The sequence below is a fragment of the Nelumbo nucifera genome, chromosome 3, assembly GCF_055504915.1.
Source record: "Nelumbo nucifera cultivar China Antique chromosome 3, China Antique-T2T, whole genome shotgun sequence".
Lineage (NCBI taxonomy): Eukaryota > Viridiplantae > Streptophyta > Magnoliopsida > Proteales > Nelumbonaceae > Nelumbo > Nelumbo nucifera.
Window position 1 is genome coordinate 51,190,482 of NC_142651.1, and position 70,636 is coordinate 51,261,117.

The 70,636-nt window shown below is 43.4% G+C and overlaps 4 protein-coding genes across 13 annotated transcripts in view; 3 read left to right on the forward strand and 1 right to left on the reverse strand.

Annotated features, from left to right (window-relative positions):
• Positions 1–12,843: 12,843 nt before the first annotated feature.
• On the forward strand, positions 12,844–15,911 carry LOC104600845 (1-aminocyclopropane-1-carboxylate oxidase homolog 1-like). Of its 4 annotated transcripts, none has more exons than XM_088901164.1 (4): positions 12,844–13,546; positions 13,653–14,232; positions 14,852–15,173; positions 15,283–15,911. In XM_088901164.1, exons 2-4 carry the CDS (start codon positions 13,685–13,687, stop codon positions 15,535–15,537), a joined length of 1,125 nt encoding a protein of 374 aa, XP_088757290.1. In that variant the 5' UTR covers positions 12,844–13,546; positions 13,653–13,684; the 3' UTR covers positions 15,538–15,911. The 4 variants fall into 4 exon arrangements, with proteins under 4 accessions (XP_088757290.1, XP_010262285.1, XP_088757291.1 ...); XM_010263983.3 differs by having other exon boundaries at positions 12,848–13,537; XM_088901165.1 differs by having other exon boundaries at positions 12,848–14,267; positions 15,010–15,173.
• Positions 15,912–44,488: 28,577 nt separating this feature from the next.
• LOC104600846 (1-aminocyclopropane-1-carboxylate oxidase homolog) lies at positions 44,489–47,216 on the forward strand. Its single transcript, XM_010263985.3, has 3 exons — positions 44,489–45,201; positions 46,117–46,438; positions 46,598–47,216. The coding sequence occupies exons 1-3, from the start codon at positions 44,657–44,659 to the stop codon at positions 46,847–46,849; spliced, it is 1,119 nt and encodes a 372-aa protein (XP_010262287.1). The 5' UTR covers positions 44,489–44,656; the 3' UTR covers positions 46,850–47,216.
• Positions 47,217–56,366: 9,150 nt separating this feature from the next.
• Positions 56,367–59,272, forward strand: LOC104600848 (1-aminocyclopropane-1-carboxylate oxidase homolog). 2 transcript variants are annotated; one of them, XM_088901573.1, is made up of 3 exons: positions 56,367–57,102; positions 58,012–58,333; positions 58,906–59,272. In XM_088901573.1, the coding sequence occupies exons 1-3, from the start codon at positions 56,378–56,380 to the stop codon at positions 59,164–59,166; spliced, it is 1,308 nt and encodes a 435-aa protein (XP_088757699.1). In that variant the 5' UTR covers positions 56,367–56,377; the 3' UTR covers positions 59,167–59,272. The 2 variants fall into 2 exon arrangements, with proteins under 2 accessions (XP_088757699.1, XP_010262288.2); XM_010263986.2 differs by having other exon boundaries at positions 56,370–57,102; positions 58,909–59,272.
• Positions 59,273–64,712: 5,440 nt separating this feature from the next.
• The window catches only part of LOC104600849 (transcription factor EMB1444-like), a 9,910-nt gene continuing 3,986 nt past the window's right edge, over positions 64,713–70,636 (reverse strand). Inside the window, exons 5-11 of one of the 6 annotated variants that reach the window (XM_019198345.2) lie at positions 70,253–70,312; positions 69,728–69,847; positions 68,446–69,654; positions 68,243–68,344; positions 67,453–67,593; positions 67,243–67,368; positions 64,713–65,320 (exon numbers count right to left, since the gene is read on the reverse strand). In XM_019198345.2, coding sequence (XP_019053890.1) covers positions 65,315–65,320; positions 67,243–67,368; positions 67,453–67,593; positions 68,243–68,344; positions 68,446–69,654; positions 69,728–69,847; positions 70,253–70,312 — 1,764 coding nt within the window. In that variant the 3' untranslated portion in view covers positions 64,713–65,314. Of the gene's footprint in view, positions 65,435–67,242; positions 67,369–67,452; positions 67,594–68,242; positions 68,345–68,445; positions 69,655–69,727; positions 69,848–70,252; positions 70,313–70,636 lie in introns of those variants that run through there. The other 5 variants (XM_019198343.2, XM_019198344.2, XM_010263987.2 and 2 more) reach the window with 5 other exon arrangements.

The following is a 70,636-nucleotide window of genomic DNA, read 5'->3' on the forward strand; positions in this document are numbered from 1 at the left end:
TGGATTTTTTGGAGTAGGATTGTATTTTGTATTATGTTGGCACTGCTTAGTTTGTAAACATACACCCCCTAATTAGAAAATGATCATTTTTATGGAATTAAGTAGAGAACAAGTTTCTATTCTGTTTAAACAGGGAAATGGTATAGTGTGTAGTTTCTGTAATAATGAAGTAACTGATGTAGGGTGATTTGGCCCGACCTTGTAGCATGGGGACACATGGATATGACCTGGCATAAGTGACATTTCAGCGTGACAGCCTGACCACTACTCGGCGCAGTGAGCTTGCCGAGGCCCGGCCAAACGACTTGGCGGGTGTGACAGCTCGTCGAGAAGCAAGGCCCAACTCGCCCCGAACCTGAGGGTGTAGCACCTCGAGCTCTCACATGCAAAGGGTCCCGAGCTCCTCTTGAGACCTGAACTCCTCCTGAGGGACTCCGAGCTCTCCCTTCCTAAGAAGGAAGCACCCCAACTTTTGGCTAAGTGTCTCGAGGGAGAAACACCTCAGGACAACACCATCGAGACTCCTGTTCGTACTTGCTTAAGGCTCGCCTCCAGTGCGGGCACCTCGGTGTACCTCGGCACCGCGGGGCAAGGCAAACTTGTCCCAGGTGGTTTGGTGCACAGTAGCTCGGTAGATTATAGGGAGATCTGCCTGACATCCGTGCCTACCTGACATCCATACTTGCCGGATCCAGTGGTAGTGCTCGGATCCCTTGCTAGGCGGCGTTCTGCCTGTTGTCTCTGAAAGGCATGGCACGCTTGACGAATCCGTACCCTGCAGTAGCAGCCTGTAGCAGCAGCCTGCACCAGCCACCCCTGCCCTGGCAGTAATGGCCAGGGCAGTGGCGGTTACACCTGATGTGACCGAGCTCCAGTATAAAAGGACCTCGACCCTCACAAAGCAAAGGTATTGAAGCTAGCACTTTCAACATTCTTAATTCTCTACGTCTTCTTTGAGTTTTCCTCAGAGTCCAAACTTAGCCATAGGAGTGTTCCTTCTGGGAGAGCTCCCTGGGAACCCTTCACCTTCCTCTTCCTCTTCCTCTCAGGTGCCGTCCGTCACAGCTAGGAGCCAACTCTCAGCCAGCTCAGAGTGCCCAGATTGTGCTACATCATTTGGCGCCGTCTGTGGGAACGCTTCAAAAGGCCTTCCTCTAACTTCTGTGAAACCTTCTCCCAAGAACTCATCAGCAACACCTATGGCTTCCTCCAGCAATGCCGGACGCCGGAACACCCCTGAGGAACAACCCCAGTTACCCACCGTCTGCATCGGATAGTTCACCGTCCCCCTCTCTATGGATGGGGTTCCAAGTCTGAACGTGCCTCAGATGGTAGCACCCGTGACTGTTCCACTGCCTTCTGCAGTCGGAACAACCTTCGCTAAACCCACCATCCTCCCTCCAGTGGCTAGCCAAGTTCAGCTTGAGGATCTGATGCAGTGCATCCGAGCCATGCAGGCTCAGATGCAACAGTTTCAGCAACTCCAGTTCTACTAGCAGCAAGTGTTGCACCAAGTTTCTCAACATCAGTATCAGCAACAGTTTCCTTCACTCCCTCCTCGGCATCCAGCTGTGCAGCCAACCAAGCCACACCGCCGGAGTGATCTTCTTTCCCATCGAGGAGAGACCTCGGTATCATCCCATGGAAGGAAGGAAAGACCCCTACCCCCGCCTCGCGGCCTGTAGTTAGGTTGGGGGCCTCCCAGCCGGTTAGGCCGGTGTCACCTCAACGCTCGCATTTTGAACCTCCGCTTGCCGTAAACCAGTTCGAGTGCTGGCCGACGACCTGGAACAAGGTCCCTCTATTCGCAGCTACCGACAGCCGTCCGAGCTTTTCCCCGGACCCATCGAGCTCAGCAATACCGAGGCCAGCAGCACCAAGGTAGAGGTAAGTTCGGGCGAGGAAAAAGCTACACCACTTCTTTCAGTTCCCTCCCCCTTGTCGCCAGAGCTCCTTGTTGTCCCTATGCCAAGGGACTTCAAGCTCCCCCCGCTGGACAAGTACGATGGGTCCTTCAAGCCCAACGACAACGTGGACGCCATTCAGTCCCAGATGCATCTTGCCAGAGTGAGCGAGTCTTGCATGTGCGTGGCCTTCTCCACTACTTTCAAAGGAGTAGACCACACTTGGTACCGAAACCTCGCGCCAGATTCAATAGGGAGCTGGGCGCAGTTCGTGCAAGTCTTCACCTCCCACTTCGTCACCAGTAAAAGGTGTCCGAGGACCCAAGAAAGCCTCCTCAGCATAGTCCAGAGGGAAGGAAAGTCCATCCGGAACTACATCAAGCGGTTTAATGACGCTTGCCTGCAGATACCCGACCTAGACCCTACAGTTTGGCTCACTACGGCCAAGCGGGGCATTACCCACAAGGAGTTCAGATGGCACGTGGGAGTCAACCAACCCAAGACCGTGATCGAGTTTCTCGAACTGGCAGATCGGTTCATAGGGACAGAGGATGAGATCAACCAGAAGGGCGAGCATGCCCTTGAAAAAAGAAAAAGGGAACCAGAGCTCCCAACTCCAAGTGACAGCAAGAAGAAGAAGGACCAAGCTCGGGGGGCAAAGCCAATTTGGCCTTTTCGAGCTCCGAAAACAGAAAGGGATTATACGCCCCTCAACACAAAGTGGTCTGAGATCCTCATGGCGATCAAGGACGCCCCATATGTGAAGTGGCCACCTCGGCTTAAGGTCGATCCCAATGTTAGGAATAAAAACTTGTATTGTAGTTTCCATAGAGATCACGGTCATAGTACCGAAAACTGTAAGAACCTCCGCGACGAGATAGAAGAACTTATCCGTCGTGAATATCTGATAAACTTTGTACAACATAATAATAATAATAAAGCAGGTTGGCACGGGGAGCAGAATAAAGAAGTTCCCGAATCCAGCAAACAAGCAGAACAGCCACAGAGGCAGCCTTCCGACGAGAGACCAGTTCGGGGGACCATCCATGTGATTGTCGGGGGATCAATTGTCGCGGGCTGCACTTCGGCAGCAGCTCGGTCATCAGCCCGCGAGGTCGCCAGGGAAGAGCTTAACCCCCCAAAGCGGCCAAGGATGGAGGAACCGATCTTCTTCACTGAAGAAGATGCGCGAGGGGTCCATTACCCCCATGATGACACACTCGTCATAAAGATTAAGATCAACGACTTCGAGGTCAAGCGCGTCCTAGTCGACTCGGGCAGCTCGACAGATATTCTCTTCAAGGTAGCCTTCGATCAGCTATAGCTCCAAGAAAGCGACCTGAAGCCCGCAAACACTCCACTCGTGGGAGTCAGCGGTGAGGAGGCCAGGTCTTTAGGGAGAGTCACTGTACCTGTGGAGGTCGGCACCTGGCCTAGTGTGGTAAGGCTCAGCCACGAGTTCTTGGTGGTCGCGACCCCCTCCCCGTACAACACAATAGTAGGTCAGCCCATCACTCACGCCTTACGAGCAGTAGTCTCCACCTACCATCTGGCGATGAAGTTCCCTATAGACTTCGGAGTTGGAGTGACGTGAGGTGATCAGCTCGAGTCCCACAAGTGCTACATAGCCGCCCTCAAAGGAAAGGCCAAGGTAGCCAACGACCTCGAGCTAGAATGACCTGCGGAGTAGTTTGCGGAGCGAGTCGTGCCTACCGAAGAGACCATCCCCATCCTGGCTTTGGCAGAGGACCCAGCTCGGGTACTTCAGATCGGTGCTTTTGTTGAAGAACCCCTGCGATCTCAACTGTTAAGTTTCTTACTCAAAAATTTAGATGTTTTTGCTTGGTCAACGACAGAAATGCTCGGCATAGACCCCATCATTATAACTCATAGGCTCAACACTGATCCTGTAGTTAGGCCCGTTAGACAAAAGAAACGCAACCTAGCCCCAGAGCGATGGAGGGCCGTCGACGAGGAGGTCGGGAAGCTCCTTGCAGCCGATTTTATCAGGGGAGTTCATTACCCGAGCTGGGTGGCCAACCCCGTTCTGGTGAAAAAGGCCAATGGTAAATGGCGCATGTGCGCCGACTACACCGACCTGAACCGAGCTTGCCCAAAGGACTGCTTCCCACTTCCTAGGATTGACCGTCTAGTGGACGTGACCTCGGGGCACGATTTGTTGAGCTTCCTGGATGCCTATTCGGGCTACAATCAGATCAGGATGGACCCAACTGATGAAGAGAAAACTACCTTCATAACCGAGTTCGGCCTGTACTGTTACAAGGTCATGCCCTTCGGGTTGAAAAACGTTGGGGCCACTTTTCAAAGACTTGTAAACAAACTGTTTGAGCCATTAATTGGTAAAAAAGTAGAGTGTTAATATTAATTTTGCATAAATTTAATATTAAACTAAATCTAAACAAGTGTGTCTTCGGTGTCACCTCGGATAAATTCCTAGGGTACATCGTTAACCGGCGATGCATTGAGGCCAACTCGGACAAAATCAAAGCCATCCTAGAAATGAGACCACCCCAGAAATTAAAGGAGGTTCAGAAGCTGAATGGCTGGTTAGCCGCCCTGAGTCGTTTTCTGTCCAAGTCAGCAGATCGCTGGCTGCCTTTCTTCAAGGCCATAAAAAGCAAATGCTTTGAATGGACTGAAGAGTGCCAACTCGCGTTCGGCGAGCTCAAAGGCACCTCGCCAGCATCCCATTCTTAACCCGACCTGAGGTGGGTGATATTTTAGAACTATACCTCTCGGCAAGTGATGAGGTGGTCAGCTCGGTACTAATAAGAGAAGTAGATCGGGTCCAGCGACCCGTCTATTATGTTAGTAAAGTGTTGCATGGAGCAGAAACAAGGTACCCAGAGATAGAAAAGTTAGCCTATGCCCTGGTCATAACAGCCCGAAAGCTCCGCCCGTACTTCCAAGTTCACACTATCGTTGTCCTTACCAACAAACCTCTGAGGTAAGTATTGCTCAAGCCCGAGGTCTCGGGTAGGCTGACAAAGTGGGCCATCGAGCTCAGCGAATACGAACTCCAGTATAAGTCGCGAATTGCTAACAAGGCCCAAGCCTTAGTAGATTTCGTCACAGAATGCACCTTTAGCTCCGAAGTCCCCAGGCTGGTAGAACACGAGGCTCCCTGTGCGGGTGAGCCCGGGGTCCTCGGGCTGGTTGAGCTTGAGCACCGTGAAGTAGCAACCAACACGACCTCTCTCCTATTTAGGCCAAGTGCAAACTGGGACGAGGAACCCTAGATCCTTCACGTAGATGGCTCGTCGAACCGGCAAGGCAATGGAGCTAGGATCGTTCTGTACGGGACAAGTGGTGTGAAACTGGAGTACGCACTACACTTTGAATTCGCGACATCCAACAATGAAGCAGAGTATGAGGCGCTACTAGCCGGGCTGGATCTGGAAAAAGAAGTGAAAGCCAAACACATTGTCGTCTGCATCGATTCCTAGCTCGTGGTCAATCAGGTTATGGGTGTGTACGAAGCTCGCGAGCCACCCATGGTAGCATACTTAGCCAAAGTGAGAGGAGCTCTGCTCAACTTTCGGTCACACTTCATCCAGCAAATCCCGAGGTCAAAGAACGCTGAGGCCGATGCCCTATCCCGGTTAGCTAGCATTGGTGATAACGCCATGAGGGTTGTGTATATAGAAAACTTGCCTCAGCCTAGCATTCTCAGGGGGGTAGAGGAGGTCGCTCCCGTTGTTCAAGCAGAGCCGAGCTGGATTGATCCGCTCATGAGATTCCTGCTACACGGGATCCTCCTTGAAGATCGTAATGCCGCCAGGAGGGTAGAGCGTTAGGCAGCCAAACACGTCATGATAGACGGACGGTTGTACCGAAGATCCTACACGCTCCCCTACTTGCGCTGCCTGCGACCCTCTGAAGCCGAGCTCGTCCTCTGCGATACTCATGAGGGCCTGTGCGGTGGACACTTTGGGGGTAGAACCGTCGCTCAGAAAGCACTTCAACAGGGGTATTACTGGCCAACGATGAAGGCAGATGCGACCGAGCTCGTCAAAAAATGTGACAAGTGTCAGAAGCACGCCAACATCCACCAACGACCTGTTGTCGACCTAAAGTACCTCACTAGCCCGTGGCAATTCGCACAATGGGGGATTGACTTACTCGGGTCATTCCCACCAGCTACAGGACAAATGAGGTTCTTGGTGGTTGCAGTCGACTATTTTACGAAGTGGGTCGAACCTGAACCTCTTGTAAAAATCATAGCCCAAAATGTGCAGAACTTCTTTTGGAAGAACATAGTGTGTCGTTCCGGATTACCTCGGGTACTGATCTCCGACAATGGTAAGCAGTTCAAAGACATCAAATTCCAAAACTGGTGCCGAGACATGGGAATTCAATAGAACTTCACCTCGGTGGCACACCCTCAGGCAAATAGTCAAACGGAAGTCACAAATATAGCTATTCTCCGCGGACTAAAGGCGGGACTAGACCGAGCTAAGGGACTATGGGAAGATGAGCTGCCCAGCGTATTGTGGGCCTATCGCACCATAGAAAAGACAGCCATAAGAGAAACCCCTTTTAACCTCACCTATGACACCAAAGCAGTCATTCCAACCGAGATCGAAGTCCCCTTGCTAAGGGTAGAAGCGCATGATGACAGGGCGAATGAAGACGAGCTACGCACTAATCTCGACTTGCTTGAAGAAGTGTAGGACCTTGCATACATCAGGACCGCGGCCTACCAGCAAATGGTAGCTCGGTACTATAACACCAGGGTAAAAAATTGGACTCTCCGCATTAGCGACCTGGTTCTCCGTAAAGTTATGGTGCCTGAGCCCGGTGTTGGCAAGCTCAGTTCAAACTAGGAAGGACCCTACCGAGTAAAGCGAGAACTCGGGGAAGGAACGTATGAGCTCGAAACCCTGGAAGGGGAACAGGTACCTCGGGCATGGAATATTGTCAACCTAAGGCAGTATTACCTTTAAATAACTGAGTGAACCACGAGTCACTCTCAGGGCTTAAGGGCCAAAACGTTGAGCTGACAGAGACCTCGACGCAATAAAACCCAATCGCTCCTATGCCATGGGCGAACACCGGGATCAGGCCATGGGCCTCTCAGGTCTCAAGGGCCAAAATGCCGAACTAACAGACTCCGGCATAATAACCTAGCCACCCCTATGATGCAAACAAATTCTAAGGAACTAAGACACCGAGCTGACCAAGGAGCTCGGCACCATAGTACATGATGCATCTAGGGCGTAAACAGACCAGCAGATTCTGTGACGCTTAGCTCACCTCGGCATACGACCAGAGGACAGTTCGGGCACATGCCTTACTATGCTTTATTGTTAGTCACTTCGGTGTACGCCAGAGGACAGTTCGGGCACATGCCTTACTATGCTTTACTGTCAGTCACTTCGGTGTATGCCAGAGAACAGTTCAGGCACATGCCTTACTAAGTCTCACTGTCAATCACCTCAGTGCACGTCACAAGACAGTTCGGGCATGTGCCTTACTATGCCCTACTATGTCAATCACCTCGCATACTCAACCATGATAGCTTGGATAAAACAACACTTGGGAAAGAAAGATCAATTTCATTAACAAGTAAAGTTTTGTACAATGAGCTTGCCAAAAAAAAAAGAACTTCTACAAAGACTGAGCTTGCAGGCTCGGAATACAAGGACAATCACTTTGGGAGCTCTTCGTCTCCGCGTGAGACCTCCTCAGGAGCTTCGGGCTGGTCAGGGGTGTCCGCTTCTTCATCACCATCCTCCTCCTCTGAATTCGGATCTTCTGTAGCTTGACGAGCTATTTCATCCGTGATTCGCGAGGTGGTGATGGCAATTGTGTCATGCTCGGGGTATGTGTGCCTTATGAACCACCTACTGAGCTTGAACCCCTTGCGGTTAGCCTCCCCCAGAACGACATCAAACTTATCAGACTAGATGTACTCCGTGACAGCCTTGACCTTCGTCTCCTCTATCGCTTGAGTGAAGATCTCGGTCCTCTTCAAGGTCCGCCTTGAGGAACTCCACCTCGTGCAGGAGGGCCTTCTTATTCTCCTTAAGGCCTTCCGCCTCTACCCTGAGGGCATCCAGCTCGCCCCTCAGCACACCCTTCTCGTGTGCCAGCTCTGCTTTGAGGGCCTCCACCTCGCCCCTCAGCATGTCCTTCTTGCGTGCTAGCTTATCTCTCTCTACCGTTAGCGTCATAATAATATCCCTCTGGCCCCTGGCGCCGCTCTCCAACCGATGGATTTGCTCGCGAGCTGCCCGCAGATCGGTATGGGCAGCGCGGGAAGACTCATCGGCGGTTAGAGCCCACTTCAGGTTCCTCTCGGACTGAAGAGAAAGGGCGTGCACGACGGAGTTCGCCTGACAAAGGAAGTTAGTTGGTACCGAAGAAAAAAACATATATAAAAGAAAAGGAAAGGAAAAGAAGAGAACTTACCACCATAGTGTGGGTGGTAGCCCGGGCCCCGAGCTGAGAAGGGTTAAGCATATTAGCCCAGACCGAGATTTCCTCGTTGTAAACGGCCCCTTTTCTTTTTCGAAGGCCACACTGGGGGACCAAGATACTTCGGCCCCCATCCGGGCTCCCCGAGCTGGAGACCGCCGTCTCGGCTATACGAATGGGCTCGGCGGAGACTTCGGCTGCTACGTCAGCAGCCCCAGTGGCGACCTCTAGCTCAGCTGCCGCCCTCATAGCGAGCTCGGCCGAAGTCTCAGGCTCCCTAGGTGGTATTTCCTCCTCCAAGTCAATAATCGGAGGAGCCCCAGGGAGCTCGGGCTCGGAGGTTGGAGCCGGCAGAAGCTTGGGCTCAGGAGTGGGGGCTAGAGGTGACTCGATACGGGCTCTCTTAGCAGCCTGCTTCTTCCTTCCCTTCATGTGCTTGAAGAGCCAATCTCCCTTAAGTTTGTCTGCCTCCATGGGACCTGCAACAGAGCTCGACATTAGTACTCGAGTAAAAGAAAGGAGCAGGCCAGACAACTAAGGTACTAACTACCTACCCAGACTCAAGCCGGCCTGGAAGCATACTCTCGGTGATGAAGTCCTTGAAACTACAACCGACCTCAGCCCACGATTGGAATGTCTCCTAGGTCTTTGTGTCGAGGATGATGCCGGGGTCTTGGATAGCCGCCCTCCAGTGAGTAGGGAAGGGCCACCCCGTAGGGTTCTAGACTACAAAGTAGTCCTGCTTACAGGTCGGGATCTTGCTAGGAAGCTTATGCATCAACTTGAACCCCGGGCGAGGGGACAAATAGTAAGCCCTCCTATGCTCGGGGAGAACGCATGAAGCACTCTTCTTGATGGTGAGGATAGAACAGAATATGTCCAAGTTAAGGAGGAGGACATACTCGTAGCAGAGGGAGATGGTCCCGACCACGTTACGGACCGAGTTCGGGTGAAGTTGGTCTATCGTAACATTGAAGTGGTTCAAGACCTCCACTATGAGTAGATGGAAGGGAAGGCGCAGCCCGACTATGAGCTGCTCCTGGAAGATTACGACCTCGTCAGGGCCGTGCTCCCATGGGAAGTTACCTACAGGAATACTGTAGGTGTACTCCCTGGGCAAGTTGTACTGTTTAATGAGTTCACGGAGCCTCTCCAGGGTCATAGTGGAAGGCCCGAACCTGTTCGACATTCGACCTCGGTGAGAGGTGAACGCCAAGTTACCCGAGGCCACCCGCACCTCGGGGGACTAGACTCTGGTAGGGTTACCCTGAGCCGAGGTACCCACCTCGGGCTCATCTAACTGGCTATCTAAGGAAGACATAACAAAACCGAAGAAGAGCTAGGGTAACTCACCGAAAAGAGATGGACCGGACTGTGAAGAACTAACCCGAGCTGGAGGCTTTGGACGCGAGCTCAAAACTACAACTGAAGATTTGTGGTGAAGGAAAAAGGCGAGGACCCCCGCTATTTATAGCCACTATAAGTGAGCATCAACGGTTGAGATCGAAACGATCTGACGGTCCTCATGAAAATCGACTGTGCGACCTTCGAGGCGAAATTGGTTTAGCGCGATTTTTGATGTCCGCTGGGTTTATAACTTGGATGTGTCCATGCGTAGACCGTACGCGACCCGAGCTGCACCTAGCAGAACTGAGCAGAAAATTGGTCCAACCTATGAGCCGGCAGACAAGAAAGTTTGGACTCCGAGCCAAATCCACCCGGCAGACTACGGACTCCCTGCGCTAGGTCAACACCCCTAGCACGAGGAGTGGGGGGCAATAGATGCAGGGTGATTTGGCCCGACCTTGTAGCACGGGACACGTGGACTTGACCTGGCATAAGTGGCAATTCAACGTGACAGCCTGGCCACTACTCAGCGCAGCGAGCTCGCCGAGGCCCGGCCAAACGACTCGACGAGTGTGACAGCTCGTCCAGATGCAAGGCCTAGCTCGCCCCGAACCTGAGGGTGGAGCACCCCGAGCTCCCCCATACAAAGGGACCCGAGCTCTCCCTTCCTAAGAAGGAAGCACCCCAACTTTTGGCTAAGTGTCCCGAGGGAGAAACACCTCGGTACAACACCTCCAGTGCGGGCACCTCGGTGTACCTCGGCACCTCGGTGTACCTCGGCACCTCGGTGTACCTCGGCACCTCGGCACCTTGGGGCAAGGCAAACCTGCCCCAGGTGGTTCGGTGCACAGTAGCTTGGCAGATTGCAGGGAGATCTTCCTGACATCTGTGCCTGCCTGACAACCGTATTTGTCGGATCTGGTGGCAGTGCTCGAATCCCTTGTCAGGCGGCGTTCTGCCTGCCGTCTCTGAAAGGCATGGCACGCCTGACGAGTCCGTACCCTGCAGTAGTAGCCTGTAGCAGCAACCTGCACCTGCCACCCTTGCCCTGGCAGTAACGGCTAGGGTAGTGGTGGTTATGCCTGATGTGACCGAGCTCCGGTATAAAAGGACCCCGACCCTCATGAAGCAAAGGTATTGAAGCTATCACTTTCAGCATTCTTAACTCTCTGCGTCTTCTTTGAGTTTTCCTCGGAGTCCAAACTTAGCCATCGGAGTGTTCCCTCCGGGAGAGCTCCCCGAGAACCCTTCACCTTCCTCTTCCTCTTAGGTGCCGTCCATCACAGCTAGGAGCCAACTCTCAGCCAATTAGGAGTGCCATAACCATCAATTGGAATGAATAAAGCCAATCTGACATCTCCTTTTCTCAATTGAAGCATGATGGATTATAAGAACATTATTCCAGAAAAAATAAATGGCAAAACCTTTTGAAATTTATTTCAGTACCCAAAATGGCTGAGCAGATAAATAAAAGGTAGAACCATCAGCCGAAAAAAAAAAGGTAGAAGCTGACCCAAAACTTGGGGTGTTTTTCCACTGTGTATACTCATACAACATTTCTCATGATACTTGATAAAAGGGTAACTCTTATTGATGATATAATAGGGATTAAGAAGATGATAGAGAACCTACACTGTTTCAGTAGCTGGTCAAATTTTCTTTCTTTCAAAAATTCTTCATTTTTCAACTTATGATCAAATCTCATAAGTGCAGCACCAAAATTTTCATGTATATGTTCTCCTGAACAATGAAGTCCATCTTCTTGACATATCTGCCTCAACCCTATACCATAAAACATTTGTCTTTTTTGACATTGTTGAACAAGAAACTTCAGCTTTTTCTTTCAAATTTCTTCTTTGAATAGATTTGTTTATGGAGTAGTCTATTAACTTTATGACTTTTGTTCTACTTTCAACTTTAGAGATCAACAAATTGTTTAGAACCAGCCAAGGTAATGTCATTTGCTATTTTAGTCATCACTTTTTTCTTTTTCTTTTTTTTTTTGAAAGGTACATGAATTATTAGAATAATTCTTGGGTTTTTTGTTTTGATATTTCATCAAGGAACTTCATCTTTTCTTTATCAAAGTTGTTTTCTTTTTCTTATGGAACACTCTTTTAGTTTTATAACTTTTGTTCTATTCCCAGGTTCATAAATCAACAAAGTGTCTAGAAGTAGTTAAGTTAAGAGGTGAATAAGTCATTTTATATTTCTGTCCTCAGTTTGTTTTTGTTGTTATTTTGGAATAGCATGAAGTATTGTAAGAATTCCTGGGTTTTTGATTTGATATCTGAAACAAGACTTATTAATGTATACTTTTCCTTTGTTGAATTTTACTTAAGTAACCATAGATCAAAGTTTTCTAGGTTGTTCTAATACTAATAGGAGGGAATAGTAAGAGGAAAAGTGGAGATGAGGTTTTTGTTTGGTTAGTCTTCTTCCAAATAGTCCAAACAACTGAATTCGAATACTAAATTCATGGCCCAAGAAGCTTCCACATCACCCACCCAAAAGATCCATGTGTTTCTCACTCGCATGAAACCTAACTAATTCAATAGGGCCCATCATTATGTTGATCATTAGATTGGTGTTAGGTGGGATTTTTGTTGATATGAGGGGGTTGTTTGCCCCCTCTATTGGGTGTTAAGTAGATTCCATAATGAAGGTGGAAAAGTGCTCTCTCCTCATCAACATCATCACCTGTTGGTCTTGGAAGGTTTGACCCAAATACAAGCCTTTTTCATAAGGGAATCTCTAAAAGTGCTCTCTCCTCATCAAGCTGATTTCTTAGAAAAAATGTTTAATCAATAAGATGGCTATTTAAATCATTCTTTATGGGCTAAAATGTTAGTAGTCAAGAAATTACAAAGCAAGTTTTCTAGGCTCACTAATGCATGAAAATATCTAGTGTTACAGTGGGAAATATGAGGTTATCATGAATACCGGTTAAGTTCTATCTCACTAGAGCTGGGGGGATCTGTAAAATGAACCAAAGTAGGGTGGATCTATAAAACGAATTAGAGCAGGGTGGACTTATAAAACGAAGCAGTGCAGGGGTGCATCCGAACCAAAGTAGGGGCATATTTGTAAAATGGACCACCATATTGCAATCAATAATAAAAAGAAAAGGAAAAGGAGGAGGAGGAGGAGGAGGAGGAGGAGGAGGAGCAAAAAGAGGGGTGGTTGATTTGGAAGAAGAAGAAGAAGAAGAAGAAGAAGAGGAGGAGGAGGAGGAGGGGGAGCTTGACCAAATCCCATGGTTTCTTTGTCTTGCTTAGTCGATGGATGTATGTTATTTTGGGTTCAGACATCTTTACTTTTTCTTGATTTTCGGATAGGAATAGCAATGTGTTTTATGGTGGACGATGGAGACTGAACAGGGGATGGGGGAAATTGAACAGGGGATCACGGTTGTCGTCGCCGAGGAGCTTCAGTATTGGCTCACGGTGGACGATGGAGTCTGAATGGAGAACTTCAACAGTTGCTCACGGTTGACGGTGGACACTGAAAGGAGATCTTCAACAGTGGCATGTTGACGGCGAGTTTGAACCTGGGAGATCGTTGATGGTGAGCTTGAACTTGGGAGATCGTTGACGGCGAGCTTACTGTGAGATCACTGACGGTGAACTTCGGTGTTCTTGTTTTCCTTTCCTTCTTCCCTTCGATTGTTTGAACACTCAAACGCAAAGGGTGAAATGGTCAATAAGTATAAAAAGGGTAATTTTGCCATTTTGAAAAAAACACACTCAGAGACATTTGAAAGTCAGGAAATGATAAGTGATAGGAATTTTTCCTATACAAAAAGACTACTTAGCAATACTGGCCTGAGATTGTCCGTCAATGCTGTGAGTTTGGTAGAACTTCCATGCCTGTCTGTTTCATCTTTTTAGCAACTTTCTTTTGATCTCTAGGCTCTGTTTCTTTCTAAGGGCGATTGACTTCCTCCATCTCCTCGTCCAGATCTTCTAAACCCAAAAAAGAAATTGAAGAGGATGGTGGTCTCTGGCGATGGCGGAGATTCATCTGGAGTACTGATAAAATCGGATTATGATCGGATGAAAGAATTAATGGAATTCGATGACTCTAAAGCTGGCGTAAAAGGACTAGTAGACTCTGGCCTGGTGAAGGTTCCTCGTATATTCATCCACCCACCTGAAGAGTATGATGGTAGGTCAGTTTCCAATCAGACCCACTTCACAATTCCGGTCATAGACCTAGATGGCATCGGCGAAGATGCTATTCGACGCAGGGAGATTGTCGAGGAAGTTCGGAATGCATCAGAGATGTGGGGCTTCTTTCAGGTGGTGAATCATGGGATCCCTGTAAATGTTTTGGATGAGATGCTTCAAGGGGTGCGTGGATTCTACGAACAGGATATTGAAGTGAAGAAAAAGTTCTATACACGTGATTTGAGGCGCAGACTGGTGTATAATAGCAATAATCAATTGTATCAATCACCAGCAGCTAATTGGAGGGACAGTTTCTATTGCTTCATGGCTCCGGAGCCTCCTCAGCCAGAAGATTTGCCTGCTGTGTGTAGGTATGTCATGAACAAAGAAATTAATAGACGACCTGGTACGTATCAAGCAATGATAAATGAACCTTCATATATAATTGATACAGCCAAGGATGAAATTCTTGTTTTTTTTTTTCCTGATTATATCAACTGAAACGGAAGGACTCTAGAGCAATCACAATCTCCCAAACTTCCCACGAGAGGCCACAACCAGAACAAATAGATCCAAGACTAAGCCTTCCAGGAATCTAACAACTCTTATCCTCTGATCATCTTGCCTCGGAGATAAACAAACATCTGATTCCGAAAAGTAAGCTACTCTCGTTCGAATAGCGCTGGGCTAAAACCGTGGAATCAGGCTCTCCTGACACCCACCTCACTTCAGATGGGGTGGCTAACAGGGTCGGCCTAGCCCATTTTAGCATCTTCACTTCAGATGATATCTGAATGAACCTTCATATATAGAAAAGAAAGTTTATCATGATTTTCATTTCTCTATGTTCTTGGTTCTATTTGCTTCCCCTTTTTTTTGGATCATCTTGTGATAATTATAAGGTGGCCTAGATGGCAATTAATTATAATAACATCGTTGATCTTTCAGAACTAATTTTGGTATACTTTTATGTATGTTCTTGAATTGTAGAGATATAATGATGGAATACTCCAAACAAGTGAAAAAATTAGGGATTTTCTTGTTTGAATTACTGTCTGAGGCTTTGACACTTAAGTCAGAACACCTGGTAGACATTGGGTGTGCCGAGGGGCATGCGTTGCTGACCCACTACTATCCATCATGCCCAGAGCCGGAATTGACGATGGGTACCAGTAAGCATGCAGACAATGATTTCCTTACTGTGCTTCTACAAGACAACATCGGTGGCCTCCAAGTCCTTCGTGAAAAGCAGTGGGTCGATGTTCTACCGATGCCTGGAGCTTTGATTGTCAATGTTGGAGATCTTCTACAGGTAAGCCTTTTTCTTTTCTTCTAATAAATTACCCAAATTAGAATGGGTGTGATGCTTTTGCTGGTTCAGAGTTTCAGATTGACAATTTGTTTTGGGTTTCTACCTGCAGCTTATCTCAAATGATAGATTTAAAAGCGTAGAACACAGAGTACTCGCAAACCGCATCGGCCCCAGAGTATCGGTGGCGTGCTTTTTCACCACACCTGTAAATCAGGCATCAGGGAAGTTGTATGGGCCGATCAAGGAGCTGTTGTCAGAAGAAAATCCACCCATCTACAGGGAAACCACGGTCCAAGAGTATACTAAACACTTCGTTGCAAAAGGACTTGATGGGAACTCTGCATTGACGCGTTTCAAGTTGTGAGTTCGGCAGTCATGTAAATATGCTCCTTTTATCTTTATGGTTGGACGTTGGCCTAGTATTTGCTCAATTCACGGTCAGACCTAAAGCTGCAAACTTTCGGTGAAAATGTTATATTCATGTGCAAATGCATCAGTTGCGAGTCTTCGGTTTACAGGAAGATGTTAGACTTCATGGGGGAATTTAAAACAAAAGCTAGATGATGCCAATATTGCCCATTTAGGAGGGCTAAAGCGCAGAAGGTTCTTGCTTTCGAGACGGGCTTCACATGGACCGCTATAGTTGGTGAAAAATCTAGAGAGCCCAGATTTGCTGTTGGTAAGGGCTGTCTGCTTTACAGTTTATTTGAATAGCTTATCTAGAGCACTTCAAAGCAACTGAACGAGCTTATGTCTTAAACTCTTAATCTTTAACTTAGTGCCCATTTGGGAGGGCTGAAGCACAGTGGCTTTTGTCTTTCCGAGGTGCTATGCACATGGGCAGCCTAAAAGCTATGTTTGATGAAAATCCAGAGAACCTAAATTGATTGAACCAGCTTAACTAAATCTTCAATTCAATCCTCCCAAACGGGCCCTTAGTCAGATGGTTGATTGGCTATTGACACTTCACGTCCACTCCCATGCAATAGGTGTTGGGTTTGGAACAAGGTAATTATTTTATTAGTGAAGCTGTGGCCGGCCTAGGATCTGATTGGTAGAACTAATTGATTAACCTGATTCATTTGGTCTGATTCAGAGTTAGTCTAAAAACCAAAAAGCTAGGTGAGCTCATAATATTTGGTTCATGGTGGGTCTGGTCTGTGATTTTAGATTAATTCAGAACAATGTTTTAAATCAAGAAGGGTTTATCAGCAAATCATGAAGTTGGTTAAATTTTCAACCAGATTGAAGTTGAACTTTGCAGTTTGGTGTCAAACATATGCCCTACAGCCTTACAATTTTAGTGCGTTAGATTAGAAAAAAAATGAAATAGATTAAGGAACGTGAAATTACCCCATATTAATTGCACCAAATGTATATAAAAATTTAACAAAAGGTTGTAAATTGGGTGCTGAACAGCTTCTTTTTGTAAATTGGGAGTTGGACAAAAGGTTCGAAACTACTTTGACTGATTGGGGAGTTGGACAGCTTCTCAAAAGACTTCGTTTGGGCCTGGGCCTAAATCTCTCCAAGATGAGATTATGATGGTCTAGCGCTGATCTTGGCTCAATCCAAGTTATGGTGACGTTACCTTTTTCTATTTGTTATATGTGGGGAAATTGAATGGCTTCTATAGACATTAAGGCAACCTGTTAGTGGTTGGCACACCATCTAACACTTGACAAAGTTTATTTTTGCATGGTTTTAACTTTTACTGGAGAGGAATTACTGTGGTTCCTACCAATAAAGTTAATTTTGGGAGTGCTTAAAAATAAGTGGTTATTTGAATAAACACTTATTTTGAGCCATAATCACACCAATAAACACTTATTTGCATTTATGAAATAAGCCTAGAATAAGTGCTTATTTCCTTTCTAGCCTATCTTGGCCCTTCATGTCATTTTAAAAATACTTTCCCTATTTAAAAGAAGTGCTTTTTTCACTAAACACTCATAAGTGCTTATTAGAATAAGTACTTATTTAGTACTTATTTTTCAAATAAGCACTTCCAAACTTGGCCTAATAGGAAGAATTGGTATAGATAATTGAAAATATGGCATGTTGGGTCTAACTTCTCCTTAAGGTTTCGTTTGGTTCGTGGATAAGACTAGAATTGGAATCGGAATCATCTATTCTTGGCGCTTGTTTGATTCAATCAGGAATCAAAATCATAACTCATCGTATATCCACTTGTACCTTTCTAATTCAAGTCCAATAAAAAAACAAAAACATAAAAACATAAAATCATGTCCAAGTCCATATGGCAAAATAAAACCAAGTCCACCATATATCCATGTAATAAAAAAGTCTATAGTACTTCAGATAACCTAGTGGCAAAATATAACAAAATCCACCATATAATCCATCTATTAAAAAATATCGCAATATATCAAAATGTAATGATAATATGCATAGCATATCGCTTAGTGGTTATAGGTAGATACACCAAACTAGGATAGAAAAGCTCTAACATATATTGTCTCCTTATTACTTTTGAAAGTTATAAAAACACATTAAGCTTTGCTGCATCGGTAAACAAACTATTAATCGCTCTAAATACATCACTACTAGTTAATCCCTCAATCTTCTAAAATTCATCCACAATGTTATTTATCAACAATTTGTTTTTCACGTGCATCCTTATAAGCCATTGCAGAAGCTATAGTCTTAGAATGGATACCAATATCCTCTATTAGTGACCAAAATATATTTACAATAGATGGAATTGTACCTCCAAATTAATCTATATTTGCACTACAACTTCTTTGTCTCCTTAACTACTTGTGCTTGTAGAAGTTGAAATGTTAGGTTGAGGAATTGATTGACCCTCATCACCTAAATCATCATCATTGTTGTTAATATGTGTTTTATCATTTTTTGTCTCATCTACTTCTATATAGTGTACAACTTCCTTAAAAGTTTCAACTGATTGGCCAATTGCCTTACTTTTGCCATAAATCTCTCCAAGTTTTCAAAACCATTTGAGATTAACATTATGAATAATAGAAGCTATATCAAAAGATAAATAAATAAAGGAACAAACGTGGGGTGTTCCCACTTGTTTTAAAGAAAGTTACAAGGGGCATTCCCCCTTACAACCTCCTACCCTCTATAGCTTTCTTATAATGTATGTGAAGAAACGGATTAAAGAAGCAAACGTGGGGTATTCTCCTTTACATTATAAGATGTTCTCTGGTTGTGGTTTTTCTCTGTTTATAGTTTTTCGAGTTCTAAAAGTTCCTTGTTGTTCATAACAAATACATGCGAAAGGCAAATATAGATTGAGAAATGTAGCTTGTGGGAAGAGGAAGATTTCAATGAAAACACATTTTTTAATGGAGAAGACAAGGATTTTAATGGAAATGGTCTCATTTTGTTTTTTTTTTTCTTTATTTGTCATCATCGGGAAGTTGCTGAAGTTGAAAGTTGGAAGAAAAAAGTTAATAAATTTTTTTATCGTTTAAAAAAAAAAAATAGAGAGTAATAGAGGTTATCTAATCTTTTTCGCATTTTCCATAAAATTAGACGTGTTAGAACATGATTGGAAGTGTAGCCTGCATTGTAACAATGAATGTGTAACCCATCTGAACCCCTATATGTCATATACTATCTGGTTGTGCATAAAATCCCATTTAAAAACTCTAGGGTCAATAGGTACCAAAAGGATCCTCTCGGAACAAATTGATGTTTATACTTTGTACTTTCTCTTCTTTGAATGGCCAGGGTTTATAAATATATGACACATTTGTACAGATAGAAGATAATTATCTTCCACACAAACTTGTTTGTCTTTCTTATAGTGGAACCAAGGAATTTTAATAGCATCTAATCCATATTCCATGGTATATTCTTGTTTTGTTGAATGGAATGCTACAATTTTACTTCTGAATTGCAACAAAAATATTCTAGAATTATTTTACAAGTATGTCTTTTTAGAAGCAAAAGAGACTGATGGTTTGAGAATCTTGAGTTTCGATTTGAAATTCTTATTTTTAAATAGGCCTAAATTTTCATGCCATTGCAATCTAATGAAGAAATGTTTTTTAGTGAAATGTTTAATCAATGGCTATTTAAATCATTCTTTATGGGCTAGAATGCTAGTAGTTAAGAAATTACAGAGCAAGTTTTCTAAGCTCACTAATGCATGGAAATTGATGATGCACAATCCGGCCGATCTTAGCTGTCAACGATCTTGCCTCTGAACTGAGTGGCAGGGACCTGAAATGGAAGGAGAAGAGAAGCTCCGGGGAGAACCCGGCGTAAGGGCTCCGAAGCTCAAGTTAGAGTCTTTCAAAGGCAAGATAGACCAGATAGCGCAAAAGTTAGCATACCTCGTTCCTGGGGGGTAGGAGCCTTTTATAACCACCTCGCGCACTCACTTCCAAGCTTCCGTCAGATCGGGCATGATTACTTCTGAACTCCTGCCAGTTCGGATGTCATTTCCTCTGGTCGGACAGAACCGCCACTGCTCCTTTTGTCGGAGCCGTCTCTGCGGCTAGTGACGACGGTTGCAGGTGGCGGTAGCAGGAAGCCGTTTGAAATGTAGCTGTCAGGCGTCAGATCTCAAATCAGTCAGGTGCATCGCCCTTGGATACGGACGTCCTTGGTGTCGGGTACGTTTGGTCAGCCTGGTGTTTCGGAAGCGAAGTGTTGGAGTGGCGAGCGAGGTGTCTTGAGTTCGGTTTGGAGTGTTCCGAGCTACTATGGGCCAGCTCGGGTCAGCTTTGTGAGGCTTGGGGCCCAGTATAGTTCGTGCTCCTTGCAGGGAGCTCGGGTTCTCAGTAGGGAGCTCGCTCTTAATAGGGAGCTCGGACTCCCAGTAGGGAGCTTCCTCTTAATAGGGAGCTCGGACTGTTTGGGAGCTCGGGTTCTTATTTAGGGAGCTCGGACCCTTAACAGGGAGCTCGGACTCAGTAGAGCGGTTTGGAGTTCGAGCTCGGTAGTGAGCTTGGACTTGCTTCCGATGTTCGCTTCGGGCGCTCTACTGTCCCGAGTTGCTTGCCTTTGCCACGTGTTGGGCGATTGCGAAGTCGGGCCAAATTTCCCTTCATCAGAAATGTTCAGTGTTACAATGGGAAATATGAGGTTATCATGAATACCAGTGAAGTTCTATCTCACTAGAGTAAAGCGATCTGTAGAATGAACCAAAGTAGGGTGGATCTATAAAATGAATTAGAGCAGAGTGGACCTATAAAACGAATCAGAGTAGGGGTTCATTCGAACCAGAGTACCATATTGCAATCAATAATAAAAAGGAGTAGTAGTGAGAAGAGGGGCATTTGATTTGAAAGAAGAAGAGGAGGAGGAGGAGGAGGAGGAGGGGGGGTCGGGAAGAAGGATAGTTGGTGGCGGTCTTACCTCGTTGGAGATGGGGTTGGTGGTGGCAGTGGCTAGTATGGAGGCTGAATATAATTGCTCATACAACAGCTTTGGTCGATTAGGGGATAGGAATTGCATTCTCTAGGGGGATCGGGAATGGCCATTCTCCCATACGGGAGAATCTCACTCCACCTATAATGGAAATGGGATTTCCATTCCGATCAACCAAACACTATGAATTGGAATGACCCATTGTTTTGATGGATAAGTGGAAGATGTATTTTATTGGTTTTTGGCTTTTGCATTTTGTGTTTAAAGTGGGGACCACATGTTAAAACTCTAAGATTCCCTTTTAAATGCTATTAGTTCCTTTGAATTTACATTTTAAAAGACTATTAACACCTTGAATATTTTTAATGTCCAAATTAACCCCCTGACTAATTGTTAGTACTTCAAAATCATTAACATGTACAAACACTTCTAAGCCCTTCCTTGGAAGTACTTATTGGAATATGTTCTTATATTAGGATGGGACCACACCAATAAGCTGTTGTTCTCGTTTCGGAGATAAGCCCAAAATAAGCACTTATAAAATAAGCTCGAACGTTGGGACTCTTTTTAAGAGTGCGGATCAGCTCCTTAAAGCTGAGTGCCTCACAAGTCACAACGGCTGATTGTGCCACACGTCCCTGGGTTCGTGTGTGAGTGGAGGGGAGCCAACGTAGATAGCATGGACAGCCATTACTCCACCAATCCAAATTCGATGGTTTTGCATTTGGTGCCCAAAACATTCACCCCTGCGTATACTCTCTCCAAGTCTCCAGGTCAGGGCTGAAGCCCTAGATCCCTCCCTCCACTGGTTGCAATCACTTCTCCAATGGTCACCGACGAAACGAGACTCCAGCATTTCTACTTCTTTCTCTTTTCTTGCCCAAACTCTCAACCCTGTTTCAATATTAAATCTCCACTGCTTGCAATCATGTTAAGACCCAAACCTCTCATCTCTCCAACGGAGATTAATGTCATCTGCAAGAATAGACACCGGTGACTTAAACACAGGCAAATCTCCCCCAAAATCCTAAGAACAAAAGGCTGTTGAAAACTCAGTCTCTCATGTTGGGGTTCTTTGTTTCTCCTTTTCAATTACAGAATACTCCCACCGGCAACCACAACCAACTTCAAAGTATTTTTTTTCTTCCAACTTGGTCCGAATGAATGCATTGTTTTCTAGTTCAAATTGGAGCATACAGAGACCAGCTCCAGTAAGTAGTGTTTCCTTTTTCTGGAAAGTTTGTTCATTGAGACCAGCAACTTCTCATTATTTTCGTACAGAGACCATCAACTTTAGAAGTTGTCTAGTTTTTCCTTTTTTTTGCTGAATAACTAGTTCTTAATCTGTCATATCCCACTGGCAGGAGTTATGTAAACCTCCTGCTGGGATGCGTCCAAGAAAAAAAATACACATACACTCTACAAATATGCTCCTTCAAAGGTAAATAATCATGTAACACAACAAAAAAAATCACTACAAATCATATCATCTAAGTGTTTGGTCGCAGTATGTTCTGTAACTTTTAAATCTCTAGCTGCTTTCACATATTTTAGGACTTGTATAGCTTAGTGAGTCTCTGAATCAAAGATGGCAGCCATATTTGAGACATAGGGTACCACCTGTCTATCCTCTTCCACAAAAGGCTATATAGATTTTCAAGTAAAACCCAAATCCCACTCAACAGTTTCAACTGGGCTTTTTAATCTTGAAAGTTAGACATCAGATTCTTAGACTCATAACTACAAAACTTGAAAGTCGAGCCATATTTTTTTGGTACAAGCTGCACTAAAAGATTAATAACTTGCCTACATGCTTTTAGCCAATTTGAAGTAAAAAAGAATGGCAAATTGTGAACCAAAAATGCTTACTAATTGAAAGTTGCAGAAAACATTCCAACATGGTCTTGGGTGTTACGGTTCTGAGGCCAAATGTGCACTGGGGCCAATAAATCAAATGATTACATCATTATCTAGAGCTCTAAATCATTGAATTCAGGAATATAAGTTTCACTTTGGTGGCTATTTGGTAGAGTCCGAATTCAGTGGACCCTTAGGTTCACGGGGGTGCGTGAAACCTCAGCGTGCATGTCGACTCCTTTTGAACTAACCTCAATATAACAGGCGTTTGCCGTTAAATGAAACGGACGCTAAAAGACAAAAAAATGAAACTCGTCTTAAAATTTAGAATTTCATTCGAACTTCTCTCCCACCGGCTTTCGCCTTTCGTTGCAAAACCTTTAGTATGGTTTCCAGTGGACCGCGCACTCCATCGATAGCCAGCAAACCTCTCATCCATAGACTGGCACACTCCATCGGTTGTCGGACCGGTGCACTCCATCGGCAGTCAGAAAACCTTCAGAATATTCACTCCATCGGCAGCCGGACCAGCGCACTTCAAAAGGTGTGCACGTCGAAAAAGGCGAAAGGCGAAACCTCTCATTGCAGTCGGAAAACCTTTAGTACGGTCTCGACGATTGCACACTGCTCGCCTCACGGCTTCATCGGAACTAGATAAGTGGGAATTCACTAGCTGCCAAAACGCTGGCCCTTCAATAGCAGCTACTTCTTTCGAAAGGCGGCGTTTGAATGGCGATATAACTGTCGTATGTTCCCAACACTAGCTCTTAGGGTAGCGAGTCGGGGCTTCGCCCACTTCCTCTAAGCCTGGCCATTGCTGATTCCTCGGATTCTAGGCTTCTCGTAGATCGATCTTGGGATGATGTCATCACTACTTCCTTTATATCTCCAAGACCAGTGAGTCCCTTATTTGAAAAAAGAGAAAACTAATTTTTTTTTTCGTTTTCTTAATTTTTCTCTATTTGAATCCATAAGCTTCAGGTCAAGGGTTGTACAACGGATTCGTCGGATCTCTGTCTTACACTGCTCAGACAACAAACTTGCAGCATTTTCACAATCCACAAGTTGGTACTCATTTGCTCAATTATTTAATTAATTCTAGTTTCTGGGTTGTGTTAATGCCAGCACAGAAATTCAGTGCACCGGTGACGACGAGGATTAACCAGGTAGCATCGGCGGCGGGGGCAGCAGGAGTTGGTGCCGCTCTCTAGGGGCAGCAAAGAGTGACGGCCAGGAGAGGGTAGGAGGAGTATTTTTTGTTGCTGATTGATTCCTCGCAACTTGATGTCATTTGCGCAGGAAAATTGCGGTGATCGAGAATGGGAGGGAGGAATTTTTTTCATTTTTTGTCTTTTACATCTGGTTCAACCGGACGGGTAGAAGATAACGTTAAACAACTGTTGTTGTAAAAATTAAAATATAGAAAACAAAGTGCGAAGGTTCATCACACATATTTGGGAGTTCATCACGAAAGGGTGGAACCTCATCGCATGACAGAGATATAAATACAATTCATGCGGTGTAACCGACTTGTAATTGACACGTGGTTACCTAACTGTCTTACAACTAATTGTTTATTCTAACACCCCCTCAATTTGGAGCATGAGAAGACGTAATGCCCAACTTGAGAATGAGTTTTTGAAATGACACCCCTAGAGCTTTGGTCAGGAGTTGTTACTACTGATGTGAAATGTTTTGATCTTATTGATTAGAATCCGTTCTCGAACGAAATGACAATCAATATCAATGTGCTTTGTCCGTTCATGAAACACCAGGTTGGCAATGTTATGGAGAGCAGCTTGATTATCATAGTATAATTTTATGGGTGTTGTGATGTGGATTGTTAAATCCGCAAAGACCCGTTTAAGCTAAATAAGTTATGAGGTTGTGATTGCCATAGCTCGATACTCAGCTTTTGTAGAGGATCGCGACACAATGTGCTGCTTCTTGGTCTTCCAAGAGATTGGGAGATTGCCCAAGCATCGTGATATAGCTTGTTGTAGAGCGTCGGGTAAGTGGACAACTTGCCCAGTTGGAATTGCTATAGCCCTAGACCACAAAGTCATTAGTGGATGGGATAAAGATCCCATGATGAGGGGTGGACTTGAGGTATTTAACCACCCGTAAAGAAGCTTGGTGGTGCTCTTATCGTGGATTTTGCATGAATTGGCTGAGTTGATATTTGGCCTTGTGGCCATAAGGTAATGGATCTGAAAAAATTGGACTGACATTGATGTAACTGTTTTTGGTCACGTACCAATTTTTGTGATGTATTAATTTTTTTTTTTGGCCAAGTACCACATTATTTGACCTGGTGGTGAAGTGCCTTGGTGATGAGCTACTTGGTGGCGAACTCCCTGGTGGATAACTGCCTGGTGGCGAGCTCCCTGGTGGAGAGCTATATGGTGACGAGCTACTTGGTGGCGAACTGGCGAGCTGCTTAGTGGCGAGTTGCTTGGTGACGAGCTACTTGGTGGCAAACTCCCTGGTGGAGAGTTGCTTGGTGACGAGCTCCCTGTGAGGTGGCGAGCTGCCTAGTGGCGAGCTGCTTGGTGACGAGCTCCCTGGTGACGATTTCCCTGGTGGCGAGCTCCCTACTAGGCGGCCTGTGACTCAGAGAATGGTGGAGCTCCCTAGTGCAGCGCAACCCGACTGCCCTCTGCATGAGGTGATATTCTTTCCTTTGTAGGCAGTGGGAGCTGAGGGACCTGCAAGAACTCCATCTTTCCTCCTCTTTGTAGGCGGCGAGAGCTGAGGGACCTGCGAGAACTGAATCAGAGGACCCGGGGATATTTTCCCGGTGGGGACTCTTCGACACTTAAGTTAGCACTCTGATTGTAGAGAGCTTGAAGATGATATTGGAGAAATGAGAGAGCTAGAGAGCAGGGATTACCTGTATTTTTCCATTCTCTCCTCTCCCCTTTGGGGGGTGAGGTCTTTATATACCGGAGTCCTCGCGGGTTAGGTGGGTGAAAAGCCCTCAAAGGGTAAGACTCGTCACATCCCGTCAAAACCGGGGTACGGTGGTGAACTCCTCGAGGTTGTCAGGCTGGCGCTTGTGTCAAGCGGCCAGGTCGGCGCCTGGGCCAGGTTGCCAGGTCGGCGCCTGTGTCAGTCGGTGGGTCGGTGTCTAGGCCAGGTAGTCAGGCAGGAGATCTTCTTGCGATACGCCAAACTACTCTTCTGTACCGAGCTACCCTACAAGTGGCGAGCTGCTTGGGGGAGCTATGCCGAGTTGCTTGTGGTGAGCTCTTCCGAGCTGCCTGGCTCCTTGGCGAGCTCTTTGGTGAGCTGCCGAGCTCCTTGGCGAGCTCCTAGGTGAGCTACCGAGCTCGTGGGGTATGCATGCCGAGTTTATCGATGGGCGTCTTATGGGCGGCTAGGTCGGATCATATGCCAGGCTGATCCAGGTCGGATCATGTGCCAGGCTGATCCAGGTCGGCCAGGTCGCACAGGCCGCGCCAGGCCACGCCAGGCAGCGAGCAGGCCGCGCAGGCTGTGCCAGGCAGCGAGCAGGCCGCGCAGGCTGTGCCAGGCAGCGAGCAGGCCGCGCAGGCTGTGCCAGGCAGCGCGCAGGCCGCATGCAGGCCGCCCGTAGGCCGCGTGTAGGTCACGCCAGGCCGCGCCCAGCCGGCCAGACCGGTGCCCGGGTGGGACACCAACTTGGTAAGTTGTTGCTTGGGTGCTTGCCTAGTTGTCACGAGGTGCTACGGGTCGCAATTTCATTGGAGGGCCAAATATGCCCTCATCATTTGCCCCCCACTCCCGAGCTGAGAGTAACTCAGTGAAGGGAGTAGATTTCTTTTGGCCCGTAAGTTGACGAGCTAGTAAGTGTTGATCCAATTCCTTAGGCTTTGGGAGCTGCCTGTATGTGGTGAGCTGCCAGTAAGGTGAGGAGGTCTCCGCTAGTTCAGTAGTGTAGCCCTTAGGCTCTGGGGGCAACTTATAGTTCACTTTTGCTGATTTTGCTCATGCTGAGGAAGCGACTGGGTGTTTAGCAATAGTGTGGCCCGTAGGCTTTGGGAGTGACTCGTAGTCTACTCTTTTTTGACTTTGCCCGTGCCGAAGAGGCGACTGGGTCTTTAGTAGTAATGTGGCCTGTAGGTTTTGCCTGTGAGGTGTTGAACTGACTAGGCACTGAGCTACCAGTGAGGTGTCGAGCTACCTGTAAGGTGCCGAGCTACCTGCAAGGTGCCGAGATGACTAGGTGCCAAGCTACCTGTAAGGTGCCGAGCTGACCAGGTGCCGAGCTACCTGTAAGGTGCCGAGCTGACCAAGTGCTGAGCTACTTGCAAGGTGCCGAGCTGACCAGGTGTCGAGCTACCTGTGAGGTGCCGAGCTGACCAGGTGCCGAGCCATGATTGCGCTGCATCAGCTTTGTAATGCCGGTCACCCACTCCTACAAGAAGCTACTAGGAGCTCGACCTTCGGGGGCAACACTACTAACTTTAGGTCACCAGCTCACATGGGAGCCTTGGAAGGCTCGACCGGTAAGGGCGCCTATGTAGTCTGTTGGCTGCCAGCTCCAGCGGAAGCCACGAAGAGCTCATCTTTGTAGGGGGACCTTGCGGAGAGGACTGTTGAGGCTTTATCTGAATTGAAAGTAAGGTTGGTAGAGCTACTTAATCTGTTAGCTCCCTGCATAGTCTTTGAGTTCATAAAAAATGTAAACTATAAAGCGATAGCTTCAATTTCTAAGAAGTGAGAACTTAGCTTTGGTAAGATGAGAACTTACCTTTTGTAGGATGAGAACTTAGCTTTTTGTAGCATGTTCCCACAGACGGCGCCAATTGATGTAACCGTTTCTGGTCACGTACCAGTTTTTGTGATGTATCAATTTTTTTTGGCAAAGTACCTCGTTATTTGACCTGGTGGTGAAGTGCCTTGGTGATGAGCTACTTGGAGGTGAACTCCCTGGTGGTGAGCTCCCTGCTGGAGAGCTACATGGTGACGAGCTACTTGGTGGCGAACTCCTCGGTGGAGAACTGCCTGGTGGCGAGCTCCATGGTGGAGAGCTACTTGGTGGCGAACTCCCTGGTGGAGAACTGCCTGGTGGCGAGCTCCCTGGTGGAGAGCTACTTGGTGATGAACTCCCTGGTGGAGAACTGCCTGGTGGAGAGCTGCTTGGCGACGAGCTCCCTGTGAGGTGGCGAGCTGCCTAGTGGCAAGCTGCTTGGTGACGAGCTACTTGGTGGCGAACTCCCTGGTGACGAGCTCCCTGTGAGGTGGTGAGCTGCCTAGTGGCAAGTTGCTTGGTGACGAGCTCCCTAGTGACGAGCTCCCTACTAGGCGGTCTGTGACTCAGAGAATGGTGGAGCTCCCTGGTGCAGCGCAACCCGACTGCCCTCTGCATGAGGTGATCTTCTTTCCTTTGTAGGCAATGGGAGCTGAGGGACTTGCGAGAACTCCATCTTTTCCTCCTCTTTCTAGGCGGCGGGAGCTGAGGGACCTGCGAGAACTGAATCGGAGGACCTAGGGGTATTTTCCCGGCGAGGACTCTCCGACGCTTAGGTTAGCACTCTGATTGTAGAGAGCTTGAAGATGATATTGGAGAAATGAGAGAGCTAGAGAGCAGGGATTACCTCCATTTTTCCATTCTCTCCTCTCCCCTTTGGGGGGTGAGGTCTTTATATACTGGAGTCTTCGCGGGTTAGGTGGGTGAAAAGCCCTCAAACAGTAAGACTCATCACATCCCATCAGAACCGGGGTACGATGGTGAACTCCTCGAGGTTGTCAGGCTGGCGCTTGTGTCAGGCGGCCAGGTCGGCACCTATGTCAGTTGGCGGGTCGGTGTCTAGGCCAGGTTGTCAGGCAGGAGATCTTCCTGCGATACGCCAAACTACTCTTCTGTACCGAGCTACCCTACAAGTGGCGAGCTGCCCAGGGGAGCTATGCCGAGCTGCCTGGCTCCTTGGTGAACTCTTTGGTGAGCTACCGAGCTCCTTGGCGAGCTCCTTGGTGAGCTACCGAGCTCGTGGGGTATGCATGCCGAGTTTATCGGTGGGCGTCTTATGGGCGGTTAGGTCGGCCAGGTCGTGTAGGCCGCACCAGGCCGCGCAGGCTGCGCGCAGGCCATGCAGGCCGCGCCAGGCCGCTTGTAGGTCGCGTGCAGGTCGCGCCAGGCTGGCCAGACCGGTGCCCGGGTGAGACACCAACTTAGTAAGTTGTTGCCTGGTTGTTTGCTTAGTTGTCACGAGGTGCCACGTGTCGCAATTTCACTGGAGGGCCGAATCTGCCTTCATCAGACATCATTATTGAAGTGCCATTGTTGTTTCATAGGGGTTGAACATGGTTTTCATTCATGCATCCCAGTTTCATTCAAAATGTCAATCATGTGTTTATGCTGGCTTAAGAAGATGCTTGAGTTTGAACGAACCACCTCAATGCCAAAAAAATATGTCAAGGGTCCAAGGTCCTTGATGCTGAAGCACTCATTGAGGTAAGATTTAAGGGAGGTACGACTTGGATCATTTCTTGTGATGATGAGGTCATCTACATATACAAGGACTGCAATAAAGGAGTTGTCTTGTTTGCTTGTAAAAAGTGAGTAGTTTGCCACTGATTGGGTAAAACCGGCATCCAAGAGCGCGTGAGTGAATTTTTGGAACCACATCCGTAAAGCTTGTTTGAGGCCATATAAGGATTTTTGGAGTTTGCAAACTCGTTCATCGTCATCTTTGGCAAATCCGAGAGGGATGCGCATGTAAACATCTTGGAGCTCACCATGGAGAAATGCATTGTTTACATCAAGCTGGTGAAGTTCCTGACACTTGGCAACAACCACTATGAGTAGGCAACGAACAGTAACAATCTTTGCTATAGGTGCAAAGGTGTTTTGGTAGTCAAGGCCTTCGACTTGATTGTAACCTTTTGCCACCAAATGGGCCTTGTATCTCTCAATACTACCATCAACTCTCAACTTGATCTTGTAGACCCATTTTGAACCTATGGCCTTCTTTCTAGGTGGTAAGTCTACAAGTGTCCATGTGTTATTGCGCTCAAGTGCTTCAATTTAGGTTGTCATTGCCTGTCGCCATTTGGGATCATTGACAGCCTCAGCAAAGGAAGATGGTTCTATCTCTGAGGAAATCATAGCTAGACAAGCACTCGAGCTGGTGACCGCATTAGCAAGAGAATGTGGAAGTTGGTAGTTATATGAGTGCAAGTAGGTGGAGACTTTCCGAGGTCTACACAGTCGTGGGCTAGGTTGGGTTTAGACTTGGTTATTTTCTTCAATAGCTATTTCTGGGCTGCCACCGGTTGTACTTGTAATTGGTGGTGGTGTTTCATGCATGTCATGGACCAATGGATCAGTTGATATGGTTGAATCATGGTCGGATGCAAGTAATGGGATGACGGGATTGGTTGATGTTGAGTGTGAAGTCTGAAATGGAAATTGATACTTTAGATTTAAATGTCAAAAGATAAGTCCAAGTGCATCTCGTATGACCATCAACAATGGTAACAAAGTAATGTGCGCCTGTATGTAATGGAGTCTTGTACACTCCCCACAAATCACAATGTATCAAGTCAAAAGGTTGAGCAGCCCGAGAGTGTTGAACAAGAAATGGTATCTTGAAATGCTTGGCCCTGTGGCATGCATTGCAACAGTTGTTTTGAGGAAGGGTAAGAGTTTTTGGAATGAGAGAAAGGCACTGTGATGAGGCATGTCCAAGTCATCTGTGCCAAAGTTCTTGGCCTTTATTCGAAGTTGCAGAAAACATAGCAGAATTATCTACAAATCCAGCAGCGGTAAAGTAATACAGTTCGTCCACGAGTTTACCCATTCCAATCACGGTCCAAGAGACAAGGTCCTGGAGAACACAAAATGAAGAAAAGAACAGAACAACACATTGCAACTCCTTTGTAAGTTTGCTAACAGAGAGTAAGTTGCTGTGGAATTTCGGGACATGTAAAACATGATTGATGTTCAGGTTCGGTCCAAGATTCACAATTCCGTATTGAGATGCAGTTGTGATTGTCCCATTCCGAAGATGAATTGGTTTGGAAGAATGTAGTTGTGTGCGACTAGATAACAATGATGCATTGGAAACCATATGGTCGAAGGCACCGCTATCTAGAATCCATCCAACGGAAATGCTAGAATGCTTACCAGAAAGATTTACATGTGCAACTAATTCATGGTTCTCTTTGCTTAAAAGACCCATCAATTAGTTGTATTGCTGGATGTTCATACCAACGATTGGTGATTCATCATCATTAGTGTCTGCATTAGCACAAGAACTCTGTTGTTGAATCTTGTTAGTCTTTACAGAGCGATTTGGTCTGCCTTTCTCCCATTTGGCAGGGTATCCTACAAGTTTATAACATTGCTCCCTTATGTGTCCAGTTTTCTAGCAGTGATCGCAAATGTACTTGGAACGATTGTGATTCTTAAAGGAGTATCAAGGCATGGATCTTGATATACTATTCATTGCATCAGCTTCAGGGTTGGGTGGTCCACGAAGAGAGAATGACAACTGGTGGCGTTCCTCTTGGATTACAAGAGAATACGCCTTATTGAAACTCGGTAATGGATCCGATCCCAGAATGTTTGATTGAATGATGTTGAAAGATTCATTTAAATCCATCAAGAATTGGTGGAGTTTTTCTTTTTCACGATCAGCAATGAAATCCTTAAAGGCTCTACAGGTGCACTGAGGGAGATCGGTGAGGCTTCCAATTCATCCCACAACCCTTTGAGTTTTGTGAAATACCCTACTATGGTTAGGTCTCCTTGCTGTAGGATTGCCAAGTCCCATTTCAACTAATGGAGCCGCGGGACATTGCTCTGCGCAAATCTTTCTTCTAACTCTTTCTAGATTTCAGAAGCTGAATCAATGAAGGTTACACTTTCGTGGAGTTCTTTGGCTTAAGAGTTGAACAGCCAAGAAACCACCATGGAATTACCTTTAACCCAAGCGTTTTCTTCTGGTGATGATCTTGGTGGTTATGGCAAAGATCTGCCCACAAATCGGTATTTATTCTTTTCTCTCAATGCATTCCTCATGGCTCATTGCCATATCTGATCATTGTCTCCAGTCAAAGGAAAGGATACAAGAATGCTCCTTGGGTTATCAGATGGGTGTAAGTAATAAGGAAATTGGATCAAATTCCATGACCGTCACAGTTGGAAACAACGGCGGGTGTAACAAGAAGGAGAAGGAACACAGTGATGGGAGACAAGAAGAAGAGAGAAGAAAGTCGGAGATCGTCTCAGTAGTGAAAGGCAGCAGTGGAAGGAATTATAGGCTTTGATACCATGTAAAAATTAAAACAGAGTCTGAATGTTCATCGCACGTATTTGGGAGCTCATCGCGAAAGGGTGGGACCTCATTGCATGACTTCTTGTATTGAAAAGTGTGAATGTTTGAGATATAAATACAATTAGTGTTAGTGTAACCAGCTTGTAACTGATTTATGCAAGCGGTAGGTGACACGTGGTTAGCCAAATGTCTTACAACTAATTGTTTATTCTAACAGTTATGTTAAGGTTGATTAAAAGGAGTCGACATTCATGCCTCCTATTGGATAGGGTGTTCTCAGTGGATGATATTTCCGACACGTTTTGCTCCACCATCGGTGGTGCCGCCGTTGCCGCCTACTAATTCATCGATGGTGCAACAAGGGGAGGATTTTAAGATGAACCAGAGCTTGTTCGAGTGGGCTTTTCAGAGGTTTTGTCAAGAAGCTTTTTCGGTTGCCGCAACTTCACCTTCTGCTACTACAACTTCTTAGGTTTCTATGCCTTTCTCTTCTCCCAAAACTTCAGAGAGACGGGGAGAGAAAGGCAGTCGATGGGGTTTTGTCTGAGGAAGAGAGACAAATTATGTTTGGGCGGGAAGGGAGAATACAATGTAAAATTTGAAATTGGGGGTTTTGAAGAGCCAACGAGATGAATTTGTTTGTTGCATATGTGTCTTTTAGGCACGAGTCAAAGGACACGTGGCACTCTTAAGTTGTGTGAGGACAGTTTGAGGAGGCATGATGTGAGGAGCAGATCCAGACTCGCCGATGGGATGAATTTTCCGGTTGCACCTGTGTTCTTTAGGCACGAATCAAAGACGCGTGGCACTCCTAAGTTATGTGAGGACGGTGTGAGGAGCTGATTTGGACTCATTTTTAAGTGCCTATTGAAGTACTTTCTTGATATTTTCTTTCCATTTTTTTCCTCTCTTTTTTCTTGAAATAATTAAATAGTCTCTTTTTCACCTACTTTTTGCCATTTCTCGTTGCCTTCATCGTTCTCTTAAGCAACAACGGCGTCCCCAAGAAGAAATTGATCCAGGTTTGTTTCTGATGGAAGGTGATTTGGTCCGACCTCGTAGCACGGGGACACGTGAACACAACCTGTCATAAGTGATAATGCAGAGTGACAGCCTAACCAAAATTCGGTGTAACGAATTCGCCGGAGCCCGGCCGGACAACTCAGTGGATGTGGTAACTCGTCGGGAAGTAACATCTAGCTCACCCTGAATCCTCTCTAAGGGAGGAGCGCCCCGAGCTCCCTCCAATTGAGGAGTCCCGAGCTCCTCCCAAGACCTGAGCTCCTCCCAGTGAGCCCCGAACTCTTCTTTCCTGAGAAGGGAACACCCCGATCTGCGACTAAGTACCCCGAAGTGGAAACACTTCGAATCAGCACCATCAACACTGGTCCATACTTTCCTAAGGCTCGCCTCAAGCATAAGCACCTCGGCGCACCCCCAGTACCCCGGTGTAAGGTAGCTCGGCAACCTGCAGGAAAGATCTGCCTGACAACAGTACCTACCGAATCTGGAGGCTACACCCACGTCTCTCATCAGGCGGCATCGTACCTGCCATTTCTGCAAGATGTGGCACGCCTGACAGGTCCGTACCCTGCAACGGGTACCTGCATCCGCCACCTCGGCTGTGGCAATAACGGATGTGGCAGAGGCGGTTACACCTGATTTGACAGACCTCCAATATAAAAGGACCCTGATCCCCAAGGAGCAAAGGTACTGAACTTGCGCCATCTGCACTCTTATCTCTCTCTCTCTCTTTGCATTCTCTACAGTTCTCTCAGAGTTCTAACTTAGGAATCGGAGTGTTCCCGTCGGGTGAGCTCCCCGGGAATTCTTCACTTTCTTCTTCATCTCAGGTACCGTCCATCACCAGCTAGGAGCCAAGTTTCCGCCAGCTAGGAGTGTCCGGATAGCGCTGCATCATTTGGCGCCGTCTGTGGGAATGCTTCAAAAAGCCTTCCTCCAATCTCTGCAACTCTCAAAACTCAGCATCAATGGCTTCCTCTAGCAATGCCGGACGAGGTGCAAACCAAAACCCCCTTGAGGAGCAACCCTAGCTTCTCACTGTCTGCATTGGACAGTTCACCATCCCCCTCTCTACGGACAGAGTTCCCAACCTGAATGTGCCTCAGATAGTGGCACCTGTGAACGTTCCACTTCCTTCCACGATTGGAACAACCTTCACTGAACCCTCCATCATTCCTCCGGTGGCCAGCCAAGTGCTGCATCCAGTTTCCCAGTATCAGTATCAACAGCAGTTTCCTCCACTGCCTCAGGCCCAACAGTCGCTCCCTCCTCGGCATCCAGCCACGCAGCAAGCCAAGCCTCGCCGTCGGAACGAACGTCCTTCTCGCCGGGGAGAGACCTCGGCATCGTCTCACGACAGGAAAGAGAGACTAGCTACCCCTCCCTCGCAGCCTACAGCTAGGTCGGGGGCCTCTCACCCAGTTAGGCCCGCGTTGCCTCATCATTCACAATTTGAGCTCCCACTTGCCGAAAACCAGTTCGAAGTACTGGCCGCAGATTTGAGGCAAGGCCCCTCAGTTCGTAGCTACCAGCAACAGTTTGAGCGCCTCCCTAGGCCCTTCAAGCTCGGTAATACAGAGGCCAGTAGTACTAACGCCGAGCTAGCAAAGAAGCAGTGGAAGCGTCATCGAGCTCGCCGAGCTATCACTCACGATTTGCCCGAGATCAAGGGTAAGAAAGGGTAAGCTCGGGTGAAGTAAAAGCTACTCCACTTCTCTCAGTTCCATCCCCCCTATCTCTATAACTCCTTGTTGTTCCTATGCCCAAGGACTTTAAAGTTCCCCCGTTGGATAAGTATGACGGATCCTTCGATCCGAATGACCATGTTTATGCCTTCCAGTCCCAGATGCACTTGGCGAGGGCCAGCGAGTCCTGCATGTGCGTGGATTTCTCCACCACCTTCAAAGGGGTGGCTCGCACATCAGCCATTCCGAGCTCCAATGGCAGAGAGGACGAACTACACGCCCCTGAACGCGAAGTGGTCCGAGATCCTTATGGCGATCAAGGATGCCCCGTATGTGAAGTGGCCACCTCGGCTGAAGGCGGATCCTAGTGTAAGAAAAAAAAAATTTGTATTGTAAGTTCAATAAAGACCACGGTCATAGTACAGAAAATTGTAAAAACCTCTGCGACGAGATAGAGAAGTTCATCCGTTGCGGATACTTAAGAAATTTTGTACAGAACAATAATAATAATAATAAAGCATGTCGGCAGGGGGAGCAGAGTAGAGATGCTCCCGAACCCAGCAGGCAAGCAGAGTAGCCGCAGAGGCAGCCCCATGAAGAAAGACCAGTTCGGGGAACTATTCATGTGATTGTCGGAGGTTCAATCGTCGTGGGCTACACCTCGACTGTAGCTCGAGAATCAGCTCGTGAGGCTGCCAGGGAAGAGAAGAATCCCCTGAAGCAGCCAAGGACGGATGACCCGATCTTCTTCATAGAGGATGATGCGCGCGGGGTCCACTACCCCCACGATGACGCGCTCGTCATAAAGATAAAGATCAATGACTTTGAAGTCAGGTGTGTCCTCATTGACTCTGGCAACTCGGCAGATATCCTTTTCAAAGCAGCATTCGACAAACTTCAGCTCCAGGAGAGCGATCTCAAGCTTGCGAGCACTCCCTTGGTAGGTTTCAACGGAGAGGAAGTCAAGCCCCTGGGAAGAGTCACCGTACCTGTGGAGGTTGGCACCTGGCCTAGCATGGTAAGGCTCAACCATGATTTTTTGGTGTTCGCAACTCCCTCCCCGTACAATGCCATAGTAGGTCAGCCCATCACCCATGCCTTACATGCGGTGGTCTCCACCTACTATCTGGCGATGAAGTTCTCTATAGACTTTGGAGTCGGGGTGGAGCAAGGCGATCAACTTGAGTCCCACAAGTGCTACGTCACCGCCCTCAAAGGAAAAGCCAAGGTGGTAGACGACCTCGAGCTGGAGTGACCTGCGGAGCAGTGCGAGGAGCGAGCTGCACCCACCGAAGAGACTGTCTTCATCCCAGCATCGACAGAGGACCCAGCTCGGGCATTTCAGATCAACGCTTCTATTGATGATCCTTTGCAATACCAACTAGTTAGTTTCTTACTTGAAAATTTAGATGTTTATGCATGATCCGTGACAGAGATGCCCGGCATAGACCCTAGCATCATAACTCACAAGCTGAATATTGATCCTATAGTTAGGCCCGTTAGACTGAAGAAACGCAACTTAGCCCAGAGCATTGGAAAGTAGTTGACGAGGAGGTTGGGAAGCTCCTCACAGCCGACTTCATCAGGGAAGTCCATTACCCGAGCTGGGTGGTCAACCCCGTTCTGTTAAGAAAGGCTAACGGTAAGTGGTGCATGTGCATCGATTATATCGACCCGAACCGAGCTTGCCCAAAGGACTGCTTCCCACTACTCGGGATCGACCGTCTGGTGGATGCGACATCAGGGCATGAGTTGCCAAGTTTTCTTAGATGCCTATTCGGGCTACAACCATATCAGGATGGACCCAGCTGACAAAGAAAAGACTGCCTTCATAGCCGAGCTCGACCTGTATTGTTACAAGGTCATGCCCTTTAGGTTAAAAAATGTTGGGGCAACCTTTTAGAGACTTGTAAATAAATTATTTGAGCCATTGATTGGCAGAAAAATAGAATGTTATGTAGACGACATGGTCATTAAAACCCAATTTTTACATGATTTAATACAAGATTTGCATTCATTTTTTGAAATTCTGTGTAATTTTAACAAGAAATTGAACCCGAATAAGTGTGTCTTTGGTGTCACATCGAGTAAATTCCTAGGGTACATCATCAACCGGCGCAGCATTGAGGCTAACCTGGACAAAATTTAGGCTATCCTAGAAATGGGACCACCCCGGAAATTGAAGGAGGTTCAGAAATTGAACGGCCGTATAACCGCTCTGAGCCGTTTCATGTCCAAATCGGCAAATCGCTGCTTGCCTTTCTTTAAATCAATAAAAAGCAAAGTCTTTGAATGGACCGAAGAGTGCCAGCTCACGTTCGACGAGCTCAAAAAGTACGTCGCCAGCATCCTAGTCTTAACTCAACCCGAAGAGGGTGATATTTTAGAGTTGTACCTCTCGGCAAGTGACGAGGTGGTCAGCTCGGTACTAATAAGTTAAGTAGATCGGGTCCAACGACCCATCTATTATGTTAGTAAAGTGTTGTAGGGAGCAGAGACGAGGTATCCAGAGATAGAAAAGTTGACCTATCCACTTTTCATTGCACCCCGGAAGCTCCGTCCATACTTCCAATCTCACACTATCATCATCCTTACCAACAAACCTCTAAGGCAAGTCCTTCTCAAGCCCGAGGTCTCCGGAAGGTTGACGAAGTGGGCCATCGAGCTCAGTGAGTATGATCTCCAATACAAGTCGCGAACTACTATCAAGGCCCAAGCCTTAGCAAATTTTGTCGTAGAATGCACCTTTAGCTCCGAAATCCCCAGGTCGGTCGAACACGAGGCCCCCAGCTCAGATGAACCTAAGGTTTCCAGGCCGATTGAGCTCGAGCACCGTGAAGTAGCAACCAACGCGACATCTCTCCTAGTTAGACCACGCGCGAACTGGGATGAAGAGCCCTAGATCCTTCACGTAGATGGCTCGTCAAACCAATAGGGCAACAGACCTGGGATCGTTCTTTACGGGCCAAGCGGTGTGAAACTGGAGTATGCACTATGCTTCGAGTTCGTGGCATCCAACAACGAAGCGGAGTACGAGGCGTTACTAGCCGGGCTGGCTCTAGCAAACGAAGTGAAAGCCACGCACATTGTCATCTGCAGTGATTCTCAGCTCGTGGTCAACAAGGTTACAGGTGAGTACGAAGCTCGCAAGCCAACCATGATCTTTTACTTAGCCAAAGTAAGAGGGGCTCTGCTCAACTTCCAGTCACACTTCATCCGACAGATCCCAAGATCAGAGAACGCTGAGGCCGATGCCCTATCCCGGTTAGCCAGCACCGGTGATAACACCATGAGAACCGTGTATATAGAGAACTTACCTCGGCCTAGCATTCTCGGGGGGGCAGAGGAGGTCGCTCCCGTCATTCAAGCAAAGCTGAGCTGGATCGATCCGCTCACGAGCTCCCTGCTACACGGAACCCTCCCTGCAGATCGTCATGCTGCTAGAAGGGTAGAGCATTAGGCATCCAAATATGTCATGATAGATGAACGGCTGTACCGAAGATCCTACACGCTCCCCTATCTGCGTTGTTTGCGACCCTTTGAGGCCGAGCTTGTCCTCCGCGATACTCATGAGGACCTGTGCGGCGGACACTTGGGGGGCAGGGCCCTCTCCCATAAAGCATGCGACAGGGGTATTACTGGCCAATGACGAAGGCAGACGTGACCGAGCTCGTCAAAAAATACGACAAGTGTCAGAAGCACGCCAACATCCATCACCAGCCTGCCGCCGACCTAAAATATCTTACTAGCCCGTGGCCATTCACACAGTGGGGGATCGACATACTCGGGCCATTCCCACCAGCAACAGGGCAAAGAAGGTTCTTAGTGGTGGCAGTCGATTATTTCACCTCAGTGGCACACCCTCAAGCAAACGGTCAAGCGGAAGTCACGAAAAGAGCAATCCTCTCCGAACTAAAGGCTTGCCTGGACCGAGCTAAGGGACTATGGGCAGACGAGCTGCCCAGCGTATTATGGGCTTATCGGACCATAGTAAAGACTACAACAGGCGAGACTCCCTTCAACCTCACTTATGGCACTGAAGCAGTCATCCGAGCTGAGATCAAGGTCCCCACGCTACGACTAGAAGCATATGATGACAAGGCAAATGAAGATGAGCTACACACCAACCTCGACCTACTTGACGAGGTATGGGACCTCGCATATATCAAGACTACGGCCTACCAACAGAGAGTAGCTTGATACTATAACGCCAAGGTAAAAAAATGGAACTTCCACGTCGGAGACCTGGTTCTTCGTAAAGTTATGGTGTCTGAGCCCTGTGTTGGTAAGTTCGAGCCAAATTGGGAAGGACCCTACCGAGTAAAGCAAGTGCTCGGGGAAGGTACTTACAAGCTCGAAACCCTAGAAGGGAAACAAGTTCCTCGGGCATGAAACATTGTCAACTTAAGGCAATATTACCCATAATCGCCGAGCTGAGTGAACTACAACTCGTTCTCTGAGCCTAAGGGCCAAAATGCCGAGCTAACAAAAAGACCTTGGCACTGTAAGACCCAATCTCCTCTTCGGCATGGGCAAACACCAGGAGGGGGTGGACCGTAGTTGCTCCCAGAGCCTAAGGCCCAAAACGCTGAGCTAACGATGACCTCGGAACTATAAGACCCAGGCGCCTCTTCGACATGGGCAGACTCTAGGAGGGTGTGACTAAGTCACTCCCCCAGCCAAAGGGCTAAAACGCCGAGCTAACTAAGGGCGTTGGCACTACATATGACCTAACCGCCTCATCAGCGTAGGCTTAGTATGCCAAGGACGCAAGCAGCTCGGGTGTGGACCCTACGGTGCATAGCCCACCTCGGCATACAACAGGTCGGACCCGCTAGGGACAACCATCAATTCAAGTAACCTAGGAGTAGACAAGTAACCTCGGTGTACGCTATAAGAACCACCCCTACAAAGTTATGGGAGACAGTTCGGGGTGACGATAGTTGAGAAACCCTACTTCGTGCACTTAACTCTGATAGCTCGGATAAAACAATCATTTCGGCAAGTGACAACACTTGGAAAAAAACAAATTTCATTAATGGAGAAACTAAAGCTGAGCTCGCAAGCTCATAGTACAAGGACAACTATTTTGGCTTGTCGTTTCTACTCGGGACCTCCTTGGGAGCTTCGGCCAGGTTGGTGACATCTACCTCGTCGTCGCCACCCTCCTCTTCGAAATCCGGATCCTTTGTAGCTTGTCGGGCTACATCATTCGTGATCCTTGAAGTGGTGATGGCACTTGTGTCGAGCTTGGGGTACGTGTGCCTTATCAACCACCTGCTAAACTTGAAACACTTATGATAGGCCTCCCCCAGCATGGTATCGAACCTATCCGACTTGACATAGTCCATGACGGCCTTGACCTTAGTCTCCTCTCTGGCCTGGGTGAAGATCTCGGTTTTTTCCTCAATATCAGCCTTGAGGAACTCCACCTTGTGTTTCATGACTCCCTTATCCTGCTTAGGCCTTTCACCTCGAGCTCTAAGGCCCCCTTGTCTGCCTTGAGGGCGTTCACCTCGCTCCTCAGCCCGTCCCTCTCGCGTGCCAACTCTTCTTTCTCCGCCATCAGTGCTTCGATGACGTTCTTCTGAGCTGAAGCATCGCTCTCCAGCCGATAGATTTAGTTATGAGCTACCCTCAAATCGGTGTGGGCTGCTTGAGCCAAGTCCTCGGCAGCCAGAGCCCGCTTCAGGTGCCTCTCGGACTGAAGGGTCAAGGCGTGCACGGCGGAGTTCACCTGACAAGAGAAGATTGGATAGAACCAAAGAGATAATGACAAAAAAAGGGGGGAGAGAAGTCTTTATAACTTACCACCATTGTGTGGGTAGAAGCTCGGGCTCCGAGCTGAGCAGGAGTGAGGTCGGCTCAAACGGAGACCTCTTCGGCGTAGACAGCTCCCTTACTCTTTCGAAGGCTGCACTGAGGGATCAGGATGCTCCGGGCTCCCTCTTGACTCCCTGTGCTGGAAATTTCCGTCTCGGCTATGCGAATGGGCTCGGCGGAAGCTTCAGCTACTGCATCTGCGGCCTCGGTGGTGACCTCGGGCTCCACAGCTTCCTTTGGAACAGGCTCTACCGATGTCTCGGGCTCCCGAGGTGGTAAGATCTCCTCCAAATCGATGATCGGAGGTACATCAGGGAGCTCAGGCTTAGAGGTAGGAGCCTGGGGAAGCTCGGACTCGGAGGTGGGGGCCTGCGGGGACTCGATGTGAGTCTCTTGGTAGCTTGCTTCTTCCTCCCCTTTATATGGCTGAAAAGCCTCTCTCCCTTGAGCTTCTCTTCCTCCATGGGTCCTGCAACAAAGCTTGGCGTTAGCAACTCAAAGGTACAAGCTACTAAGGTAAAATGCTTAACTCTAGGTAAGACGACCTACTCGGGCTCAAGTCGGCCTGTATGAGCTTGTTCTGGGCGATATAATCCTTGTAATTAAACCCGGGCTTAGCCCATGACTGGAGCATCTCCCTTATCTTCTTGTCTAGGATAACACTGGGGTCTTGAACAGCCGCTCTCCAATGAGTGGGGAAGGGCCACCCCGCGGTGTTTTGGACTACAAAGTAGTCCTGCTTCCAAGCCGGGAGTTTGCTGGGAAGCTTGTGTGTAACTTGAAACTTGGGCGAGGGGACAGGTAGTAGGCCTGCCTGTGCTCGGGGAGAACGCTTGAAGCGCTCTTCTTTATTGAGAGAATTGAACACAAAATATCTAAGTCTAAAGGGAGGGCGTAATAAAAGCAGAGGGGAATGGTCCCGACCACATTACGAATGGAGTTCGGGTGAAGCTGGTCTATTGTGGCGTTGAAGTGATTCAAAACCTCTATGATAAGGGGGTGGAAAGGAAGACGGAGCCTGGCTACGAGCTGCTCCTGGAATATCACGATCTCGTCAGGACCATGCTCCCATGGGAAGTTACCCGCAGGCAGACTGTAGGTATACTCCCTAGGTAGGTTATATTGCTGGATAGGGTGTCGGAACCTCTCCAGGGTCATGGTGGAAGGACTGAACCTATCTGGCATCCGACCTCGGTGAGAGGTGGACGCCAGATTACCCGAGGCCTCCCGCACCTCGTGAGACTGGACTTCGGTAGGGTCATCCTGATCCGAGGTACCCACCTCGGGCTCATCCAATTGACTATCGAAACTAGACATGGCGAAAAATGAAAACGAACTGGAAGGAATAAGGAAACTAAAAGAAAAGCTAAGGGGACTCACCAAGGAAAAACAACCGAACTGGAGAGACTTGACCCGATCTAGAGACCTCAGACGCGAGCTCAAGACGAATGCTGAGAACTTGACCCGGGTTGCCCTTGATTGAGCCGAGCAGTGAACTGGTCGACCAATGAGCTGCCTGACAAGAAGGCCTAAGCTCCGAGCCAAATCCACCCGTCACACCACAGACTCCCTGCGTTGGGTCAGAACCCCCAGCACGGGGAGTGGGGGACAATTGATGAAGGGTGATTTGTTCCGACCTCATAGCACGGGGACACATGGACAGAACCTGGCATAAGTGACAACTTAGCGTGACAGTTTGGCCATAACTCGGCATAACGAACTCGTCGGAGCGCGGCCGGACAACTCGGTGGATGTGGTAACTAACCGGGAAGTAACATCTAGCTCACCCCGAATTCTCTCTAAGGGAGGAGCACCCCAAGCTCCCTCCAATTGAGGAGTCCCGAGCTCCTTCCAAGACCCGAGCTCCTCCCAGTGAGCCTCAAACTCTTCTTTCCTGAGAAGGGAACACCCCGATCTGCGGCTAAGTACCCCGAAGTGGAAACACTTCGAATCAACACCATCAACACTCCGGTGTAAGGTATCTTGGTGCAAAGTAGCACCTCGGTGCACCCCCAGCACCCTAGTGTAAGGTATCTTGGTGCAAAGTAGCTCGACAATCTACAGGAAAGATCTACTTGACAACAGTACCTACTGAATCTGGAGGCTGTGTCCACGTCTCTCGTCAGGCGGCGTCGTGCCTGCCATTTCTACAAGATGTGGCATGCCTGACAGTTCCGTACCCTGCAACGGCTGCCTGCATCCGCCACCTTGGCTCTGGCAGTAACGGCTGTTGCAGAGGTGGTTACGCCTGATTTGACAGATCTCCAATATAAAAGGACCCCGATCCCCAAGGAGCAAAGGTACTGAACTTGCGCCATCTGCACTCTTAGCTCTTTCTCTCTCTCTCTCTCTCTCTTTGCATTCTCTACAGTTCTCTCAGAGTTCTAACTTAAGCATCAGAGTGTTCCCGCCGGGCGAGCTCCCTGGGAATTCTTCACTTTCCTCTTGGTCTCAGGTATCGTTCGTCACTAGCTAGGAGCAAGGTTTTCGCCAAATAGGAGTATCCGGATCGCGCTGCATCAGTTTCTATGTCTAATTTCCTCCTTTCTTTTTTCTTTTTCATTTTTCTCATTTATTTGTCTCTGTGAAATGCAACGGTGCATTTTCCAGTGGTGGCCATGACTTTGATCGCCATTTCTCCTTTCAACTTCTTTTGTTCTTCAAGCAGTGGGAGCTACACTAGTTGTGAGTGGGTACACCAATTGTATTTTTTTTTCTATAATTTTCATTTTCCATGGAATAATATCTTATGGAATATAAGTGCTTATTGGAATATGCACTTATTTAAAAGCACCTCTTCAAGCAGTGGAAGCTACACTAGTTGTGAGTGGGTATTTGTTTTTTCTAGTTGAAAAAAGCACCTCTCCAAACACTCATATAATTGCTTATTGAAATAAGCACTTATTTAAACAATGAGGTTGTATTTAGTTTGAAAGAAAAAGTGGGGAAAAGAAGGGAAAAGTGGGGAAGGAAGTGAAAGGTAGGGAAACCTATACTTGCCTAAACCTCTCCCAAACATCCCCTAAAACCCTAATATATATGCTTTTTCTATCCGTGCTTATCCATTTACAATTTACAATAAAAATATTAAAATATATCAGGTTAATCCTCCCCAAACACCGCGTAAGAGGCTAAGACAAGCTAGAAGCTACTCGATGTCTTATTACTAATACACAAACTACATGGGGCATTTTAATTAATATAGTTAAATACAGGATGCGTGTTAGTAAATGATCCAAATTTTAACAAGGGGCAGTTAATTGGGCTAGACCTACTTAACTACTTTTGATTAATTGAGTAAGACAGCTTCTCCAAAATCTTAGACTGGCCCAGGACCCAAACCTCATCTCCAAGTTGCGTATAGGCTGGTCCAGGGCTGATCTTGGCCCAGTCCAAGAGCTATAAAACCAAGGTACCTCAGTTGATGACTGCACCTTTTTCAATTTATTATATGTGGGGAAATAGAATGGTCAATTCAGACCTTCCTTGAGATTGAAAATTTGAAACTCACCAGTTCTCTTCTCTACACTTAGGGATGTCAATGGTTGGGTTAAACGGTAAATCTGGCTTGACTCGGCCCTATAGGGTCAGGTTAGGATTTTAGTTCTTTAACCTGAGTCAGATTCAGGTTTTGGCTGACCCGCCACACGGTCATGATATCCTCTATATATAAAAAGTATTCTTGTAATTTTTTTGATTTCTAATTCCGTAGTCATCAAATTTAGGATTTATTTACATTTTTAAATAGAAAAAGTAACATCTTAAAATCTATAAAACAAATTTCTAATTTAAATTAATGATTTTTAAGTTTTCAAAACGTGTTAAAAAAATATAATTGAAATGCTATGAATGGGATAAAATCTAATTAGATTGAATTTGAACACTGAACGGTCAGATTAGAATTGAGGCAAACCCATGCTTAACCCGAGCCGTTGACATCCCAACCTAGATATTAAGGCTACCCGACAGATAGATATTGGCACATCATCTAAAACTTGACGAAATCTATTTTTGTATGGTTTTAATGGAGAGAAATTATTGTGGAGGAGACGACTGGTAGAAGGAGTTGGTACTTGGTACAGATAATTGAGGTTTGACTTTTCAGGCCAAGGATCCTGATCTCCCATGTGGCAGCCCATTGGACTTTGACTGACCATAGCCCATAGGTGACTCACCCACGGCTCCGTGGCCCGTGGTCCGGAGATGCTCTCTTTTTCTTTGAATAATTGAACCACGACCACGAGTCCAAGACCCAGTCCTTTATAGTGGCCAGTGGATCCAACAAACGAGCCTCTACAGTATTCACCGCAATTGAATGATCGAAGGGATGGGGCGGCCCATTCATTCTGATTTCTGACCAGGTCCATTAATTAATATATTTGGCTCCTGTATCTGCCTCGAACTCGATCATCTTCCTCTCCTTCATACAACTACAAGCGCACTGAACAAAGAAGGGAAAATGGTGATCTCAGGCGCTGGCGAGGTGTCTACCAAGTCTGCATCGGATTTTGACCGAATGAAAGAATTGAAGGAATTTGATGACTCGAAAGCTGGTGTTAAAGGACTCGTAGACTCTGGGATTGTGAAGGTCCCTCGTATATTCATCGACCCATCACTTAAATCCGATGAGAAGCTGGTTATTTCAAGTGAGAAACGTTCTACGATTCCGGTCATAGACCTGAGTGGCATCCACGAAGATGCTGTTCGACGGAAAGACGTCGTCGACCAAGTCCGACATGCATCGGGGACATGGGGCTTCTTTCAGGTGGTGAATCATGGAATCCCTACCAGTGTTTTGGATGAGATTCTTCAAGGGGTTCGTAGATTCAACGAGCAAGACGTTGATGTAAGAAAGAGATTTTACAGTCGCGACACCAAGAAAAAGGTGGTTTACAATAGCAACTTCGTTTTGTATCAGTCAGCAGCAGCTAATTGGAGGGATACCTTGTATTGCGTCATGTCTCCTAATCCTCCGAGCCCTGAAGAAATTCCTCAAGTGTGCAGGTACGTGTTGAACCCAATCACACATCAAGTAACTATATATTCCTTTACAAATTAAAAACAACAAGCACAATTTATCACAATCATCCAATCTGAAATGTTTTGTTTCCTTTCTGTGCTCTGTTTTCTCACATCTACTCCAGGGAGTTGGGGTTAGACTCAGGGTTTAGTTATATATGGGTATCCCAGTTCCCAAGACGGGGGCAACTATGGATGCTTTCATGTGAGAGCACTTCTGTGTTTACCCGTGGTTATGAAATCAGCCGTGAAACGTCCGAGAACACAGAGTACAAGACTGGGTGAAGCCCGGTCTTGATGCTTTAGTTGTGAGTAACCTTACGCCTTTAATTTTAATATTAATAATTTTTATCTAAAAATACTTATAAATTTAAAAATAAAGCATGTATAAGTTGTACTCAGTTTGGTTCAGTCCAGTTATGAATGTCATATTGCTTTTGGTCCCAAAGTTATAAACCTCAAGTTTGAATTTAGATTAATTTAATTATAATTAAAAAAAGTTAATTTATAGATTAATTTAATTATGACTATAACCTAATTTTTTATATTTACAAAAAATTGTAACATTCATCCATTGATAAAGTAAAATAAATAAAGCAGAACACTAACAAATAATATGGAAAAATAATTATTTTTATTAAGTAATTGGCAGTAATTTATATTTTTCTAAAAAATACTATACTTAATCTAAATTACTAAATTATTTTTATAACAAAGTAATAAAATAAAGATTAATTATTATAAACAGCATTGCATCCCTTTCTTAAATATGTTATTTGAGTTTCCCTAAACAAATCCCATGCATCGCACGGGTTCCCACTAGTAATTAAGTTAAAACACAGAGGTTTTAGGCTGTATTTAGCAATGGAATTCACAGTACTTTTTGTGCTTAAATTGTAGAGATATAATGATCCAATACTCAGGGCAGGTTGAAAGATTGGCAGTTACATTGTTGGAGTTACTGTCTGAAGCTTTGATGCTTAAACCAAGTCACCTAGTAGACATGGGGTGTGCCGAGAGTCATGCCATTTTATGTCATTACTACCCTGCCTGCCCAGAGCCTGAATTGACAATGGGAACCAGCAAGCATGCCGACAACGATTTTATGACCATCCTTCTACAAGACCAGATTGGTGGCCTCCAAGTGCTGCATCAAAACCACTGGGTTGATGTGCCCCCTCTGCGTGGGGCTCTAGTAGTCAACATTGGAGATCTTTTGCAGGCAAGTCTTCGTGGTTGTCTTTCTCTGTATGATTTTATTTCCACATTCATGGGTGGGCTCAATCGATCCATCCTACAATAGGGCTTGGATTTTTCAGTGTTTTTGACTTTAGGTATTGGTGCTTTGACAAAAACACAACAAAGTTTTGTTTGGATGCAGCTTATTTCAAATGATAGACTTAGAAGCGTGGAACATAGAGTAGTTGCAAACAACGTAGGCCCCAGAGTGTCGGTGGCTTGCTTCTTCCCTACATCGGTTCAGGAATCCATCAAGAGGTATGGCCCAATCAAGGAGTTGCTATCAGAGGAGAATCCCCCTATTTACAGGGAAATTACGATCCCAGAGTTTAGTTCATACTTCTATTCAAAAGGACTTGATGGCAGCCCTATGTTAGATCATTTCAAGTTGTGACGACTGACGAGACGTCGTCTATACATTCATATATTTACCTCTTCGTCTCTCTACTCTACTCGTTGATTGATGAGAATGCGTAAGTTCAAGCACATGAAATTGTTTTAGTCTACTGTTTTCGATGCTCGTGGTCGTGGTCGTGGGTGGCGTTCGGACTTAACCGAAGCACTATCCTAGTATCCTATGGTAAATTTGGTTTTTTAAAGAGTAGAGATAAGAAAACTCTAATTATAGAATAAATTTGTGGAAAAAAGGCAAATTATTTGTATTTATTGGATACCTGTGCCTCATGATGTTTTTAATTTAAGTTCTTCACAGATTGTTCGGTGTTGATTTTATTCAACGAAATGTAATAGGATTTTTGAACTACATTTTAAGTTTTTAACAGATACATGTACCTTATACAGGTACACCTGAAAACTATGAACTTTCATTCATTATTAAGTTGATCGAAGTGATCAGAAAAGGAGTCACGGAAAAATAACCAGGGATATGAAGAGCTTTCTTCTAGGGGTGTCAATGGACCGGTTTGGGGTTGGACCCAATTCAAATCAAAATCAATTGGGACGGATTGCACAGACCACATATTGTATTGGACCAGTTCAGACTAAATAGTCTAAAGTTTGGGTTGGAACCAGTCTAAATTAAAACCAATTCGGACAAAGTAGACGGTTTAGACATTGAATTGGACTGGTCCAAAATGGTCCATAGTATTTATTGGACCTGATCCAAAATGGTCCATAGTCAGACCTAACTTGGGCTACCTAAGGGTTAGGCTTAGGCCCAACATGAAAAATAGAAAAGCCCAACCATTTGAGCTTATTTCTAGCCCTAACTCCTAAGCCTAGCCTGAGGGCCGAAAATTATGAGTTGGGTTGGTCTGGGCTCAAGTACACCCACCTAATTTGCATCCCTATAGTTTCTTTACTTTTTCATTGTATTTCTATCATTAATAAAAATAGTGCTATTTGTCATACTTATTTTTTAATATGATGAACATACATAATATTAAAAATATATTAGAGATGCACCTAAATGATTTTTTTATAAAATTTCTATACTTTTAGTAGTTTTTGTGTCTCTATCTTTTAAAAGTTTTTATTATTTAATTATAACATCATAGGTTGACCCATTTGACCTAAAGGGTTGAACCATTGGCCCATCACTAGAATAGGAAATTTGTTTCATTTTTGGGTCAATTTTAAACTATGTATTTTATTTTTGTTATTAATAAAAATACTTCTTGCTTATTATACTTATTGTTGTTTAATATGATACATATATAATATTAGATATGTGCCTAACTTTTTTCACAAAATTTTGTAATTTTTGTAATATTTATTTGTTATTTATTTTAAAATTTTTATCTTTTAACTATGGAATTATTGATTGATTCATTTGAAAATTGAAATGGATGGTTGAACTTACTTATCCACCACTCGGACAAAAATGGTGGTTTATTTTCATGTTGGTTTTGAAAAACATGTTTTATATTATTAAAAATATTGAACATAAATTTAATGAGTAAAATTTATTGGTGGGAAGCAAAAGTACTTCAAATAAAGTATATGATGATAGAGAATGGAAATTAATCGATGGAAAAATTCAGTGTAAAGGTCCATCGATTTAAAACTGCATAGACCGTTGGGATTTTTTAAGTGAAAATGGATCTAAAAGTACATTGATTTTATTGACATGTCATTTACATTGATTTTTTATGTAACTTTAACATGGAAAACAAATGGCTGCGAAAGTGGACCGGGTGTAGAGTTTTACACTGGAAACAAATGGATGTAAATGCAAAATAATGGTTGAGTTTTATATCGATTCACATTTACACCTCAATCAAACATAACCTTAATGAAGGGGATTCTTTTTGCCCACACACTTATAAAGGGTCCAAATTCATAAATAGGGATATTTTGGTCAAGAAAAGTCCAAAAAGCTCATAATTTAATTTACCATTAATTTAGGATTTAATGAGAGAGAATGAGAGTTATTACAACAAATATAGGATTAATGAGAGGGAATGAAATGAATTTAAAAATAGTAATTTGAATAAACACTTTTCATTGAAATAAGCTCCAACTTCGGACTTCTTTTCAAGCACTTATTTGATATTTTCTTTCCATCATTGTCCCTCCTTTTTTCTTGAAATACCCATAATACCCCTCATCAAACATGATAAGGTTTCACCTACTTTATACCGTTTCTCATTCCCTTCCCAATTTAGGTTTATGGTCCATTTTCCTCTTTTTTTTTTCTCATTTTTCTCCTTTATGCATCTCATTGAAAGGCAATGATGCATTTTCCAGCGGTGGCCAATCACTTTGGCAGCCATTTGTCCCTGTTTACAGATTCATCAGCTCAACTTCTTTTGTTCCGGCAGTTGCATGCACCAGTTGTGAATGGGTACATCAATTATATTTTGGATAAATTTCTTAAACTACCCTTATGATTTAGCTAATAGACTAAGTGTACCTTTACTTTTTGAAAATTGACTGAAGCTACTCCTATTGTTTCTGACAATTGACTAATACTTAAAATAAGAAAAAGGGGAAAGAAACGCTGGTTCATCAAACCCTGGAAGTAGAAAGAATGGCCCTAACAGTCTTAGAAGCAGATCTAAAGATAATTTTCTGACTGTTTTAAGAGAACTTAATGGGAAAATCTCAGATCCAGTACGCAGACTCCACGTTGAAGACTTGGGCTCCATGCTCCTTCCTCTTCTTATTTTTCTTTTTCTTTCTCCCCTGTTCTGCCACCACTGCTACAACTTGAACCAACGGCAGTAGCTGCTTCCTTTCTCCCTCATTCTTCCTCTTCTACTTTTTCTTTCAGGTGGTTTAAGAACTTGTCATTGACGATAAACCTCTCCATCTCTTCTCTAAGGTAAACGGGTAGATGACCTTCTAGAGTTCGCTTCCACTTCTAACATCCATTCCATAGAAGCTCTCTAAAGTCTGCCTCCACTTCTACGATTGTGACTTCCTCTGCGTCCTCTCTCTCAAAACCAAAGCCGTCTATCTTGCCAAAGATGAAACGAAGATCTGCAAAACCAGGAACTTCTTAGGCACTTCATGAGCAACTTAATTGGCTGACCTCCTAGTAAACGATATCATGATCTGAGAGAAGTTGGAATACAGACGGTCAATGTTAGTGATCATAAATCGGAATGTTGAACTGTCATCATAGGCTGTTAGTCACCTAGTCCGAGATGTATGGCCGGGTTCAAGAGTTCGAGAAAAACCTGAACTCTTGAGTATATATGTTGTAAATATTTGTTAGTTTAGTTTCTAATTTATCTCTTGTACATATCTATGTGTTAGTTTTTCCCTTTTAGCAGATCTCTTGTATGTGTATAATAAATACACAACACGATGGAATGAAAAAGATATCAGAAATTCATCATCCTTTCACAGGCTAATAGCTTTTTCTCTTCCTAGGAATTTAGAGGCTTTGGAGGTGAAATGAAGGTTGCCGAAGATGCCAAATCAGTCAACCTTGTAAAAACTCAGGCTCCAACATTCTCTATTCTTTCACCAAAAATGACATCTAAGTTCTCCAGGAACACTGATTTCTATAGCTCCATGGGAATCGAGGGAGGGGGTAATATTGGGTTTTAAAAGAATTTTAAACACCACGTGGTCTCACGTGTATACGGGTTTTGACAGAATAATAACGGATGCTAATGGTAAGGGAAGTATTAGTCAATTGTCAGAAACAATAAGGGTAGCGTCAGTCAATTTTCAAATAGTAAGGGTACACTTAGTCAATTAGCTAAACCATAAGGATAGTTTAAGAAATTTAACCTTATATTTTTCGGTTAAATTCATCATTTTATTTATTTTTTGAATAATCACTTATGGAATAAACAACTCATCAAATGTTCAATACAAAAAGATTATTTTAAAAATAAGTAATTAGAAAAAACACCTCTTCGAACATATTATTTTACCCCTTGAACATACTATTTGGAAATGTTGAGTTCAATTCGAATTATCTCATGAAAAATAATTTTCAACTTCAAAATAATATTGAAGCAGTACAAATAAAAAATAAAAAATTAATAATTAAAAATGACTAATTAATAAATGAAACAATTAAAATTTAAAAAATAAGTAATGACTATAAAAATATTAAAATAATTAATAATTAATAAAATATTAAGATAATTAATAATTAATAATAATAATAATTATTATTATTATTATTATTAATACTCAATCGCCACTATAACTTGCAATGGCGGTGGCAAGAAGACAGGGAGAGAGATAGAGAGAGAACCGCTACTACAAGTTGCATCAATGGTGGCGAGAAAACAAGGGAGAGAGAGAGAGAGAGAGAGAGAGAGAGTGAGAACATGCCATTGCTGAGAGTTGCAGTGACGATGGTATGAAGATGAGAGAGAAAGAGGTTGAATGGGTTCACGAGAGAGAGAGAAAGAGAGAGAGCTCGAAAAGAAGAAGAAAACATGAATGACCTAGTTTTTTTTTGTTGAGGTTAAATAGGGGTGAAGCGTGTCATTGTGAAAAGAGTTGAAGGGTAATTTTGACCATACACTAGCTCTGAAATGCGTCTGAGCGCGTTAAAAGTCGGCCCGCGCACTATCGTTTTCAGATCTGAAAACAAAATTAAGATCAATTTTAAGAAGATACACCAAATGGGTTTGAGATCTAAAAAGCAACGTTTTCAAACCTCAAACGTCTGAAAAGTGCTATCAAACACCACCTGCTCTAACAAAAATCCCCCAAAACCCAAATTTATCTACATTTTCCATTTGTGTTTATCCATTTACAATAAGAAGTAAAAATTATCAAGAATGAAGTAATATTGTTAAGCCCTCCCACACACCGCCTTAGATGGGTAGAAGCTAGAAGTTACCGGGGTGTCTTAATAATATACAAACTATAGCAGGTGTTTTAATTAATATTATTAAGTACAGGGTGTGTTTTAGTAAATAATCCAAATTTTAACAAGGGGCGGTAAATTGGGCAAGCCCTTCTTAACTACTTTTGACTGATTGAGAATAGGACAAATTCTCTAAAATACTTCGATTAGGCCTGGGTTCAAACTTCATTCCAAATAGAGTATACGGTGGTTTAGGGCAAATCTTGGCCGAATACAAGCTATAAAAACATGGTCCAGTCCAAAATATTTATTAGATTGGATTGGACATGATGCATTCATAATAAATTTATATTGAATTGGGTTAGATTAAGCAAATATTTGGTCCATTGATATAAGATAAGAGCATAGGTGCTAATGAACCAGGGGTTGAAACCATTCTAAATCAAAATGAATTTGAACAGATTGGACGGTCCAAACATTGAATTAGAGCCGATCCAAAATATCCATTGGATTGGATTGAATTAGACCTGGTCCATTTATAATGGACTCACATTGGCTGGATAGCATTGGACCAAATCTAATCAAATTGACACTCCTATAGGCAAGGTTCAAAGTATCAGAAACACTATGCATATCGAAAAGGCAAATTTAAGAGACATATCGGGATATGCCTTGGATATGCATGGATACAGATGAAAAATTAAGATACGCATGGAAATGCTATAAATACTCCAATAAGTCATAAATAAACATCAATATCACTAAATATAAGACACAAATGATCTATTTATGCATAAAAATAACATATTTTAGTGGGTTTTATGAAAAAAACATTATAATCAATATACGGGAACAGAAACATACTATCTAATAAAATACTTAATTCAGCTATAATCTTCCAAGTTCCATTCTAATAGATCAAGTAATTATTTTGCATGTTTCATTCTAAAATTAAATTAAAATTAAGAAAAGTAAATATGTAACAGAAAAATTGAATGCATTTATGGACATAATAGATCAAATAATTATTTTGCATGATTCATTCTAATTTTCTAAAAACTAAATAATTATTTATTTTTATTTAAATAATTATATTGCATGCTTTACTTTAAAAATTAAACTAAAATTAAGAAAAAGTAAATATGTAACAAAAAATTGAATGGATTTATGGACATAATAGATCAAATAATTATCTTGCATGTTTTATTCTAGAAATTAAACTAAAATTACAAAATTTAATATGTAACCAAAAAATTGAATGGGTTTATGGACATAATAGATCATCCATATATTTACTGTAGATATTTATTATTAGAATTTAGATCATAGAAAAAAATTAGAGAAATAAATAAATATTTATAATCAAAAATAAAAAATAAAAAAAAAATCAAATTAAAAATTTTACATGATATTTGAATATAATGATGTATGGAATTATGGACCATGTTAGATTTGTCTTAGCTCTACAACATACTCAACCTATAGAGTTAGATCACATAATATAAATAAATAAAATATATATTATTATGAAAATTAAAAAAATAAATTATTTAGAAGAAATTTCAATTGATCTATGGACATGTTAGATCATCCATAGATCTACAATATAATGAATTTGTAGAGGTAGATCACAAGAAAAACCTAAAATTTTCATTTTTTTTCAGATTTTTTACTTTTTTGGAATTTCTTCAAACATTCACAAAGATCTACATATAGCAGCAAAATAAGTGGGATTTTTTTGCACAAGAATAGCAGATCAACATGCATAAAGATGTTTCTAAGCATCCAAACTAAAAGAAACCCAAAAACATTGGCTGAAAATGTGAAAAATTTGAAGAAAAACAACTTATTTTTACTCCTTTTTCACAACCTTGAAAAACTTGTTGAATCTTGCAAGTTTATAAATATTTTGGTAGATTTTTGCAAGATTTGAGTTTCTCTGAAGGTTGAGAAGCTTTCGGGAGGGTTTGGGGAAGAAAGAGGGCTTTTGAAATGGGTTTAAAAGCCCACTTTCGAAACCATTTATATTTGCAATTTTCACAATAGTAAAGTCATCGTGTATCGGCCGATACACTACCATATCATTAGTGTAGCGGCCGATACACTACCATATCATTAGTGTATCGGCCAATACATGATCAAAACTCACTGATACAGTACTGATACGATGAAAAGGAACAATACCATTGATTTGGGACCGTTCCCATGCCGAAAACCCTAAGATACGATACGTATCAGCCGATACGTGATGAAATTTTGAACCTTGCCTACAAGCGAGTGGAAGGGAGGATATTCGATCCTTATTGGTTGCACAACTAATGATGCGACTGAAATGTGGGCCATATATGAAGGTCTTCGAAAAGCTAAGTGAAGGGGATTTAACAATCTCATGTTTGAATCTGACTCATTATCCACTCTTATGAACATTAAGAGTTGGAGGTTTGTTAAATGGCAAATAAAGGGCTCTTCAATAATCAATAGTACTCTAATACTTATGGACTGGTTCTCTTCCATAACTATTTATCACTGTTATAGAGAAGCTAATAAATGTGTACAAGGCAGCTAATGAAGCTGTGAATCATGGTTGTAAGTGTAGTTTTTTTTATAATCCTCCTGAGTAGACCTGTTCATAGGCCAGGTAACCCAATGGGTTACCTGGCTTAACCCATCTTAAATAGGGCTTGGATAAAATTTTAAGCCCGTGGGTTTGGGCTCTAAAAAACGGATCTGACTATTTTATGGCTGGATTTGGGTTTTCTCAAATAAGCCCGACCTAACAATATTAAACATATATAGTAAATATAATATATATGTTAATAATACATAATATGTATTATATAATAATAAAATTAATAGCAAAAAGAGTATTATATGTATTAAATATATAAAATATTATATAATATATAATATATTATTAATAATATATAATTAATATGTTATAAAATGCATATCAAAATGGGGCTTTGTCCTTTAATTAGGGTTGGGCTGGGGCTCAAGATTTAAGCGGATGGTCGGGCTGGGCTCGGATTCGGGTCTAATAATTTTCTGTTTATAAAAAGAAAAAGCCGATACGAACCCGGCCCGGCCGAGGTCTATTCCTGAGCAAGTTATGGATATATTAAGGGAGGATAGTAGTGGCTTTTCCTTTTTGCGTTCTTGTCCTAGCCGTTAATGCAATCTGTCAGTTTATTTATATATATATATAGATAATCGAGGGCTGGTTTTTCAGGTGACACCTAGGCTAGAGAGAGCCCATTGGGATTTGAGTGATTGATTGACCAGAGGTGACACACCTAGGGAGCCGTGGTCTAGGGATGCTCACTGTTCTTTGATTACTAACAGAGATATTATAACTTTTGTTTGGATAAACATGGATATTTATTAAAATGATTTATACAGTACCATTTTAAAAAATATATTACAGCTGTCTCTATTGCAAATCTTGATTTTTCATTTTTTTTTCTTGTTTCCTGATCTGAATTCAGTTTAGTTCCATTGGTCAAGACAGCACTACTGAAGGATTTGAGCTCGATTTTTCAGTGAAGAAATTGTACAGTTCCTCAGTACCTGAAAAGTTGCTTTTTTTGGGACATGTTGCAACAGTACTCACTCCAACAATTGAAAGCAACTTATTGAAAAAGGCGATGGAGAAATAAAGTGTTGAATCTTAGGGACGATGAAATCTTTAGTTGAGTTGTTAGAGAGAGAGAGAGTCTAAACGCTGGCAAACTATTTTGGCAGGTGGATGTGGATCATGAAGGTGAGAGTTGATTAAGGACAAAAACATTAAGCCAAAAACTCTTTTTATATATTATTAGTTGGGTTACGTGCATAAATAGGGTAAAATATAAATATTGCAAAGATATTCTTAAAAACAATATTAAATATATTGTGCATTCCTAATTGGTGGAAGAATGAGATAAATTTAGCATAAAAGAAAATATAGCTGAACCCAGTGCTACGTGGCTTGGGTAATAGTTGAATATGATGAAACATGTGTGATTGATTTTTTGCATTTTGGTCTTATAATAGTACAAGTAATTTGAACCCAATGTTACATGCATCTCAACAACGTGGCATCTGTAATAGTTGAAGTGTTGAATATCATGAAAAATGTGTGGTTTTCCTTTGTATTTTGGTCTTATAAAAGTACAAATAGTTTGAACCCAATGCTACATGCATCCAACAACGTGGCTAATGCTTCTATAATAGTTGAATACCATGAAAAAATGTGTGCTTGTCTTTTAATTTCTCTTTTGTATTTGATCTTATAATAGTACAAGTAATTAAAATTAATTTAACTGCTATTGTTTATTTCAAAGAGAACAACTTATGAAAAATGTGTGGCTGCATTTTATATTTTGGTCTTATAATAGTACAAAAAATTAAAATCAATTTAACTACTAACATGTTCCGAGAACATTGATAGTGGAAAAACTGAAAAGAAGAAAACGGTATTTTTAAAATTGAAATTAAGTATCACCATTAACATCAGATGAAGAATTTAGAAAATCTTTTTCTTGAGGACTCTGGTTTTCTCTCGAACTGGGTGTTCAAAAAGAAATTAAAAACAAAATAACAAGACAAACTGACCTTTTAAATGGCTTATAGGCGTGAAGTGTGTGATCCGTGGTGCCATGCAAGTCCCAATTTGATTGGAAGTAGGGGTGGCAGCAAATGGGTGGGTTGAGTTGGGTTGGGTTGATTCTTTGTGTTGTGGGTAAATGTTGTTATAAATGCAATACAACATCCACCCAAGTGCAGGAAATCCAACTCACACTAATCTATACTTTACTCCTGCTGTATCCACATCCATCATCTTCCTCTCCTTCCTACAACTACAAGCCTACGAAAATGGTGGTCTCAGGCGCTGAAGAAGTTTCTACCAAGTCTGCATCGGATTATGACCGAATGAAAGAACTTAAGGAATTCGATGACACGAAAGCTGGTGTTAAAGGACTCGTAGACTCTGGGATTGTGAAGGTCCCTCGTATATTCATCGACCCATCACTTAAATCCGATGAGAAGCTGGTTATTTCAAGTGATGAGAAACGTTCTACGGTTCCGGTCATAGACCTGAACGGCATCCACGAAGATGCTGTTCGACGGAAAGACGTCGTCGACCAAGTCCGACATGCATCGGAGACATGGGGCTTCTTTCAGGTGGTGAATCATGGAATCCCTACCAGTGTTTTGGATGAGATGCTTCAAGGGGTTCGCAGATTCAACGAGCAAGACGTTGAAGTAAGGAAGAGATTTTACAGTCGCGACACCAACAAAAAGGTGGTTTACAATAGCAACTTCGTCTTGTATCAGTCAGCAGCAGTTAATTGGAGAGACACCTTCCATTGTCTTATGTCTCCTAATCCTCCCAGCCCCGAAGAAATTCCTCAAGTGTGCCGGTACGTACGTGTAGAACCGCATCAATACGGTTCACTTTATACCTCTAAGAATAAGTTGAGTTTATATCAGTGCCCCACAATGTACAATGTCTTACAGCACCTCCCAACTGTGTATGTATTGAGAACATCTCCCAATAACAAAATGAAAAATGAGATATTCTCAATATATGAATGAAATGTACTGTGAGATGCCCCCTTATAGAGAGCTGATGTGAATTCCTCTAATTAAGTTGGGGTTAGGGTTGAGTTGAGGCATCAAGTATCACAAGAGTGGAGCAAACCCGATCCCAACCTAGGGGTGTAAGTGGAGCCATGCCTAGCTATTTGGGAGCTACGATCGGGCTCGGCTTGCAGTAATTGAGTTTGAGTTGAATAATTGGTCGAGCCCAGTTTGAGCTTCGCAATGCCCAACTCGAGTGGATCACAAGCCTGAAATATTATTTTTTTTAATATATTTATATTTATAATATAAATAAACATTAATTTTTGGCATTAACTTATTTATAACATAAATAAATATATTTGTAATTAATTTTCATAATATATTTTTATTTTTAATAAATTTTAGTACTAATTATTTATAATTGTCTCAAGTATCAACTCAAGTCGAGTTTGAAGCAAATACATGAAACTCAGTCAAACTTGAATCGAGTTTCGAGCTCTATGTTTTTGAGTAAAGCTAAAACTTGAATATAACCTGCTGCTCGGCTTGAGTCAACTCGATTACACCCATGGTCCAACCCAACCTGAGCCACTAGTTAATATATGTGGATGTTATATTTGGAATGCGTTGGGCTAGCTACATGCACTTCTTCTCAATGCTACTTTATTTGGATGCTTTAGCTGTGAGTAATCCTAATCCTAATCCATGAGAATTAATACACAGTATTTTTGGTGCTTACATTGTAGAGATATAATGATCAAGTACTCGGGGCAGGTTGAAAGATTGGCAGTTACATTGTTGGCTTTACTATCGGAGGCTTTGATGCTTAAACCAAGCCACCTGGTAGACATAGGGTGTGCCGAGAGTCATGCCATTGCATGTCATTACTACCCCGCCTGCCCACAGCCTGAACTGACACTGGGAACAAGCAAGCATGCCGACAACGATTTTATCACCATCCTTCTACAAGACCTGATTGGTGGCCTCCAAGTCCTTCATCAAAACCATTGGCTTGATGTGACCCCTCTGCGTGGGGCCCTCGTTGTCAACATTGGATGTGTTTTGCAGGCAAGTTTTCGACTTCCAGGTTGTCTTAATTTTTCTGTAGGATTGATTATATTTCCTCATTCCTCATTCATGGGTGGGCTCAATCCAAGCTTGAACAGATATAGCCCACAATTTTATATGATTCGAGTTTTAAGGTATACCTATGTCATATATGCATACATACATATGAACATTAAATTTTTGTCTGAATTGATCTGGATTAAACAGACCAGGTTCGACTTTGAAACCAGTTTTAACGACCTTGGTTGACTTTAAACCTGGTCCATTCCGTCAGACGTGGCACTAGTTTATCACAACAGTTTAGTAATAATCTTTCTTCTTTTACTTTAAAGTCCAAATCTACAAAAGAAGCAAAAAATACAGCGTACCCTCCTGCTGCAACACATGGGTGCGTACATACGTACTGTTAAACAGCCCTATTAGCTTCTAAGTTACGATCTAAGGATGCTTATAAGTAATTAAAGGGTAGGACTGCATGATGTGCATCATGTAATATATTATTTTGGGTTTAGATATTGGTGCATGCATTGACAAGTACACAAGAAAATCAAATTTTGTTTGGATGCATGCAGCAGATTATTTCAAATGATAGATTTAAAAGCGTGGAACATAGAGTAGTTGCAAAGAACATAGGCCCCAGAGTGTCGGTGGCATGCTTTTTCCCTACAACCATTCAGGAATCCATCAAGAAGTATGGTCCAATCAAGGAGCTGCTATCTGAGGAGAATCCCCCCATTTACAGGGAAACTACGATCCCGGAATTTAATTCATACTTCTTTTCAAAAGGCGGATTTGATGGCAGCAGCCCTGTGTTAGATTATTTTAAGTTGTGAGATGAGACGTTTGTAATTTGGTCGTTTTTACCATCTCTTCGTCTCTAGATCTGCTTGCTGTTTGATGATAATTATTGAATAAAGTTGAAGCACATCGTCTCATGTATTATTTCAGTCTAATGTTTTCATTTTCAGTAATCTTTGGCAAGAAAAATTGTGTGTGTCATTTGATTCGAGGGTGATTAATATATATAAGTACTTTAACAGTTTAACAGCTGCCTAACAAACTACAGCTGTCACATTCAGTTATGATTTTAACACGGAGCCTGGATCTCCTGCACATGGCGTCTTGCATCCTCAATTGCAGAGCGCCATGTCAGCATTGACATCACATGCACACTTTTCATATGTGAATACACATTTAAAACTTTCCTACATCTAAAATTACATTCAATTTTAAATGAAATAAAGAATAGGGATCAGATAAGGGTTTCTATGCCTATCAAAAGACAAAACGGTTTCTCTAATACAATTTCTTCTTCTTCTTGCTCAAGCCTTTTCTCCACCGAACAACATGCCTGACTACTGATGGATTATGATGGAGAACCCATGTCTGAGCACTGGCCGACTACGGATGGAGAATTGCATACCTGAGACAATCAATACAGGAACTCACTTTAACCTTTTTTCTGAATTTCATTAATTAGATTAGCAACGAGAATATCAGAATAGAGAGGATCTACGACTGGTCACAGATTTCTACATTTGATGTGCAAAATATACAGATTCAAATAATGCAGATTTCTATAGCTCCCAAAGTTTATAAACATTTTGAAAAATCACGGTTCAACTATACCATTGTTGCAGCTTTATTTGACAAGAAAACACATGCCTGGCATCTGCATCCAGAATCCAACTATAACTCTCATATGCCCCATCTTCTATATGATAAATTCAAGATATATAGAAGACAACTTTATATTCTAAGGGTCCATTTGGTTCACAGACAGGACCGGAATCGGAATCACCTATTCCCAACACCTGTTTGGTTCATTCAAGAATCGAAATCCGATTTCGATTGTTGTTGTTTGGTTCAACTAAAAGCTAGAATAGGAATCAAGAGTTAGTAATGGTATGACTAGGCTAGAAAGTTGAATGCCATTAGTGATGGAATTCTAATATGGAAACTTATCCTCAAAGAAATGGATGTCTTGAGAAACAAAAAGTCTATTTTCCTCCTAGCTACATACGCGATAACCCTTTTGTCCATGGGGATATAACCAAGAAACACCCATTTTTTAGATCGTGAAGCAAATTTAACTCTTCCTTGTTGCAGTGTGTTGGCATAACAGAGGCAACTAAACTGAGGTGATCATAGGTGGGTGCCTGGTGATATAATACCTCATATGATGTTTTACCTATTAAAATCGAAATAGGAAGGTAATTGATGATGTATGCGGCAGTGAGAACACACTCTCCCCATAACCATATGGGGAGACCAGCTTAAAATTTTAGTGCTCAAGAAATTTCAAGGAGGTGCCGATGTTTTCATTCCGCCACTCCGTTTTGTTGGGGAGTGTCTACATAGGAACATTGATGGAGAATTCCATGTTCATTAAAATAGCATTGAATAGGCCCTGAATGGAATTCTTGTCCATTGTTTTTCCATATGCATTTCACATGAGATTGGAACTAAGTTGAAAGAAGATTGCAAAACACAATTAGATATATGTATGCATCAGATTTACTGTTCATCGAATAAACCCAAGTAGCATGAGAATGGTCATCTACAATTATGAGAAAATATCTAGTACTTGACAAAGAAGGGGTCTAATAACCACCCTAGAAGTCTACATGTATTATTTCGAAACAATTATCAAACTTAATAGTATTAATAGGAAAATGTAATTGATGTTGTTTAGCCTTTAAGCAAGTGTCACATCATTTCTTATTATTTTGTGTAGAAACTTATATCTCAAGAATTAAGTTCAGCCACTCACAAGACACATGCCCCAACCTGGAGTGCCAGAGACTGGAACAAGCATCAGTATTGGAACCTAGGGAGTATAAGGATTGTGTGGTTAACACAAAATGATAAAGACCATCACACACCTTGTCGAGCCCAATCACTCTCTTGGAGATTAAAACTTGTAATACACAAAAGGTGGGAAAAAATATTGTCACACAATTCAGTTGATAAGTGATCTTGTTAATGGATAATAGTTTGCACTTGAAGCTAGGAATGAGTAAAACATCTTTTAATTGAATCTCAGGTGCTAACTGCTAAGTTCACGGAGCCATGTGACTCGATGATTAATTTGGTACCATCAAGTAGATGAAATGCCCTTCTAATCACTCTGAATTGGCTTTAATTAGATATGTTTGTACTAGGAGCCATGTGATTTGAGGCACCGCTATCAAGTAGCCAATACTTAGTATTTAAGATTGAGCATGGATCTAAAGACTTACCAACAAAATTGGAGGCAGGGGTTGATTGCTTACTCATACTTAGGACGGTGATGAGTTGATGATACTGTTCAAGTGATAGTCTAGGAACAAAGAATGCACCATTACCTGACAAAGAAGGGGTTTGATAACCACCCTAGATGTCTATATGTATTATTTTGAAACAATTATCCAACTTAACAGTACTAATAGGAACATGTAATTGAGGTTGCCAGGTCGGGTATCTGCAAACAAGCGTCATTGAACCGCTTGATGTAGCTCCGGATGGACTCCCCTTCCTTCTGCACTATGCTGAGGAGGCTCTCTTGGGTTCCCGGGCACCTCTTGCTGGTGATGAAGTGAGAGGCGAAAACTTGCACGAACTACGCCCAACTTCTTACCATGTTGGGCACGAGGTTTCGGTACCAGGTGCGGGCGACTCCCTTGAAGGTGGTGGAGAAGGCCACGCACACAGGACTCGCTAGCTCTTGCCAGGTGCATCTGGGACTGGAAGGCGTCCACATGGTCGTTTGGATCAAAAGACCCATCATACTTATCCAGAGGAGGGAGCTTGAAGTCCCTTGGCATGGGGACAGCAAGGAGTTCGGGAGATAGCGGGGAAGAAACTAAGAGGAGGGGTGTAGCTTTTACTTCACCGGAGCATACCTCCTCTTTCCCTCTGAGCTCGGGAGCGGCTCTGGACGCGGTGCGGCGGGCTCGCCGGCATCTTCGCTGCTGCTTTGCCGGTTTAGCGTTGGCGCTTGACGCTTCAGTGTCATCAAGCTCGATAGGCTTAGACTGCTGGTGACGACTTTGGACTGAAGGGCCCTGTCTGAAGTCTGTGGCCAAGACCTCGAACAGGTTCTCTGTGAGCGGGAGTTCGAACTGTGATGGTTGTGGCGACGCGGGCTTAGTTGGCTGGGAGGCCCCCGTCCTGCCCATAGACTGGGAGGCGGGGGTTGTCGGGCTCTCCTTCCTGCTGCGGGAAGAGGCTTGGCTCCTAGTAGGATCCTGGACCTGGGACACCTCTCCCCGGCGAGGTCGCTCACCTCGGCGGGACAGCTTGGTTTGCTTTGCGGCTGGGTGCTAGGGAGGAAGCGGCGGCTGGGCCTGAGGTAGCGAAGGAAACTGCTGCTGGTATTGGTACTAGGAGACCTGGTGCAGCACTTGTTGCTGGTAAAGTTGAAACTGTTGAAACTGTTGCATTTGAGCCTGCATGGCCCACATGCATTGCACCAAGTCCTCCAGTTGGTTTGGGTTGGCTGCTAGGGGCGCAACCGAGGGTTCGGCGAAGGTTGCTCCTGGTGTAGTAGGGAGTGGAGCAACGACGGGTGTCATTGTAAGAAGCATGTTCAAACTAGGAACTCCGTCCGCTGAGAGGGGACGGTAAAATGTCCGATGCAGACAGTAGGAAGTTGGGGCTGTTCCCCGGAAGCGTTCTGGCTAGCGCCACGTCCGGCTTTACTGGAAGAAGCCATGAAGAATGCTAAGTTTTTCTTTTGGAAGAAGGAACTTGTGAAAGCTCGGAGGAAGGCTTTTAGAAGCGTTTCCCACAGACGGTGCCAAATGATGCGTTACAATCCGGGCACTCCTAGTTGGCTGTTGACTGGCTCCTTGTTGGCAACAGACGACACCTAAGAAGATGGAAAAGAAGGATTCCCGGGGATTTACCCAGTGGGAATACTCCGAAGCTTAAGTCAGAACGTTGGGGAAGGAGAAAAAAGAGTGTGAAAGCTAAGAGTGTAGGTCGCGCTTTATCACTGTGCTCGAGAGATTAGCTCGCGAGCAAGTAAAGACTCAGGTTGAGAAGATGAGAGTGCGAAAGTATTCAAAAGTCTGAAGATCCCTTTTCTCCTTTGCCTCAAGGGCTTTTATAGGGGCGTTCTTGTCAAATCTGGCGTAACCACCACTGGGCCCTTGCCGCAGCCATTACCTGCCAAGGCTGTGCAGGTGATCGTTGCAACGTACCTCTTGCTCGAATGAGTGACACGTCTTAAAGGGGCAGGAACGCCTCCGCCTGCTGAGAGACGTGGGTGCAGACTGTCGAAAGGACAGGGACTGCGCCGTCAGTCAAGAGACGTGGCGCAGTCTGATCGGTACGGTTTGTTAGGTAGAAGCTTCCTGAGAAACATCCATGCTGCTCATTCGCGAGCTACTTTGTAGCGAGCTTAGGAATACTTCGGGCTTACCCTTACTAAGGTTGGTCTCTGGGGTGACTTATCCGTTTAGGGGCTGGAGCGAGCTGGTTTCCCTAGCTCGCGAGCTGAAGCAATCTTGGAGTATCCCCTTCTGGGTAGCTCGGGGGACCCGGAGCTCGTGTTGTAGCGAGCTCCTCCTACAGCGAACTATGATATAACGAGTTGCTCTATAGGCTCGTTACTTAGTCGTGATCAGGCTATGATGTTGAGTTGTTGCCCGTGCTGAGTCAGGTCCACGTGTCATGATTTCATAGGTCGGGTCAAATCATCCTCCATCAGCACTGTTTTTTAGATGAAAAGTGTTGCTCAGTTTGCAGTAGAGAAAAATGTCAAAGAAGAAGAAGAAGAAGAGATTTGAGAGGGAGAAAACTTGTTTGGCTCTAAAGCAGTAAAAAACAAGAGGTAATTTTCTTTTCCATAACAGATCATAGTTTCCAAACTTACAGTTGGATTTGATCTTCTTCATTCAGAGTTAATAATTCATAAGTTGATTACTGAACCCAATTAATTACATTTAATTCAGCATTTACTCCCTGGATAATAATAAATTTAGAATGTGGATTTTCTAAATTCAAGAAGTTCATTGGTCATATTCATTAATTTGGTATTGGAAATACACGAGTAACTAACTTGTTCACGAACTCAACTCATCTGCTTTTGGTAAATAATACTAATATAGCAAGTAGTTACATTTATTTTATATTCTTGATTCACCCTGTCTTTGAACTAATGCAGAGAAAACCTGGAACTGGTTATAGTGCGTAGGAAGGAAATTAGTATGGTGATGACCTAGTAACTGAGATGGTCACTTGTCACTCCACTGAAAAAGGGAGGTGTGGGAGCAAACCCACATAACTGGAATGTGATGTTAATATTATAAGTGGACCTAACGTGCACCCTGCTTGTCCCCTCCAATTTTATGTTTGAGCTTCAAAAAGAGGGTGGGTATCATAGTCGTCGTGACAGAAAAGACTGGACTATAGCTGCTATTTTTCACAAAATTAACGGAACAAAAGAAACTATGTTCTTAAAACTTAAAGGAAATTAAAAGTAAAGTGAAGCATATACAGAAACAAGATAAATGCTATGGAAATGTCAATTGTGCACCTATTAAGGTGCCTTGCAGTATATACAACTGAACTTCAACCTCCATCACCTCAGATTATTTCCTAAATGAGCATTGGATGGTTGCAACAACATAAGAGATCATAAGATATCCATCCTACGCATGATTTTGCTACAATTCCCCTAAAATGCTTATCAAATTCAAGATCTATATCTAGGCACTACATTGATTGCCCTACAAAAATGATATACTTTTCACTCCATCAAAGCTAGCTCACCTGGGTACATCATCAAACATGCTAATTTTCTAGAAATGTGAATTGTGCACCAGTAAGGGTTATTATCATCATTATGATCATTATCTAAGTCATGTTCCAACTATATCGTGTTGGCTACATGAATCCTGTTCCACCATTCCATCTTGTTCTTCAGTAGTTGTGCGCCAACAAGGTTGCCTCACAGTAGTTACAAACTCCACTTCCACCATCACCTCAGGTTGGCTAACTCTGTAGCATCAAATGATTGTTTTCAGTTGCAACAACTGCATGAGTGACCACAAGATATCCATCCTATGCATTCCTCTATTACTCTGTCCCTGCAATGGTTCTGAAACTCAAGATCTGTAAAATAAAATAATAGAAAATTACAGGCACTAGGCAAGAAGCTCACCATTCGATTGGTGACCCATCTGTAGCTAAGAGATGGCTTAAACATTATATAGAACAGATGATTTAACCATCTGATTAAGATCTAAAACTTGAATGGATAAACTAATCATTGATGATATTTAGGAAAAATCCATGCATGCAACAATAGGATTGCCCAATTTGTCTTTTGTGTATAATGCCAACCAATTGATTTTGGGGATGGAAACAGGTTAAAGCCACCCTGATCCTGATGAGATTGAACCTAATCCGAACAGGTTAAAGTATGAAGTATGCATGTTTATTGTGTTTTATCAACCCGGTGACTTTCACTACTTCATAGGAGAATATTCTTGTCCAAATTAACAGTCTAATCTATTGCCCTTTATCTTTTCCTAGTTAGATAGTAATATACAATTTACAGAGGGAAAACGTGCATGTAAAAATAGGATGATTTGTAACTAATTTGTACCTTGGTGAAGATAACCAACTTAAATGTTAAGTTACTACAATACCCTCTAATTATGTATCCTATTAATTGGGTTGGATAAACAAATCCAGTGAAGGATTATCACATTCACTGATGTTTACCATCTGGGTGAATATGCTAATCCTTCACTGAACTTGTTTGATGGAGAATAGAATACAGATCTTGGGAGTGATGGACTGCATACAGATCTAACCTGTCTTTTTTTTGCACAAATTAACTGCTTTGTACTCAAGCCATGTTCTAATACTTGTTTTTTCGAGGTTACCATCAAACTAAACAATGATCCCCATACACAAATATGTCTATGTGTGTGTAGTACCCCAATATGTCTCCAAACAGCACAGGAATCTTCAATGTGGAAAGATACGAGAAGTCCAGAGGGTGTCCCCCTATTCCTCTTGCCACCCTCTACTTATGGGGGAAGTTTCATTCCAAAAACATACATCCACAGTAGAGAAGGGAAGAGGTGTCCTACTAGTGTCCCTCACTATGGTGTCACCTGCCTCTCTTGGATGGTTGTTAATAGATGATGACCCTTTTGTTTCTCTTTTGTTCATACACTTAGGGCTTAGTGTGAGGATAAATTCTACCTATGCACTGGTTATTATTGCCTGACCCATCATGTTTTCTGTAATCTGAATAAACAAATCAGCTCTAGGCAGGGTAAAGAAAATACTAGCAGGTTTTTATGTAAAGAAAACCATCATCATCTAAGTCTTATATGGAGTTGGATACATAAATCCTGTTTCACCATTCTTTTATATGTAATGAAAATCAATTCATTTTTATTATAATAACATTTGAACTAATGTTTTCGTCATCCAAAATGGAGATATATCTGACAAAAATAAACGACCATTAACCAATACTGGCCCTGGCTGTCTGGGATCTTGGGAGTGGTGGATTGGATTTGGACCTAGCCTTTGCCATTGTTTTCATGAATTGGCAACTCACAAACTCAAACCCATGTTGCCATTCTTCTCAGGTCCAAGATTTTACCATTTCACCAAGAAATGGCCTCTATTATAGATACCAAAAATAAAAGGAAAAAAAGAAAAAGGAAGATGGGCATTTCCGGAATGTTGTACAATGATTTTATTTCTTGAAATCTTCAAATGATTTAGTTTCTATTTTTAATAGTATTCTTATATTTCTTTATAACTAACCTATGAACTCAAATGCTTGAAAAAGAAAATAAATCATTTCACTCCATGTGGTTTCCAATGAACCCCTTAGAGAGAGATTTCCTCAAGCTCTGAGAAATCTAGGAGTTGATATGCAATCAGAATTATACCTCAACAACAAAGCATGCACTCGTCTTTTCATCATGAGCTTCCATTAAACCTTTCAATATTGTTAGACCCAAGCTTCTAATAGCCGCAGCTATCTCAAGAAAATGGTTGTTTTCCTCACACAAAATCTACAGAGTTTGTCCAGAATACTTTGTATTAGAGAAAAAAATGGAAAATACTGGGAAATTTATTTATATTTGACAAGTACAAACCTCAATAAGCATTTGTCCATTCATGTTAAGATTCTCCACTATTATTGGACAAGTTTTTATCTGGATTCCTACTTCTAGATTGCAACTTGAATTGTACTCATGATTATAGGATCCTAGTAGATCCATTCTCTTGCACTGCAACTACAGATTGAGAAATAAGATGTTAGTTCCATTGCAGACAATTACAAATAAAATTAAAAGTTTCTTTTCCTAGTGCAAGCTACAATGAATGTGAATTATGAGCTAATAGATGATGTCTTAGATTATAAGATTAGAGATTCAATAATATAAGCCATGCAATATTGGAAACTGTGTAATTTATTGTACCAGTGTGAACTTGTCTTACACCATTGGTCACAAGCCTAGACAAAGGAGGGTTGTGTCAGGTTGGAAGCTGGAATTAAACCTTTTTCCAAACTCTAAATGAACATGAATCCTGAATTGTCATTTTTTGTTGATGATTGGAAACTACACAATTAGTAATTGCCCCTATTTTGAGTACCTAGAAATAGCAGTAATCAAAAGTTTTGTGGAACATACTCAGGATGTCAAATAATTAGGTTTGGAAAACTAAAAATCAAGAATGGACCCAATCCAGGCAAACACAAAGAGATAAATGGCCACGATTATAATTTACCACACCAATAGAGAAAATTTATTTCCAATTATGTTTTTCTTTTCCCAAGTGATGTTAACTATTTCTATTAACAGGTTCCTCAAACACCAAACAATAGCCATATTCAGTTCAACAACTGAACCAGAGGGGAATGGAGTAAATAGAAATGCTTACCTTTGACTGAGCACATTTCCTTAGCTTGTCAGCATGTTTAGTGACACTCTGAAGAAAGAGAATGTGCTTGATTGTACGCTCCAGCAGTGTATCAATACTGCACTGTGCAACCATTTCTTGTTTTTCAGTTTCATGAGAATGAGAATCATTTGCAAGCCTCATTTATCAAAAACTCAATTTGATACTAGCCATGGAATACTTACCTTGGGCCCATTAGGCACAAGCTCTCTCAGCTCCTTAACACGATCCTGGATCAGTTGTCTGTCCCTTGGCCTAGGCCTACAAATTTGACCATGTATAGCCTTATTTTTATTGACTTTTGGTTGTTCTACACTCCTCTCCATTTTCTGGCTGCATTTACTGAATTTTGTTAATGATAATTCCCTTTGAGTCGTTACAACAGTTGATTCTGTTGAATTCCGTGTACATGCCAAGCTGCAAAGTGAATCCTTCTCGTGAGAGGATTCAGCTAGTCCACCTGAATTATGAGTATTCTCAATATGGGAACACAACTCTGTTATTTTTTCTGTTGGTCCTAGTGAATCTTCTGACTTACAGAACTCAATCTTAACAATGTCAGTACCTTGCCAAGCATTTGCTACAACTGCTTCTAGAAGATTCTCTGATCCATTCTCTAGTATAAACTGGCTATTGCCCATACCCTCCTGGAACTGAACGGGTATTCCAGTTTCTTCCCCCTCAACCTCATTCCGAGGAGAACACCATTGCTCTCTCCTAAAAGCCGGTCCAAGGGCTTCATCCAGCTCACAGACAGTAGAGAGCCTAAGTGAATTGTTGTCAGTGTCCATGCAATTGATCTCAGCTCTGAAGTCCGTGTTCTGCTCCAAGCCTTCTGATGGTCCAGGAAAGTGAAGCCCCTCATTCTGAAGATAGACTCCGATGCACATTTCTGTATATGATGATGCAGGGTTAAAGAGATTTGGATGCAAGAAGGGGCAATCTTCTCCATACTTGGTTAAGGGATTCATAGTATTTATTATTGCATTCTCTTTGAGTAAATTCTGCAACTCTGGTGCATCTTTTTCTATTTGGCAAACAAAATCCTTCCAGCAATTAGTTCCCTCTCTGCACTTTTTGCACTCGAGCAGTTGCATATGTATCTCTTTTTGGTTCTCCAAACTAAAGATTCTAGACCTTGCATAAAGAAACTGAGCTCTCTCATCACTGCTCAATGTGGGAGATTCAACCTCTATGTGTTCAACTGTGTTAACTTCCTTGTTCCCATTAAGATCAGGCAGTGGAACAACAACATGATGGAAGTTATTATGCCTTCCAATAGATGGCAAATGGTTAGACTGAAAATCTGGGCTTCTGTTGCTCTTGTCTTTATCTACTCTGTCTAGCCACTGATTTACGATACCTAAATCTGAACTTTTTGCTGATACCTCTGACTGGAAAGACATTCATATCAGATGCTTATATATACAAGAACAAAATTTTCAAAATAAAACAGAGGAAACTTACTGGACATAAGGTGATCATCTTTATATTTTGCATTTGATTGGACACAAATTCCATAGAGAAATTTTGAAGTGAAGAAAATACATCCTTGATATGGTTTACTAACTTCAAGTCCTCATTGACCTGATCCTCACACAAGTAAAGGAGCAATGAGAATGCAATAGTAGGTTTGAGAAAAATACATGAGTTTATAATTTGCATGTAAAACAAATTCATGAGATGGAAAAAAAGGATTTAGAAAGAACTGAAGTATCACTTGTGAAGTGGTGATATAAGTTGGTGCATATATGTTTTATATACAATTTCTCATATAAATATATAGTACTTTTTACATCTCTAATTTTATATGCACTCTATGTTTTCTTCTAAAACAATGCCGGCTTAAGAGACTTAAGCTCGCATCTTTACACCTGATGCACCTATGTGGTTCTAGCACCTTAACTCATGCCATTGCCTTTTAAATACTGGTTTATAATCAATGACATACTCAGAAATACTAATGCAAGTAAAACTTAACAATTTTCTTACTATATTTAAAGATCCAAGTTGTATCACTCCATGTGGAACAACAGCTACAGCAGCAATGGTCTGCACAACAGGAAGGAAATCCCTTTTATTTACCAACAAAACAAATTTAAGAAGAATTTATTGAAATAATGCGACTTACAGAGATGTAGAATAAAGAATACTGCATACAGTGCATGGGTGATATTTAACTCACCGAATCCTAAACACACAAGGAGATGCCTAGGTTCTGCATCAATCTTGCAGAAACCAATCTTTAGTATCAATTGTTGGACACCCCCTGGATCAGCCATTCCCCCAAGTTAAAAAAAAAATATGGGGAATTTCTAACCATTGAATTCAGCCATTTCATATTGACAGCCAAAACATTAATGATTTGAGTCCTAC

Bases quoted from the DNA above. Each gene is read 5' to 3' on its own strand.
- LOC104600845 (XM_088901164.1), top strand. From the start codon at position 13,685: ATGGTGGTCTCTGGCGATGGCGGAGATTCATCTGGAGTACTGATAAAA. The intron at 14,233-14,851 runs GTATGTCATGAA...CTTGAATTGTAG, and splicing joins GATTTGCCTGCTGTGTGTAG to AGATATAATGATGGAATACT. The intron at 15,174-15,282 runs GTAAGCCTTTTT...TTCTACCTGCAG, and splicing joins ATGTTGGAGATCTTCTACAG to CTTATCTCAAATGATAGATT.
- LOC104600846 (XM_010263985.3), top strand. From the start codon at position 44,657: ATGGTGATCTCAGGCGCTGGCGAGGTGTCTACCAAGTCTGCATCGGAT. The intron at 45,202-46,116 runs GTACGTGTTGAA...CTTAAATTGTAG, and splicing joins GAAATTCCTCAAGTGTGCAG to AGATATAATGATCCAATACT. The intron at 46,439-46,597 runs GCAAGTCTTCGT...GTTTGGATGCAG, and splicing joins ACATTGGAGATCTTTTGCAG to CTTATTTCAAATGATAGACT.
- LOC104600848 (XM_088901573.1), top strand. From the start codon at position 56,378: ATGGGTGGGTTGAGTTGGGTTGGGTTGATTCTTTGTGTTGTGGGTAAA. The intron at 57,103-58,011 runs GTACGTACGTGT...CTTACATTGTAG, and splicing joins GAAATTCCTCAAGTGTGCCG to AGATATAATGATCAAGTACT. The intron at 58,334-58,905 runs GCAAGTTTTCGA...GGATGCATGCAG, and splicing joins ACATTGGATGTGTTTTGCAG to CAGATTATTTCAAATGATAG.